The sequence below is a fragment of the Lepidochelys kempii genome, chromosome 8, assembly GCF_965140285.1.
Source record: "Lepidochelys kempii isolate rLepKem1 chromosome 8, rLepKem1.hap1, whole genome shotgun sequence".
Classification (NCBI taxonomy): Eukaryota; Metazoa; Chordata; order Testudines; family Cheloniidae; genus Lepidochelys; species Lepidochelys kempii.
This window is the reverse complement of record NC_136387.1, coordinates 82,519,382-82,591,470: the sequence shown is the minus strand read 5'-3', so window position 1 is coordinate 82,591,470 and position 72,089 is coordinate 82,519,382. Positions and strand designations below refer to the sequence as shown.

The 72,089-nt window shown below is 41.8% G+C and overlaps 1 pseudogene; it reads left to right on the top strand.

Annotated features, from left to right (window-relative positions):
- The first annotated feature begins 51,019 nt into the window (after positions 1 to 51,019).
- LOC140916577 (interferon-induced protein 44-like) lies at positions 51,020 to 71,547 on the top strand (annotated as a pseudogene).
- The last annotated feature ends 542 nt before the right edge of the window (positions 71,548 to 72,089 follow it).

The following is a 72,089-nucleotide window of genomic DNA, read 5'->3' as shown; positions in this document are numbered from 1 at the left end:
ATCTAATAGTGTCCTCTACTGCATCTTGTTAACTACTGGCTTCCTTCCCATGTACCCTAGTCCTGAATCTGTCCATTCTAGACCTACTCTTCTGAAGCTGGTAACCTTTGAAGTATAGTTCCACATTCTACATGGAAAAGTGATTATAAAAAGGCAGAGTAGGTTCTTGTGGTTTTTATTTTTATTTTGGTCTCACAGTCAGTATGTTCGTCCTTTATCATACATCATCAGTAAAGATTGTGCAGGTCCACAGCCCACCACTTGCTCCTCTTGGCTTGCCCACAGGCCAGCTCCTCTCCACCCCCTCGCCCCACCTGCTGGCTCCTCTCTGCCTCCTAGCTGGACCCCAGTGCACCTCTGGCTCCAGGCAGTCTCTGCTTCCCACCACCTGTGGGACCCTGTCTGTCTCCCCGGAGCTGAGTTGCCTGGGACTGGTGCAGAAGCCTGGCCAGTCTAGGCTAGTGGGCGGAGGGTGTGGGGGGCTTGGCTGGGTCCTCCAGGCAAGTGCGTCCTGAGGGCAGGCTCTGGCCTGGCTGATCGCGCCACTCCTGAGGGGCTGGAGTGATTCCCTGTCCCGGGACCTGCACTGGCGGCTCAGCCCGGCAGACTCACCGGCCCTGCTGGGAGGCGACTATATGTGGCCAGGAGGCAGGACATGGGGGAGTGGGTCTCTGGAGGGCCTAAGGGGTGTGTGCTGGGCTGTGAGGGGCAGGGAAGATCTGTGTGTGCTGGGGCATGGGCTGTAAAGCAAAGGGGATAGGAGCTGCATTGCCACTTTTATAGCATTTGTTAAGTCAAGGGTTCTCAAGATTTTTCTTTCTGAGCCACCCCCGCTCAACATGCTGTAAAAACTCCATGGCCCATCTGTGCCACAACAACTGGTTTTCTGCATATAAAACCCAGGGCTGGCATTAGGGGGTGGCAAGCAGGACAATTGCCCAGGCCCCCACACTACAGGGCCCCCCTTGAAACTAAGTTGCTCAGAGTTTGGCTTTAGCTCTGAGTGGCAGGGCTCAGGAACCTGGGATTCAGCCCCATGTGATGGGACTTCGGCTTTCTGCCCTGGGCCCCAGCGAGTCTAACACTGGCTCTGCTTGGTAGACCCTCTGAAACCTGCTTATGTCCCCCAGGGGGCTCCAGACCCCTGATTGAAGAACCACTGTGTTAGGGAATTCTTAGGGAACTGGATCTGCTGCCTTTATGGTGGCTTTGGACCCGGAGCTGGTGCAAAGTGGCCACAGCAGGAATCAGGATCTGGCAAAAAGTGATGACGGTTGACAATTTGTAAAGATAAGAGAGCTCTCAAGAGTCTATGCTGGTGTGCAAATATTTGAGTGTATTCAAGGTTGTCAGACCTTTTCACATTTGATTTCCCATCTGTAACTGAATAAAGGGCCAGTAGAAGTCACATGTTGCTTCTGCTGAAGTCAGTGTCAAAACTATCATTGAATTCAGTGAGCACAGGGTGGGGCCTGAAGAAATAATTAGCAGCCAGTTTGAACCCTGTAATAGCACAAACAACTGACCTGATACGTAAAAGGAAACAGATTTTTAAAAAGGAAGGGAACAAATTAGATTCTTTCTTTTAATCTCACTGGAACACACTTTACTTTCTGTTCAAGCTTTTTGTTCCAGAAAAATTTGATTTCTGTAGAAAAATTCAATTTTCAGTCCAAGACTCTAATCAGAGTTTCCACAATAGAACTTAAGTTCTCGGTTACTGCCAATTGTTATCTTTCAGTTGGCTTCAACATCTTCACTACTAAAATAGGTTTCAGAGTAGCAGCAGTGTTAGCCTGTATTCACAAAAAGAAAAGGAGTACTTGTGGCACCTTAGGTACTAACAAATTTATTTGAGCATAAACTTTCGTGAGCATCCAGTGAAGTGAGCTGTAGCTCACGAAAGCTTATGCTCAAATAAATTTGTTAGTCTCTAAGGTGCCACAAGTACTCCTTTTCTTCTTACTACTAAAATAATCTTTTGCTTATTTTCACTTAGGAAAAAAATGAGATTTAATTTACAATGCCCCCCAAAAATTGCATATTCTAAAGTACAATGTGATCTGCAGGCATAAATGTGGAGTTTAGTGTTCCTTCTCTCATGCTGTTAACCATTTTAATGCCTTAATACTTTCAGCTGTTACCTTGTGAAGATTTGTTATTTAATATAGGCATTTTTATTAAAGCTCCATGTCTGAAATAACATAACCTTTGGTTACAGGGAAATAGCAGGGGAGGTGTATTTTAAACAGAAGTCTCTCACTAGAGATCCTTGGCATACTGCAGTCCTGCTGATTGAGGGCCAAATCCCAAGAATTGCTAACACCTTGCAGAGCCCCTTCAGCCCCAGCTGAGTTCAATATGAGCTGCAGATGCTCAAACACTTTTTGAGATTTGGCTCCTGACAACAGTTTAAAAAAAACAAACAACCCCCTCCCCCCCTCACTAACACACTATCTCAGTAAGTGTCATCCATTAAACCTGTGGTAACTGTAAACATAAATAATATCCTCTAACAGCTTTTGTTCTAATGCCACACCAATTCTGGAACTTATGCCTATAGCAACCACATTACAATGCAAAAAATACTCACCCAAACCAAGAGTCAACTTTGCAACCAAGCAGCATATTACTTGTTGCAGATTTGTCAGCCAGGTTTTCGGAATGTTTATATTCAAAATATTGTTTCCATAAATATTTTTTCAAATTATAATTTGTATCATGATAGCCTTGAGGGCAAGATCCAGCTTGGAGTCTTTCCATTGACTTTAACGAGAACTGGATTAAGCCCAGAGACCCCAAGTGTGACCTGTCATCTGTGCTAGGTGCTGTACCAACCTATAGTATGAGATAGCCCCTGTCCTGGGAGTTTACAAAGTCTGTATGTTACTGGGTATCTTAAACAGTTATTTTAATAAATGGATAACAAGAAGCCTGAGGGTGGAAAAATTCTTCCAACAAATTGGTTAGAAAATAACAGCCTGATCCTGCACTTTGTAGAGTCACTGACAAAACACCCCTTGACTTCAGTGGTACAGGATCAGGGGTCCTGATTCTGACTTGTGCTTTTTATGTGCTCTTTCAATACAAATAATACAGAATATGAATAACGTAAACTAGATTTGGAGGGCTGCACAGAATTACAGACTTTTCAGCAGAAATAGGGCCAAATGCCAAGGACCAGTTCTTGTGAACATATGTATAGTGCATTGTAGATTTCATTAGCAAAAAGAAAATGGAGGCAAGAAGTATGGTTAAGGGATTTTACTCTTTATTTTTATTTAGCATCTTAGCTGGAAGAGTGATCCTGTCCACCTGAATGCACTATGACATACTACGTTTCTTGAGGTCTCTCTTGTTTTTTTGTATTTCATACTCTTTCTATCGCTTTGTGGCATGAAATGTTTTATGAAATATCATAGGGGAATCACTGCAGCATTTTACATACATTTCCTAATAGAATGGAATTTAGGACTGAATTCTGGTACCAGGCAATCGTCAATAGGACCTACGCCAGAGACTGGGCGAGAGAATCCTGCCCTAAACCCAGGGACAGGGGATGGAATATCTGTTCAGCCCTAAGTGGTCCCTACTTGACATCAGGTCTGTATTAGTGGCTCTGGCCTACAATACATATATATATATATGTGTGTGTTGTTTTGCCATGCTGCCGTGTGGAGACTGCTTCTCAGAGAGCTACCCAAGGTATGCCAGAGACACAGAATCCTGTTGCTTGGCTCTTCACAGTTGGGCACCAAACACATCAATTCTGCTGCCTCTGAGGCCTTCTACAGCCTTTCCCAGTGTGTGTGTGGAAAGATCCTTACTTCAAAGCATCTCTTTCCCATAAGCAGAAACCTCATTGAGGTATACTTGACATTCATAATAAAATACAGGTTGTATAAACATCCTTTCTCTGTCTTGTTAAAAGAATAAGTGACTTATGTTCATGTTTTAAGTGTTTCAGAAAGCTTTTATAACATATTTTAGGAGCAAATTGTGAATTCATTTTCATGCTCAAATAGGGAAGACGTGTTTTCTGTTAATAAATCCACAGAGGAAATCCCAGTGAAATCTTGGTGACTTCCATGTAGACTAACTCCTATTGGCCATAAATTTGCAGGAATTAATGAGAAAATAGAATGTATTTTTTAAAATAAAAATGGGCCATCTATGAGATGTGCAAGGTTTATTTTGAGAAAATGGTAATTTTGTAGATTCGTAGATTTTAATCCCAGAAAGAACCATTATGATCATCTGGTTAGACTGCCTGCATAAAATAGGCTATATATTTAATTTGGCAGTTCCTTAATCTACGCACACAGCTAGCGATTGAACTACAGTGAATCTTCTTTTGGAAGGGCATTGAGTCATGATTTAATGGCTCCAAATGATGGAGAATTTACCACATCCCTTGGTAATGTGTTCCAGAGATTAGTTTATTGTTTAAAAATTTATATAATTTCCAGTTTGAACTTTTACTTCAACTTCCAGCCACTGAATTTTGTTATACCTCTATCTGCAAGATTAAAGAACCCTCGAGTATCAGATATCTTCTCTTTCTGTAGGTTATCAAGTTGCCTCTTAACTGTCTCTTCAGTAAACTTACATGGAGTGAGCTCATGTCTATTCTACCAAGAGTTGATGTTCAATGTTTAAATTCATACATATTTAAAATATTTTATTTTGTAACCTAATTTAGCAATATAAATCTCACCACATAGTATCTCTGATAATCAGATGGCCAAATTCTGCTCTTACATTGTTTCGGTGGAGTTAACCCCACTAAAAGATTAGAGTAACTTTAGGAAAATTGGATACACTGATGTAAATCTAGGGTATCTTTTATAGCTTAGATCTTGCTTAATTACAAGAAACACATTAAATATCTGAAACCTGAGATGAGAATATTGTAAAGAATACCTTAGAAATGTTGGTATAACATACCTATATTAGAGGAAAATATGACAGGAGGACTTGAAGCTTTTAGAAATCTTTATTTAATAGTATTTCATTTAATATTCGGTACTCAGTTGGTTAGGTTGAAATGATATCAGAATCATGATGACATCACTGAGCTAAAAGTTATCTACTTAGACAAAAACGCTTATTTTATTTCCCCACATCTGTTCTGCTTTCATATTTGATGTTATGTTGTGTTAGAGCTAACCTCTTGGCCATTTGGAATGTTGCATTTTGCTTCTCCATTTTTAAGGTAAATATACGGACAAATCAGTTTCTTAATTTCTCTTGCTCATTGCCACATAGGGCTTAGCAAATCAGAATCATTTGGAGAATTACCAGTATACATCTTATTGCTCACATTGCCTCTGAGACATTAACTTTCCAGTTCCCAAGAACTCACCTCAACTCAGACTTGTCCTGCAGGTTCCTTTTATTGCAATTCAAAAGAGCTACGCTGAGTTGACCAGACTCTAGGCTAGGAGTGGGTGAAGGGCTTACCACAATTCCAAAGCACATACACATTCTCAAAACAGGCTGCCGCAGGCATCTTCCATTTTACATGGTATCACATGCTTTAGGATTGGTTCACTAGCTCCTGTGGACCAATCCCCATATAGGTCATGAGCTATCCACATGCTGTGCAGGTGCAGTCTGATACATTTTAATCATTTCCCTAATCTTGCCTTATCTACTAGTTACATATGTACAAGTCTGGTGTAACTTCATGCTTTGTTCATTCTTTAAACATTGTTTAATTTCTCTGGTCATGCTAGGCCTACCCTAGCAAACTATTATCTGCCAAATATACAGTGAAAACTGTTGAGCAAGACAGAAAAATATATACCTTTTTTTTTTTCTTCCTCCTCCTTGGCTTGTTGGAGCTTTCCCAGGAAAATATCAAAGCCATTCCTGGTAATAGTTTTGCAGTGTGAATAACACTGCTCTAATTCTTATTCATGTAATATTCTCAGAAACAACCTGGATATAGATTGTCCTGCGAAATGAAGAGAGAGAAGTGTTTTTTCACACACAAAAAGAAACTGCATAAGTTAGACCTTTCTGGTGACATGCCCAATTTGTTCACTGAAAAGCTATTCAGCTCTTCTGTGACCATTTACTCTACTGGTTTTCAAGATGGAATGGAATCAAAGTCTATTGTACTGCCACTGAGAATGAGAGCATTTCCAAAGAGAGAGAGCTTAGTCAGAATGTATGCTATTTCCTTCTGACAAGGTTTAAAGGAAGAGAAAAGCTAGAACAATCTTGCCTGCTCTCCCCAAACATTTGGGGCTAAAATATGCTTCGCAAGTGCTCCCCTGTCCACACCCTGAGGAGGGAGGCTGAATGGAATCTGTGTGTGACTGGACTCAAGTTTAGAATCAGTTTTAAATTTATTGAAATGAAACATTCTGATTCAGAATCTTCTTTTCTTTTTTGTACCCCAACACCAAGCCAACATTTATAATTTTGTTACTATTTTGGTTTTGTACTGATGCATTATTGTGAACATCTGACCGGCCCAACTGGTGACAGAAGTTAGCTCTGACTTAAACAAACAAAACACTACCAGCACCTTTGCAAATGTGCAGAAGGCTCAGCTGCTTCCTAAAGAACCAAAGCCATATTACAAAATCACCAACCATATCCCAACTCCCTAGCTGCTCTTCAGTTACTCCCATCAGATCACTATAATGGGAGACCTTGATGAGCATTATTTTTGGTCCCGATTTCATGCCTAAGCTTCTAAGCTTGGGGAGGGTATTCTTCCCTTACTGCAGGGAAGGAATTATATTCCATCAGCGGCCAGCGGTTTGTGCACCCCACCCTACTTCTAGGGTTTATAGATGTAAGCAGTCAGGATGAGCTCTACCCTGACATCTGGTGGTGAGTTGTGGTGGGTTGTGGAAAAGAACTTCAGGGGCTGATCTCATTTGCATAGGCACACCCACACCGCCTAGATGGTCACTTTGGCTGCTGTGGGATCCCCAGTTTCTCTGTTGTTGGGGCAAGAAGAATAAAGTGTTACTATCTTGATTATGTGAATCAAGGACAGTGGAACTGTACTTGGCTTTTTGTTATGATAGAGGGACTCACTGTCAACTAAGTAGCACTCACTAGGCAAGGGACATGGGTTCCAAAACTCACTGAATAGGGGGTGGGGATGACATGCATTTGTACTGTGTGGTATGGGTCTCTTTTGAGGGCCCTAAATGCATCTTCTCTCTCTACTGTGTAATAGCAGAGCTAATTTTGATTCTATTAGGAGTCTGGTTACAGATTGCAGAACTGAATTCACTTTGGGCCAATGGTGTACCAGCAGTGGGGCTCCCCTACTATGAGCTGAAATCACTGAGTACTGTGTTAAGTAGTAGGGAGCCTGAAGATATATTGGTAAGCAGCTTGCAGGATGGCTACTGGGGAGGAGCAGCTGGTGGTGAAGGCTGCAGCAGAAACCCACGAAGAGGCAGGTCAGTCGGCCATTGGAGCACGTAAGGTGCCCCTTTACCCACCCCCATTTCCACACAGGCTGTGGGGTGTGTGTGTGTGGAGGGGTTAAAACTCTGCAGATTAACTTCTGAACTCTGAACTGACCAAGGACAGAGACTTTTGGGTTTCTGGACTTCAGGTGACTTTTAGGGTTACTGGACTCAAGAACAAAAGGGAAAGGACATGGCCCAATTTGCTTGGGGTGGGTTTTTGCTCATGGTTTGTGTTTGAATCCTGTTGGTGGTGGTTCCCCAACATAATGCCACATTGTTTTTCTCTGTTATTAAAAGGCTTTTGCTACACTCAGACTCTGTGCTTGTGAGAGGGAAAGTATGGCCTCTTAGAGGCACCCAGGGGGGTGGTATATATTTGTCCCAGGTCACTGGGTGGGGACTTGAGCAGGTTTTGCATTGTGTTATTGGAACAGAGCCCCTAGATACTGAACCCGTCCCTTGTTGCTGCCAACTCTGACAGGCAGAAGGGTTACATATATAACATGCTTCACTTGTGTAAGGGGGGAAAAAAGGGTTAGCATTATGTAAAGCAACATATCTAATACTGACCAAGAAAGTCAGCTGTTTGATATCATATGTTTTTATGAAATATTCAGCCTCCCCCTCACATCTCCTCCACATACACTACCAGAATCTAAATCTGCTAAAAGCACAGCTCTAGAAAGCTAAGATTGTGAAGCCTAGAATTAAGATATGCCATTAGAGGATGAAATTATGGGCTCTTTAGGCATCTGTAGTAAAATATAGATTACTCTTATTATGGGAAAGATAATTGATATTTAAATATATTTTGTCTTTGATAAATTGTCCTTTCAAATTAAGCTCCTCTAATATGATAAAAACAACAAGGTCTAAAAAGCTAAGCAACCACACTATAACATTTGAGATAAACAAACAGTGTGCTGTAAACATGTTTCTGAGACACAGTAATTAAATGGAGGTCCCAAAAGCATCACAGCTTGGAAGCCATTAGTTCAGAAATGGTCAGAAAAAAGTGAAACAGAAGACACCTGCTTCAATCATATGGTTGACTAAAATTGCAAGTTTCAACCCAACCCTGAATATTTGCCAGGCTCTGTGCAGCTGTTCAAATGAGAGAGGAACAATGTGCAATCTAAAAGTGTATGTAATGAGCCAGGATGGACCTCTTAGTAGAGCTGCATTGACCTAGCCAAATGGTAACATCAAAACATTTGTTTGCAAGACTTGATTTTACAGATATTTGTATTCAGTCAAATACCCTAGTATCTAACTCTAAGGAAACTAGAATTCAGGGTGAAATAACAGCCACATATTCAGGTCATTAGATATCACAAACGTGCTTCAACACAGGAAGATATATATCTGAATAAGAGAGTGGCTAAGAATGCTAACAGAATCCTTACACAAGACCTACTCCAGTCTGCATTTCTCCATTGTGCTGTGACAACTGGAGTCCAACAAAGGCACCAGGAGAACTACAGGGAGGGCAGTAGTGACACCACTTTTAAACTTTTCCAACAATCACTTTCCATTATAGTTCCTTGAATGCAGCTGCTTATGAGTCTGACTTTATAGTGGCTGCCTCAAGTTGAACTTTTTTTGGAAATTTTTATTGAAAACTGTCCAGGCCTTTTTGAACAGGAAGTTGTTAGAGAGAAAAAAAGTTAATGTTTATTAAAATGACGGGAAAATGTTTTTGAGAAACTCTAGTGCCTCCAGAACTTGACATTTAGCAGAGGGAGATAGTTCTGAGGTTAGAGGTGACTCTCTTGCTGTCTCAATCAAGTATGGGCTGACGTTCTACAAACAATTATAAGCCATGGAAAAATCTCCATTCATGTGCACACAGTAGAATTTTATATGCTTGCTCATAATTTCTAAAAGTTCAAACTCTTGCCACACTGCATTACATAGAAGAGATGACACCAAACTATACCTCTGTACAGGACACAAGCAAAATGGGTCCTGAACTGTCTCCTCAAAATATCCACCACCCCAGATGGAGGTAACCTGGGTAAGGAGCCAAGAGACTGTAAATTTTCTCGACTCATCCTGCCACTGATTGCTGTTGAGTAATCTATGTCTCATGACCTCAGAGACAAGCAAACCACACTTACTGCATTTTGCAGATTGAGTAACAGAATTCTTGAGGTTGCACAAGGTCACATAGGGCAGAACTGAGACTAGAATGCATGTCTCAATTATGGCTGACTCCACAAATCTCATCCACTCTGTTTAGACTGGCTCTCAAAGGCTATCTCAAAGAGCAGTCTTAAATCCAGCTTTAAGATCTTGTCTCCATTGCTCTAATTGCAGGGGCGTGGGGCAGTGAATATTAGCAGGGGTGGCGTACTCCCCCTTCTTTCCACTGGAAGTTAAACACATGGGAAATTGTGGGAGGAGGCAGGGGAGGCAGTTTCAGCTCTAGCATTTATCACTTTAAACAATCTAAACTGAGCACTGATTTGCAGAGATACTTGGCCTGCCCTTGAACTGCTGTCAAGCCGAAAGATAAGTGGGGAACACCTTAGCTAGGCCTGAACTGATTGGCTGGAATTCCATGGATAGCATATTGTATTCCAACCAAGCAGTGAGGGTTATCATTTGTGCTGTAGTCCCAACCTTCTACAGTAGCTGGCAAAGAGAACTGCCAGAAAATTGTGCAGAATCAGAGAGCAGCTAAAAATTGATGCCTTCCATCTAATTGCTGTCTGGTGATGAGATGAATTAAGTAGGTTAGTATTAGACCTGCAAGGCAGAGTCTGGAAAGAGAGAGAGAGAGAAAAGAAATGTGTCACAATTTAGAGAGTATCCCCCTGAAGTAATTGGTAATTGAGGTGTCCCCCCCGGCCCGCATTTGTTTGTCATTGATCTCTATTAAAGTGCAGTTTCACTTTGAAAAGTGACTGTAAAAAGGTGTACTTGGGTAAGGGGTTCCATGCTTACTGTGTGCTGGAGACTTCAAATCAAATATGCTCTGGCTGAGTGAAGAGTGTGTGTGTGTATGTGTGTGTATATATGTGTATGTATATATATATATATATATATATATAAAAATATATTTTTAATTGCCACATTGGAAAACTCATCTTGGGCTTTGAAAGTCAACTAGTTCTTTCCTTCTTGTGCTTCATTGCTGGTAATAACTGTCTGGTCAAATTATGTTCTCAGGGAAATTCACTGCCCCATTCTGCTAGCAGCAAAGGAGAGGCAAAACTGGTTTGTCACTAGCAGCAAATTCAGGAGCATCACGGCCTGAGACTGCCAGCAGCAGCAAAAGGCTTAGAAGTGCCCATTGAAATGAAAAATTCTGTTGTAGCTACAGTTTGAAATTTCAAGCTGCTGAACTGGGAAATAATGGGCACAATGTCCAGGTGCAAATGATTTTGGAATACTCATGTATTTCAAGAAACTTTTTTTTAAAGGGAAAAATCTGAATATCCTCAAAATTGGGGGGTTAACTCCTAAGCTGCACTGAGCTCTCATCCAGCGCAGCTGAGGAGAAATTGTCCCAAAGGGACTTATTGCAGAAGTCTCAGAAGGACATGGTTGCCAATCCAGGTTTGGCTGGAGTGCTTTACACTCTAGCCCACCTCCTTCCATCCATGGCATGCCCCTCCTCACCTATATGTGCCTTCTTCTCAAGTGCCTCAGCAGAGAAAAGCAGTTTGAACAAGGTTCAATGATCTGGCCCTTGTGGGGGTTCAAAATCAGAACTCAGATCTGGAGCCAAGTTTTCCAAATAGCCCTGAGCCTTCTCTAAGTTACACTAAGGACTATGTGAGGGAATGCAGAATATGGGGAGCTCATGGTGATGGCAAGCCACCTTTACCCCCTCCCCCTAGTTCTACACCAAACACAGGGAAAGAGTAACTGAGAATTGGGGTTATTGAGTTTATGTACAGCACCCAATGGATCTGTTGTGAAGGGTGACCTATGAATACAATTTGCTGTTTGTCACTGATCTAAACCAGTCCTACACCATGTTTTAAAGTCAGAGTGCAGTGTTCACTGCTTGCTAGGGATTTTTCACTAAAGGAATATGGGAACAGATGTGTAAATCATTTCCAGTGGGGAGCCCCAAAATAGCTAGCTAAGGGCCTGATCCTTCATATGTTCTCAAACATCATTAGTGCCACTCAGTTCAAAGGGGTTAATTGCAAGAGTAAAGAGACACACACACACGAGAATAGGAATATTTTGTCCATTCTTGTTGGACCAACTTCACTGAAGATTCAGCAAAGAAAACCACCAGTTGTATTAGCCTGTTTCTCCCTACACATACAATGGTTGCCACCTATGAATCTTCATTGACCTCCGTGGAGTTACTCCTGACTTACACCAGTGTAACGGAAAGGAGAACTGATGTGACTATAAGGAATCACAGACAGAATAATTTTCTTTTAAGACTGAACAAGGCACTTTTTAGAAGGAACGTAGTTTTGCCCAAATGTTACTCTCTGTCTGTCTCCATTTTACTGCAGATCCTCCATCTAGAACCTTCCTCAGCTCTTCCCCTGACAACAATGGATGTAAAATAATATGTGTATCCTCTGTCCTATGCCTTTCAGTGTTATCTCCATTTTAAATGGTAATGAGTCAGTAGGAATGAAAAATTGACATACTATCTTGCCCACATGTTAAAAAATGGGCACCCATAGTGTACTATTTGTTTCTTTGAAATATTTTATATTAACTGACACTACTGCGAGAGACGAACCAGGCCTGCAGTATCATAACATTTACATTGTCTGTCCTAGAGATCACTAAAAGGCATTATAATGGCTGCCATAAATCGTTAGCATCAGCTGACTATTATCTCACAGTGATATCTGAGAGCTCATTTTTCCTACTCTAATGTCTGGAGGAATATTGGAGTAACTGTGTGATATCTGCTAGCAAAGGGTGAAGCTGTATTGGTATTTACTGGATGGTCTCTGAAGCAAAGCTGACAGACATGGGTTTCATCCAGCAGACACTCGCCAGGTGAGCTGGGCAGGGTTGACTTTCTACCTGAATTGCATGCCCACCCCAAGGAATAGCTCTTCTTTTCTCACATAAATAACTTATTCTGTCAGGAAATTTACCATTCACCTCTAAACCCCATCTTCCAAAAGATTAAAGTTTTGTTGTTGTTTTTTTGTGTTTTTTAAAAAAGCTTCTCTATATAATCTATCACAGAGTTTTATGGAAACTATTATTATCTGACAGCACCTCTGTGAATACTAGACTGGAGTTACGTGATTTGATTTAATAACATCTCTTATTTCTAAAGCCACTTTAAAGTTCATTGGCATACATTTTTGTTTGCTCCAAATGTAACAATCAATTCTTATTTATTTTACTTGCCTTGAGTTTGTTTATTGCCTGTCCAATTTTAGGGCTCTAGTCTCATGTCTATGTTCATCCAAACTCCCATTTGCATTAATTTTAGTTAGGTAAATCTAATATATATTCTCATCATTGTCATAATAATCAACCAGTTATCTTCCTCTGGAGATAGAATTTGGATCTTCCAATACTAATTACAAGCAGATCTTTTTGGGCTAGATCAAAACTTGGAATACATATTCAAGCAGGGGAGTAAGAATGCCCCCATGTACTCTCCGAGGTGGGCTAATTGGAGTTTGAGGACAAGCATGCAGGGAGCACCGTGCCCACTTACTTGGTCTGAAGGCAGGCATGTGAGAAGATGTGAGGAACAAGTGGAGCCAAGGTGTGTCCTCATAGAACTGGCTAGCACAACTGAGCCAGCCTGGGGCATAGTATAATATTCTGTTTGAAGAGGACCACGAGTAAATTACTACATCCTCTACCAAAGGGGAAGTGTTTCCACTGGCTTCCCTGATCTTTGGATCAGGCCCTTCATGACTGATTCTAGAAGGGACTCCACATGGGTAGATTTTTCACCTTACTGAGGTCCATGCAGAATGCTTCTTGGAGGATCAGTGCCTTACACTGTGTGTGGGTTACTTCTCTGTGTCAGTAGAGCACTATGTAAATACTAAACTTTTTGTTATGCTGAAATGTTATCCCACTGCCATTTAAAAATATTTTGGATGAAATCTCCAAAATTTGCATTTTGCTGGGGAGAATATTATTGATGACCAAATTCATTAGTTTCACTTTTCTAGCAGCTAGCTGAAGTCTGCCAGTTCAACTGAAGTGATGTTCACTGAGTGCTTTGAATTCCCACTTCGTCTTGTTCACTGGAATAACGCAATGAGCATTATACCGATGACACTCTTGGGGATGGGCTGATTGGTTCTTGATTGTTACACTTATATCTTTTGGAGCTATATATTTTAAAATATTTCAGTGAGTATTTTAGCAGAATCAGGGTTCTACATTAAGATATCTTATTCCAAATTGCACAGATTGATTAGAATACACAAGTTTAACCAGATGTTTCAGAAGAACACAAGTGCAAAATCAAGGAGCGTAGCAGGTGTTATTGGGATATGTGTAAAGAGACTGCTGGTTTCCTAGTGGCAGATTACCTGGCTGACAGCTTCACTGGATGCATTAGGGAGCTGACCTGAGCTTTTTTTCTATGTATAATTTATGTACATAGGAAAGCTGAGCTCAAAAACAAAGCATGATTTGAAGATGCTTCCTGCTTTTTAACCCACATTTGCCGCCAAGACGACGGAGGCATAAAACGTATTGACCAAACCATAGAGCAAAGCATATTCATGATGAAGCTTTGACATGTAACTACAATGGCTTTGGTTACGTGCATTTATCCACTTAACATGATTTTCCACTGGCCTTCAATAGCTGTTTTATCCTATGGGATGTGGGTTTCTAATCCCCTGCTCAATCAGTTTTCTGCTTTGCAGTACCTCAGTATGGAGTAAACACATTACTTTTTTGCTGCTTGTGCTTCTGCTGCCTCCTTCTGTGACATCAATTTTCCAGGAGCCGCCTCCATATCTAATACTTTCTATCCAGTTAAACCACTAACAAAGGGCCCCATCCTCAGCTGAGGTAAACTGTCTTCTATGGAGCTATGCCAGTTTACAACAACTGAGGATCTGGACCTGCATATCCCTGTCATAATAGGACTTTTACAACACAAATGGCATTACAACTTACTGCAATGTCACTGCAATCCAACATCAGTACTTATTTTTGGTGACATAATATAAAAAAGCCCAATTCCCTGCATAGGAAGATTAGTCTATCCCTGGCAAATATAATATACAGAAGGGCCAGAGACACAATTGGTGAGGTGATCAACCTAGAAAGGCTCTATGCAAATAGTGATTTTGAGGAGGAGCAGGAGGTTGTTTGAGGCATGAGAAATGGGAGGTTCCAAATGCAGAGGATAACAATTTGCTATCGCATTGTGAGGGCCCCCAAGTATTCTGTGTAATATTCTGCAAGCTTGCCAGAAGGCTGAGTGTAAGCCTCATCCAAATCGCAGCTGCTTCACTATCACTGGGCTGAGTGCATCTAGAGTTGTATGAAATGTAGCAGCATCAAGATTTAGCCTCCTTGTTTGGTTTCAGCTTTGGCTAGTTTGTGTTCTTGCAACTTTTGTTCAAATGACCACCAAAATTCATATTTGGACTGAGCCCCAAACACCATATTTTACCAGGCTACTGGGAGAAATCATGTGAGACTGCTGAGTTTCAATGAATCCCTGGAGTTTCCTGAAACTTTGGCACAGCTTCACTCAATTGATTACAAATTCGCCCCAAAGCTTTATGAACTTCAGCAAACCAGGGCTAAGTTTCAGGTGTATTGAAAGTGAATTTACTCTAGTTTCAGGTTTCCTTGGAAAACTTTTGCATCTTTCCCTCCTGTTCGGAGTTGATGTTGTGGAAGTCCATTGCTGTCATGTGGGCAATATGCAAGGGTCAAGACAGCTTTATGGGGAAATACACAGCCAAGAACTCTGAGCTCTTGACAGAGCCCAGGGAGGGTTCTGAATGTTCAGCCATCTTTGTAGCTGACAGCAGAACCCAAACATGAAGTTCTCTGGGTGCTCTAAACCCTCTTTAAAAAGGACAAGAACATAGCTATTGCCTCACCAGAAGAGAACTTTGGGCTGCATAGTTATGTAGGCTCTGGCAACAGCAGTGCCTGATAGCTTAAAGAATAGTGAATCCCTTCAACAATTGCCCAGGGTTGCAAATAGGTAGAAAAATAACTTCCTTTACCCTGTAAAAAGAAAAGGAGTACTTGTGGCACCTTAGAGACTAACCAATTTATTTGAGCATGAGCTTTCGTGAGCTACAGTTCACTTCATCGGATGCATACCGTGGAAACTGCAGTAGACATTATATACACACAGAGACCATGAAACAATACCCCCTCCCTCCCAAAGTTTTGGATGGGCTATTACCAGCAGGAGAGTGAGTTTGTGTGTGGGGGGGCGGAGGGTGAGAAAACCTGGATTTGTACTGGAAATGGCCCAACTTGATGATCACTTTAGATAAGCTATTACCAGCAGGACAGTGGGGTGGGAGGGGGTATTGTTTCATGGTCTCTGTGTATATAATGTCTTCTGCAGTTTCCACAGTATGCATCCGATGAAGTGAGCTGTAGCTCATGAAAGCTCATGCTCAAATAAATTGGTTAGTCTCTAAGGTGCCACAAGTACTCCTTTTCTTTTTGCAAAGACAGACTAACACGGCTGTTACTCTGAAACCTTCCTTTACCCTGTGGTGATCAGTTTACACCTTGAACTATGATGTCTGTTTTCTCATTGTTGGCTTAGCTTGAATAATGACAAATGCTTGTAATGGTTATAAAATCAAAATGTTGTTTTAAAATGCTAGCTAGAGATTTAACTGTGACCTGTTGTGGCAGTTTAACTATGTACTGTGTAAAGAAATATTCCCCTTTTCATTGGTCCAACAGTAACTGCTTTTTAATTGCATGAACTGTGTCTTGTTCTCAAGTTAATGTCTGGGTAATAATCAGGGGTTGATCATTTTTTCACTCTATGTTTTATAATTTGGAACAGTTAAGTCAGATCTTCTGGAACTGCTACAGGGAGTGTAATTAGTGTAACACACTGATTTATCATTTGGCCCTTTCTGACAACTAGGGCAAAAGATTTTGAGGCTCAGATCCTTAAAGATATTTAGGTGCCTAACTCCCATGGATTTTGATTGGAGTTAGATGCCTAAATACCTTTGAGGATCTCTGCTTTAGTGCATCCAGATGATATTATAATAAGCCTAGAATGCAAGAACAGAGATGAAGCGGATAAACTTATTAATTGAAGTTTGGGGTAGGTAGTTTATTGGTCTGAAACCTGCATTCTAATATCTAAACCCTAGATGCCAGATACAATTACCAAATTCACATTGCAGATCTCCAGAATTTGGCTCTGTTATGCATTTTTTTTAACCTCATAACAACATCCAGGCCTAGTTAGAATCCCTGGGCATCTAGAAAGGATGGAGAGATCCACGTTTGTGGAAATAGAGCCTCAAAAGAGGATGAAATTGACAAAAACCCAAATGATATTTTAATTATTTTTTTATGTATAGGCATTTCTATTGCGATCATTATAGTATCTGAGCACTGGGAGACAATGTGAAATAGGCAGATCTGAAGGAAATTTCTGAGCATAAATTAATGCCAGTTATTTTTCAGTGATATATATGAAGAGGTGGTGGTATCAGTCCTATTCCTAAATGGACACGTATGCACACCATATTAAACCAGTATTAAAATGAATGAGCATGAAATTGTCCCCTTGTTATCACTGACACATCAGAAAGCTCCGCAACTGAATACGAGTCAAGACTGAATTGTCCTTTCTGGGTTGATACTCATGTTTGAATTAAAATAACCCTTCAACATTTCTTCTCATTCTGCTTGGAGAAGAAAAATTGAGGCCCAAACTGAAGGAATCACCAAATGCACTCTAGGACTTGTTAGTTCACAGCTTCCCTGATCTTTTGTTAGGCTATGTAACTTGTTATCTTTCCTTATACATCTGTATTACATCCTCATTTTCCTATTAACTCACCTCCCCATCAGTGCAGGTTTTGTGTTTTCTCAAATCCGTCTTTTCTAGCTTCGGAGTTACTTTACCTTCTGTTTTCCTCTCAAACATGATTCCTCCCCATCTTTCTTGCACATGTGCAATTCTACTTATGTTAAACTGTTATCAGAGCAAGCTCTGTTAGGCCCAAATATAAGTTCACTTCCAACAGAATTGAGGCGACAATAAAAATCTGTAGCCCATTTTTGGCCTGCTCATTAGAATATTACATACGTGAGAGTGGTACTTTACTCTCCACTTTTTAGATTTGTATCATTATAACATTCTTCCCCTGACTGCTAAAGGTAAAGACTGAATGAGACAATTTCATTTCCCCCTTCACCATTTTGAAGAATCCATTTGTTTCAACCAAAATGTTTGGAGAGGAAAGTGAGCACATACTGCCGCATGCTCAAAATAAAGGTGGGGCCTCCTCTCTGTCACAGAGTTCTATGCCATTGCTTGTTGATTTATATTTTAGAAAGAAACCCTGATTAATGCATCACCAGAGTTAGAGGTGTTTCATCCAGGCTCTGGCCTGATTGCATCCTACCCCTGGGTTGAGGTGGGGGAAGGGGAGGAGGGCAGGCGGGGAGGGGAGGTGGTGGTGGTGGTGCAAGAGCCTTTCTTCCAACATGCACACTTGTGACCCTTGCACAGTAGAATGGCACAATCACAGTTCACGTGCTTGGGGCAGTACAAGGTTTATTCCACTTGACATGCTCTTGGGGAGTAAGGGTAGGGTGGGAATAGAAAATGTGGCCTCCTATCTGCACTGGTCTGGCCCGGCACGTGGGGAACACACTGAATGGGTGATTATGATGGGATCCCCGGGGTACAACCTTGAACTGTGGGACTGCTGTGCCCCCTTAACTCTCCAGCCTGGGCTGTCTCTCATAATTCTTTTTCAGTGACAAGCAGCAAACCCCTCCAGGCTCTGTTATCACTCAGCCACCAGCATTAAGGGCACACACAGCTAAGTTGCATGAATACTTTCCAAGCCACTCATTAAATATACACAGGGAAAACCAGCAAATCCCCCAAGCCCCGACCCTTTCACCCCAGAAATATACCGTCTTACTCAAGATGTTCACCACTTTGTCAAAGGAAAGCAAACGTGCACCAGCTTTTGTAACCTGAGCAGGTTGGTTCCCAAGCCCTTTAGACAGACTCACTGGAAACGAGAGACCATTTAACGTAAGTTTATTAACTATAGAAAGATAGAGTTTAAGTGGTTGGCATAAAGGTCAGAGATAGTTACTTTAAGAAAATAAAAAGTAAACGCATTCTAAATCCTAAACTTTTATAAAGCCTAAGCAAGAATTGAATCAAACAGCTTTTCTCACCCCACTGGGTGTTGCAAGTAGGTTACAATTCTTAATACATTGGCTGAATTTCCTTCTCAGCATGGGACCAATCTCCTCAGTTCAAAGTCATTTTCTTTCCAACATTCTTACTGCCTTCAGTGTAGGTGGGGGAGGGGAGAGGTGGTCACATGATGCCACTGTCCCTCACTTTATACTCTCAATCCATATCCCTGGAAAGATACTGACCCAAGCATGCCCTGGTGGGCCTTACTGAATCACGGAGTTGAGCAATCTCCATTGTGTGGTGCTTTTGCAACTAAGTCATAGAGTTGAGCAATCTCCATTGTGTGGTGTTTACGCAGCTGCCTCTTATTGAATTGTAGATCTTTTGTTTACAATTCCCCTGCTGGTCAATGGTTGTTTAATGCCTGCCTGGATATGGGTCACCTCCTTTGTTGTCACTGGTGAACTAGCAGTGGGCGTTTCCTAAGCTCACTGCATATTTCAATAACAACCATATAGCAAAATTTCATAACTTCTTACATGCTAACAATATATATATTTTGACAGAGCAATGAGTTACAGCAGATCTTGACCTTTCATATGGTATCTTATATGGCACGCTTCATGTGAAATATCACAACTATATATGAATGATGAATATGGGGGTTTCGGAGTGCTATTTTGAGGTACAGTGTGTCACAGTAGTTTAGCATGTCACTTGCCAATGTCTTGTGGGCGAGGGATAGTGCCCCAGATGTACACTCCAGCCTGGAGCTCAGCCTAGGGCAATGTGATTTTGCACCATCCCCAATATGGGCTTGGGTATTAATCACACTGTCTGGCCCTTTGTTTTCAAGACACATGGTCCTGATGGTAGTTTGATTCTGTCCTATTAAGATTTTTATTTTTTGGATAATACAAGGTAACAAAAAGGACAAATAAAGTAATGTAAAATAGTGAAACTCTAAGGCTGAAATCTATACATGTTAAATTAGCAAGGATGTTTTATACAATGGCTGTGTAAGAGAATGTACTAAGAGAGCCATCCTGTGGTAAGGGAAAGTTTATTCTATGTATGTATGATAATAAATAACTAATCTCTCTCCAGATGTTTGTTCTCTATCCATACATACAGACTACACCGGCTTTTCATCTTTAAGCACTGGGTCTGATCTCTTACTCCGCTTACAGAAGTGTTAATCCAGATTTAAAGTGTAAGTGAGGCTTAAGTCCTTTGGTTTCAATTTGACTTTATACCCAGGGCTTTTGTTATTCAGGGTTTATTAGTTTCATTTTCCAGTGTTTGTTTTTAGCAATTTTTGAGTTTTATGTAGATGTCTAAAAATCATAGGTTTTCAGGCCATTCCCTGTCTCATGGATATAATATACATTACTAGTTACAGTAGTATGTAGTGTAAAGAATAATCTCTTTTTAATGTTCCCTTATGTGCTTTAACATAGTACTGTTTTAAACCACACTGTGTTAAAGTGCACTGGGGAACCTTCTGTGTGTGCCAACAGTGTTTACACAGACCCATTAATGTATAACATGGTAATGTGCTTTAGAAATCATATCCCTATAATCTGCATTACTGCTCCATATAGACAAGCCCTAGTTACAAGTAACCATTTCTAGTGTTGTCCCAGTTTTATTGGCTAAATGTTGATTTTTTTTTTATTTTTATTTTTTGGTAGCAGGGGTGTTTTACTGGTATTCATCTGGTAAAACCTAAAATCACAAGCCCTATTTATACCAATATTGTGAATAAAAGTCCTATCACAGCTCTGGTTGAGTTTCCCCCCCCAGCTGGACACTGTGACCCTAAGTACACCTGTACTGTATTTATACCATACACGCCACTGCAATGAGGTTTGTACAAAATATACCTTGTAAGGTATCATTTGAAAACTAGTAACACACTGATTATTAATGTCATTGTAAATTGCATGTGTTCACTTTATATGTGTAATTATGAATTCCCTTTGTATAATGTTATGAGAACATGTTTAAAACATGTTAAAAAGACAGCCTAGCCTAAATAATGGTGATAAACAGGTTTGTCCTAGACAAAGGAATGTTTGTTTACCTCAGTGTACATATTAGCTATAAACGAAGTTATGCGGCTAAACCAGATGGGGTTGTCTTGAGCCTGAACTTGAGAGACAGAGAATTAACATGGCTCCTCTGCACCCAGGAGAGACACAGGAGGCGGGGAGGCCTTGCTAACTTTAAGAACAAAAATAGTTCTTTGGGACTATAAGGAACAGAGAGAGCCTTTATTTCCTCAGAAGACAAAAGAAACCAGCACCCAGTAATTCTATGGAAGTCTATGGACTGAGAGAGACAAAGAATTATTATTTCTCTGAGTGGTCCAGGAGAGGGCTGGACAGTTCAGGGCAGACAGTTTTGTGGAAATTTGGAATGGGAAGTATGTTGGAGTCATTTTGCCAGGTGTAACCAAAACACGGAGCGCTGTTACGGTGTAGGTAAGCTGCTGGGATCAGAGCACTGAACCAGGGCTGCCTAGCACTCAGGATACTCATGCTTGTCTTCTTGCTGTTTGGTGCTCAGTGAGCCACAGCAGCAGAGCATTTAAGGTAAAAGGGCAGGAAGTGACACAACCCCTCACTGGTCTGGATTTCACCCCATAATGTGAAAGACACTCACCAAACTGCCGTGAGGGGATTCAAACAGTGAATCCAACATGCCCTTAGCTTGCTGCTGGTGGGCAGAGTTTAGGCAATGCCCTGCCTTTGAGCCTCTAGGTAGGTACTCCAGACCTCATATCTGACACTCTTGTGGGCAGTGGGGACCCTGGAGTCCAATTGCCTAGGTCCTGAAAGTAGTGCCATCTCCCCCGCAGCCTCCCAGAAGCTCCCCAGAATCCCAACAAAGTGTTATCCTTCTGGTTTACAGTTCACTTCTTCAGGGGGCACGGGACACTGAAAACCAGTAGACACACAGAATAACTTAGCACAAGAGTCTAGAACACCATTGCTCTTTACTTAGTAGCATGAGAAATACATAGATCTAGTCAAATTAATAAACACACCTATATGCATTTTTCTGCCGCAGGTTCCTCTCCACCCTGGAGAGTTCTTTTTGGCTGGACATAGCCCTCTGGGATATTCCGGTTTCTTCTCCTGCAGCCCAGGGTTTCTCTTCAGAATGGTGGATTCTTCTCTAGCCCTTCGCTGGTTCCATAGTTAAACCAACCCTATCCTCTACCCCCTTCTGCCCTACCCCACTATGAAACTGCACCTATCTCTTATCTCTGGTGCCCAAAGCTTCCTGACTCTCTGATAGTTTCTTGAGATTATATGTCGCCATATTAACACTTGGGTTCTTTGTTCTCCTACTAGATATCACAGTTCAGGGCAACTGCACTTATATTCCTCCACCATAGTCCACAAAGGGCACCAGCTCCTCAGCCATCACAGCTCTTGGACAGAGACCCATGTCTCTCTCTCTCTCTCCTTACCAGGGCTATTCCAGACTGCAGTGTCCTACATACACTGTGACATTCCCAGCAACCCAGAGTGCCTAAACAGGCCAGCACCTGTACTTTGTTTTCTCTCCAGAGGTTTTGCCCACAATTATAAGTTAGCACACAACTCTTTTTAAGCAAGGTGAAAGAATTATAGAGAAAACAGTAAAACAATAAAGGAACCTACATGCATGCTAGAAAGTTTACCAGAGGTCACATCAACTCAAATCTCAGGCTCTGGTAGGTGTAAGTTCTTCAAAACTCACAGCTGGGTTTCCCCTGTGTTTACAAGTTCATAACTATCTCAGATTCAGAACCAGAACAGTCAGATTCAGAACAGAACAGAATTGTTGTGTGTCCTTTAGGCAGCTTGAGCCTTTGATCTTAGTCTCATGGGACAGGTGTGTTGTGGTTCAAATACAAGACAGCACAAAGCTTTTAGCAAGCAAACAGGCTGGTCTGCCAACGGACTGCTCCTGTCAGCTTTCCACCCTCTCCTTTATTCTTTCTCTCCCCCGCGCATTACATTCTCCAACTGATAAAAGGAATACACTGGCTTTGTTTAACATTCTTATTTACCAATTTCTATCTACCGCATTCTTTGCTCTCGGGCCTTGAGCCCAGTCCTGGGAGGCTTCCCACGGTTTATGTCATCTGGGCGAGATTCCAAGGTTCATGCCCTTGAGAGGAGCTGTGTGTGCACAGCTCCTACACAACACTCCGGGTGTGCTCTGAATGTTGCCGAGTGCCTGAACCTTGTATGAATGCTACATCCCCTCCTTTTTTGTTTATTTGTGCGCGGCCATCTCATGGTAGCCATCAATTTGCTTTTGCAAGCCAATTAACTCCTGGACAGACAAGGTCATAACTCGTGGAGCCTGCCAGGGCGGGTCTCGACTAAGCCTTAACAAAAAGAAAATACATTGCACACAGCAACAGCAAAAAATAAGCTTAAGAAGGTAAAGTGTAATTGGCCGGGCCCCAATTAGTCATGCTAGAGTACTGGGAAGAGAGGTTCGCGTAAGCAGCGAGCATCATCTCATTCCCAATTTCCTCAGGGTGATGACATACTGGAATAAGGCATGTACCTAACAAGTCTCTGGCTGCTACAGAATCAGGTAAACAAAAGTGGGTAACATTTGCTATTGAAGCCAATTTTTCCCATAGGTTTTATGTCATTCGGGCCCGTAACGGAGGAAGCACTCCCGAGCCAACCCCTACAGGAAATAGCAGGCACAAAGGCATACAATCAATACAGAATTAGCAGTAATTTGGGCAAGAATTTGGGCAGTCTTCTTTGAGCCGCGGCAACCAATGCTTTTACTGCTCCCCATGTCACGGGCTGGCTTGGGACGCTATGCCTCCTCCGTTTCCGTCCCGCCGTTGTCGACCCAGGAGGCACCGCGTTCTTGTCCAAGGTCAGCTGAAACTCTGGTATGGGGTTCGATAGCCCCTGGTGCAACGCCATGCTGTTTCAGTGCCGGTCGCACACACTGGGCCGGAACCCACAACGGCCCTGCAGGGAGAAACACAGCAGCATATCCCTGACCCCAAGTGATTAAAGGCACTGGGCCCAGCCATTGCGGATCGGGCAGCTGACGGTAATAGACACGCGGTCTTTCCAGTACCTCGGACTTATGAAAATGCCAATCCGTGGGGGTCTGCTGATCTACGTTCAGCGTTAAATTATTTAAAGTAAAGAAAAGGATATGCATTTGTTGCTGAATGTCTCCTAAGGTTCGGAGACGGAGCTCCCCTTGTTTTAATTGTTTGTAGAGCAAGGTTTTTAGCGTGCAATTTGCACGTTCAACAATAGCTTGGCCTGTGGAATTATAAGGGATCCCGTGTTTGAGACGGACGTCCCATTGGGCACAAAAGGTGGAGAGGGCTGTGGAGCAATAGGATGTGGCATTATCCGTTTTTATCTGGCTCGGGCGACCCATAACAGCAAAACAGGCTAGCAAATGGTGACTAACTTTTGGGAGTGGCTTCCCCACGCTGTGGGGTCGCCCAGAGGAATCCCGAATAGGTATCAATGGAAACATGTAAAAACGAATAGAGGCGGAATTGTGGCATGTGAGTGACATCCATTTGCCACAGCTGATTCGCTGCGGTACCTCTGGGGTTAACGGCATAAGAAAAGGTAGGGGCAGCAGCGGCACAGTGGGGGCAGGAACAAACAATAGAACGTGCATGATCAGCAGGAATGTAAAACTGTCGGGCCAAAACAGAGGCAGACTGATGAAAAAAGGAATGGCTTTCAATGGGGTCAGAAAAAAGGGAATTTACCTGACCACGTAACGTGCGATCAGCGCGCGCATTGCCTTCAGTGAGTAGCCCAGGCAGAGGGGTATGACTGCGAATATGAGCAACAAAATAAGGGAAATTACGAGTGGTGAGGAGATACTGTAAGGACAAAAACAGGCGAAGAAGGTCCGCATCGACCTAAGGGGTGATGAGGGCAAGGGGTAAATGATCAATTACCTGATAAACATAATGGGTGTCCACAATCAAATTAAAGGGATAATCAGCAAAAAGTTGAAAGGCCAAAATAACAGCAGCTAGTTCCAAGGACTAGTGAGGCTCTCCAAGCGCTATGCATGCAAATGTTGTTGTACAAGTGAATGAAGCACTTTCAGCTTTTCTAGGGGGAGGGGCCACTGGTCAATCCATACGGGCTCTAAGGATTGCCATACCAATGGTAATGCGGATGGCAAGGTGGGTGAGGGAGGATTTTGGGCCATTATATATTAATATTGAGGGTGGTGTCCAGCTTTGCAAGTAAGTCACAGCCCCAAATATTGAGGTGGACAGGGAGTACAAAAGGGCGGATTGTAGCAAGGGCACGGCCTCCTGGTTTAGAGACCGTGACCCAAGACAAACTTTGGTGCCAGGGTTTGCTACCCCCGATCCCCCACAACTCTTTAGAAGGAACTGTTGGCCAACTGACCGGCCACTCCGGATCACGAATCACCGTAACGTCAGCTCCAGTGTCCACCAGCCCTGTAAAAGGAACATTATTTAAGAAAAGTGTTAACTGAGGTTTCGAGGGGCGGACCGACATTGTTAGATCAAGAAGTGGAGAGGACGTGTTATGAGACAGCAACTGAGACAGCGTTGATCCAAAGCCGTTCCCGCCCTGGGCTCGATCCTCTGAGGCTGGCACCTGATAGGGGACTAAAATCAATTGTGCAATTGACCGTCCACACGGGAGTGACTGTGGAAGATGGGTCCACACCTGAACCTTAATAACGCCGATGTAATCGGCGTCAATGACCCCTGGGATGACAAAAATCCCTGTTTCCCAGCGTGTGAGCGAGGGAGAACCAGACCCACAAAACCAGCAGGGAGAGGTCCCGTAACCTGTGTAGGTATGGCACAAACCTCCCCCGGCAACTGAAAATCAGCGTCCTCCTGCATAATAAAATCAAGCCCTGCACTTCCGGCAGTCGCCACCCTCATGGAATCTATGGATTTTAAGGAGAGGAACAGTTGTCTGAGTGGGAAACACCCCTGTTTGGCCCTGGGTTTGGGGGAGACCCGTCGTGCGGTTTCCCGACCCGCTACGACACTGATTAGCCCAGTGATAGCCCTTCCGACACTTGGGGCACTTCTTTGAGGGGCGGGCGGGCGCCGTCGATGAGCAGCACTCCCGCTGAAAGTGACCCTCCTTACCACAGTGATAACAACGCTTCCCCTCCTTCCCGCTTTTCCGCAGGGCAGCAGCCAGAACTCCAGCTTTATGTGCTTGGGTTCCCATGTTTTGGCACGCCTGCAGCATGTCTGACAGCTCCAGAATTCCAGAGGCTTGTGCCGCCTGGAGAGCACGGCGGCAATCCTCGTTCGCATTTTCAACCGCCATTTTTAACAGGATCTCCTGAGCTGCTGCAGGGCTATCCACCTGTCGGAGGATAGCCTCCTGCAATCTGTTGGTAAAATCCATAAAGGACTCGGATGCACCCTGACAGATACTGGCAAAGCTTTTAGTAGGCCTGCCTGAATTCGGGACCTTCTGGAAGGCATGCTGGGCGCAGGTGGAAATAATGGGGAAGACGGCCTGAGGGAGTTGAGACTGCATCTGAACGGTAGCAAACTGGCCCTCCCCTGCCAAGTGCTCATAAATGATACCTTGCTCCCTATATACTTGGGCTTGGCGTTCCGCCATCTGCCGATACTCACTAAGCCAAATAACATACTGACTGGGCGTCAGCATCATGCGCAACAGCGCCTTCCAATCTTCAGGGATCAGGGTGTACCCAGTACCTAGCCCTTCAATGAGACCACGTACATACGTGCTAGTGAGGCCGAACTCGCGAATCGCTTTCTTTACCTCTCTGATCACCGAGTAAGGCAAACTGACCCAGTTTGCAACATGGTTGCCCTGGCCATCATCCTGCCAGGTCACCAGGCAAACTGAGACCAGATCAGCTAATTCCTCTGCTGTAAGATCTGAGTGAGTCTTCGCTGCGTGAACCATTTGTTGCACCAGCGAAAGCCCCTGAGCAGACGCGGACGACCCCCCGGGGGGCCCCAGAGCATGGGGCCCCACGAGGGGATGGCGATCACACACTGGCTCCGTTGGGAAGGCAAGGGAGGCAGTGGTAATTGAGGCACTGGGGGCGAAGCAGGGGGAGGAATGGCTGCAGCAGCGGACGGGGGTGGCGGGATCGGCAGCCCCTCGGTTGGCACGGGAGAGGGCCTTTCCGAGGCGACACGCTGTGTCGCATTGCCAGGAGGGGGGATGGCTGCAGGAGCGGACGGGAGTGGCGAGAGCACCAGCCCCGCAAGGGAGGGCCTGTACGAGGCGACACGCTGTATCGAGTCGCGGCAGAGGTGCCAGGCATGTAAAGCCTGCATGGGCGCCCGAGGCTCTTTGTGCAATGTCTGGCCCAACCGCTCCCAGTCCGCTAGCTTAAGGGTTCTGGCTTCAGGGTACCACGGGCATTGGGCACTCACCTCCTGTAGCAGGAGAGTGAGTTCTCAAGTGGGGCAGTCATGCTGAGCCTTACGCAGCAAATACTGTAGCTCATTGCGGTGTTGCACTTGCAAAGCAGAGAGGGAACTTCCCATACTTACCACAATGAAAAATACTCACCGGGATCCGCGAAGCGGATGAGTGACGCGTCTGAAACCCTTGCCGAACGAGGTTCAAATACAAGACAGCACAAAGCTTTTAGCAAGCAAACAGGCTGGTCTGCCAACGGACTGCTCCTGTCAGCTTTCCGCCCTCTCCTTTATTCTTTCTCTCCCTCCGCGCATTACATTCTCCAACAGATAAAAGGAATACACTGGCTTTGTTTAACATTCTTATTTACCAATTTCTATCTACCGCATTCCTTGCTCTCGGGCCTTGAGCCCAGTCCTGGGAGGCTTCCCACGGTTCATGTCATCTGGGCGAGATTCCAAGGTTTATGCCCTTGAGAGGAGCTGTGTGTGCACAGCTCCTACACAACACTCTGGGTGTGCCCTGAATGTTGCCGAGTGCCTGAACCTTGTATGAATGCTACACGGGTGCTTAGCAGACCACTCCCCAGGGCATAGCTTCAAAAGGCTATGTTTTCGCATAACTTGAAGTGAGGAATTTGCATTCACCTTCCCCTAGCTATTCCTCTGGAAAACCACAACACTTTTTGTTCCAAAACTCCATTCTTGTCTGGCACATTTGAATCCCCAGATTTACATGTCCTCCTCTCCCCCTCCCGAGAGGTTACATGTAATCCTGGCCCACAGCAATACATAATCCATTCATTTAATACAATGGACCCCAAAGATACTTAAATTTAATTCAGTAAGATCTCCTAACTATGTTGCAGGAAATTACTGTGATGGGTTTAACCTAACTTCGGGGATGCCACTTTATGTATTGGGATTTCACTGAGCCTGCCTGCTTTACTACCCTGGGCTCCCTCTCCCTGTTTTGCTGAATCAGGCTCTCTGGCAGCACACCCACACAGGTAGGGATGCACCAGCTGTGGAATCACACAGTCTGCAAACAGCTCTCTATGATAAGGCTCAGCTAGGAAATTGCCTAGCACTCAAGTGCAGCTCCCCTCTGGAAAATACACCCAAAATAATATTGTCTTGCGCTGTAGAGAAATCTATACAACAGAAGCTCATAAATTCGTCCCTTCCCTCAATGTGGAGGAAGATGTGCACAACTTCTTCCCCTCCTCCCCACATTAGAAATTGCACAAACTAGGTTAAATAATAAACAAAACAAGTTTATTAACTATACAAGGCAGGTTTTAGATGATTATAAGGGATAGGAAACAGAACAAGCAAATAAAATAAAACATGCATATTAAAAAAAGCTTAAGATTTTAAAGAGACTGGTTTCAAGAAATAATTTCTCACCCTAAATGTTGTTTTTAGGCAAGTTGCCGAGTTTCTGTATCTTAGAGTTCCAGTTATTTCTCTTTACAGACTAGATTTCTGTCTTAGTCTGGACTCAGCCGTGGCCTTTCCTACAGCTCAGTTCCTTTGTCTCTTCAGGCACTTTTAGCAGTCTTTCTTCTTTGGCAGGAAGGCAATGGAGAAGAGTCCTGTTTGCCTTACTCCCTAGCCTTAAATAAGATTTACATAAGGCAGGAAGCTCTTGTTTCCCAGTCTTGACCGCCTCCTCCTTTTAGTGGAAAATTACTAGAAGTCCAAGATCGTGTTTAGTACCAGGTGACAGGACCACCTGACCTAGGCTATGTCTACACTTGCCATTTAAAGTGCAAAATGTCCCTTTTTTGCTCTAAAACAGTGGGAGCATCTATACTCGTTAATGACTTTTTGCGGTGAAACTCAGAAGTTTTACTGCAAAAAGAAAACCACCTTCATAAGAGGCATACAGTTCTTTCCGCTGTTCTTTTTGTGCTGTTGTGAAAGTGAAAACATGTTCTACCTGTGTAAACACTTTTTGGCTTCTGGAGGATATCCCACAGTTCCAAAAGTGACCACTCTGGCCAGCATCTCCGCTGCTCTGATGCCAGGTATACGGACGTCCGCCCCTTCCCCTGTAAGCCCCGGGAAGTTCAAAACTCCCTTTCATTTTGCTTGCAGATGTGGTGGGGAAAGCAGCCAGACAGCAGAGGGTTTAAAAAAATGCCACAAAAGAAACAAGGAAGTAATGGGGCTGCTGGGACATGAAGCTGTGCATCACGGGGCACTGAGCAGGGACCCAAATGCCTTCCACTCACCGCCCCCCTTCTCACAAGACCTATTGAGAGAGCTGCACTGTGGGATAGCGGCCCTACAGCGCTGCTCTCATTGGCAATGGAAGTGCTGCTAGTGTAAACGCTCTCTGATGCCTGAGGAATTAAGTGAGTACGCAAACCAGCGCTTTTCTTTCACCGGTTCCCTATCACTGGTTAAACTTACAGTGCAAAAACTCTGCAAGTGTAGACATACCCGTAGTAGTGTCATAGCTACGTCCCAGGACGCCTCTCAGGAAAGAGAGAGATTAATATCTTCAAAGTCTTGTTGTTTCTTCCCAATGGACTGATGGCTGGTTGTCTGCTGGGTGTTTCCCAAATACACACACACAGTTGTAATTGTTACATAGCCAATATTCCTAACTTTAGATACAGAAATGATACATGCATACAAATTGGGTAAACATATGCAGTAAATCATAACCTTTCCAGTGATATCTCACATGACCTATCTTGCATAAAACATATCTTAATTATGACATATTCATGTCATAACTATATTTCTATGAAGAATATGGAGTGTAATGTCACAATTACCTTATCTGTCACACTGGGGATTTTTCACTTCCCCTCCCTGCAGAGAACCTGGAGAGACTAGCTTCTCTGCTGAGGCAACCTTCTTAGCATACCCATTGTCCCAAGTTATTTCCACTTGAATAAGCAGCCCTGTAAGGTTTAATGACTGAATGTTTTCCCTAGTCTGGCTGGGAGACATTTCAGCCCTATAAGCAAATGGTGGATTTCACACTGACATATGGGCATTTTATAATACCACAATTTTGTAACAACTTTGTAACTTCAACCAGCATTCATAAATTGTACATAGACAGATTTCCCCAAATCTTCACAGGTATATTAGCAGAGAAAGAGTTCATGAAGAGCCAGTCTCCCTTCTGGGTTTATAGTTTATTTTTCAGGATAGTGAGAGTGAAGAACAAGAATGAAGAAACAGGAAGAAATACACTCACACAGGAACATCTGCTGTCAATTCCCAGCTTAGTATATTACTCATGACTTAGAAGTACAACTTCTATATTTCTATTTAGTCCCATCATTAGGGAGTCAGGCCAAATGGCTCCTCCTGCTTGTTTGGTGGGATACATTATCTTAATTTGAACAGTCAGTCTGGCATGACAATATATAATGTTAAAACATTCCACATTTTATCCATGTTTTGAGGAATAGAGTTGTTAGTCACCAGACTTGCCCTTAGTGCTCATATTGTATATGTTGCACCCGTCATTATTTATGAATCTAAATTCTAGAGGATGGACTACAGTTTGTAAAACACCATAGGACTGATTGGGTAACCATTACTCATGGTGAGTACTGCCTCACATGGATAATCCCACTGAAGTAAGTGGGAATACTTGTGTCTGGGTGTGTTTCCTAGCACCAGTAAAGGTTCAAATTCCAGCACCACAAGTGCTGGAAATGTTTTTGGAAGGTGGGTAGAAGAATAACGGGGCTGCTCAAAACCTTTTTTGTATGGAAAATTGGAGTTTCACAGAAATGAAAGTTTTCACAGAAAGAGCTTGCTTTTCTTCACATTTTGATTTTTCATTGGAAACCCCCACACTGAAATTTCTTTGCCAAAAACAGAAAAAAACCACGTTGTGGCTATTTTCAGCTGAAAATATTCAAGTTCTCAGTTTTTTGATGACAAGCTGAAATTTCCCAGAGGAAAAACCCTAAACATTTTCCAACAAGCTATAAATACCATAATACCGTGTTAACTGCAGCATTAGAAAGTTTCATTCTTCTTCTTCTGCTTATGATGGTGAGTTTCTGAAGGCAACTTCCCCTCATGAATCATGCCTTTGTAAATGATCATACTTTAAAAAAGTGACATTGAATTGTTGGGCTATGCTGAGCCATAGTAATTACTCTGCGTTTGGAAGAGATAGGTAGCCATATGTGTAAAGTATGCAGGCTGCTAATAGTGTGTATTTGTAGTGCCTTCATGTATCCAGTCTATCTGGTCCAGGATTTAGGAACCCTTTGCATGGGTGCATTAAGGATCACATTTTTATAATAAGCCTTTTGGAGATTTATGACATTCCGGGGTGCAATCCACACCAGTGATTGGCTGTGTCACTCCTGCCCTGCAACCCTGGGGTGCCTCACAATGCTTTGCTGCTGTAGCTCTCACCTGAGCTTCTCACAAACAGCTTGCCAGTATGCCAGTCACACCCTGAGTGTCTGTGTGTAGCTGCAGCCTGCCAGTCACACATTTGTCACACCCTGGCTTCCACCAGCCTTGGTTGCAGGGTGACCACAACACACTCCCAGGCTCGGAGTTTTTCCCCAAAACATGTGTTCCACACTGTCCAGCCTTCTCCTGGACAATATATTATATTAGGTCTTTTGCCCCTTTTATGGGATCAGTGTACCACATTTTGCTACCCTAAATGGAGTTACCCACACAGTTCACATCACTGGATTAGTTTTGATTATACAATAAAATAAGTTTATTTAACCACAAGGAGATAGGTTTTAAGTGAGTACCAGTATACGGCACTAAAGACAGAAATGGTTACAAGAGAAATACAGATAAAACACTTCCTAGTACTAAAACGTAATAAACTACACATGGTTCAAGGTGAAGGTGCTTACCACATGTTCCCAGTAACATTGCTGACTGAATTCTCAGTCAGGATCTGCTCCCAAAGTCCAAAGCCTGTTTCTTTTGTTTTTTTAGGTGAAGGAGAGAGAGCGAGAGCAATGGACTGGGAGAGAGAACTTGGGGTAGCCCCTCACTTTTATAGTTCAGTCACCCTTTGAAATACATTTTCCTGATGGTTCCCCATAGATAAAGTTCATTCCTGCTGTGAGAATGGAGACAAGGAGTCTCGTAAGGAAAGAGGTTCCATGCTGTTGTTTGCTAAGATGCAGATCTGTTTGTTCCTGCCCCTTTCCTTACCAAAGAATGGCCCATCATCTTTGATGACACCTTGCTAGAGGCGTCAGTTTGTCCTTTGTCTTTGAGAAACAAGATTACCCACTCCCCAAACTTGTCGGCTAAACATACTACATGATTTTGGTTTATGTTCAAAACTTTACATATAATTTTGCTACATACATTTTGATATTATTGACCAGCAAGTTATTAGTTTTCAAGTGATACCTTACAAGGCATATTTTGTATAAAGATTATTATAACAGTGTGTAAGGTGTGAATACAGGGTTATATTTGGTCACAAGATTAAATCTAAATAGACAAGATAGACAAAAGGTTAGCTATAGGAAGTATTATTATCCCCATTTTACAGATATGGAACTGGGGCACAGAGATGAAGGCCTAGATTTTTAAGGTATTTAGGCACAGCTGCACTCAGTGTTGCAACATCTAAATCTCATTGTCTATGGGATTTAGGGTCCTAACTGCCTAAATCCTTTTTGATAATGAAATTTAGGTTCCTAAATCAATTAGGTGTTGCAACACTGCGCACAGCAATACCTAAATACCTTGAAAAATCTCAGCTGCAGTGATTTCTCCAGGAAATCAGTGGCAGAGCTAATAATTGAATCTAAATTGCCGGAGTTCTTAGCCACAAGATCATTTTTTCTTTCTGAATTTTTTACATTTACTTTTCTTGAAAACTTTTTGAGACAGTGACTGTTTTATTCTCTGTCCTGTAGAAAAGCTCTTTGAGATCCAGGGATGAAAAGCACCGTACAAAAAAGGTTGAGTACACCGTCAGCACTTAACAAATAATAATAGATCAGACATTTGATTTAGCATTCTTCCTCCAAGGATCCTCTAGTGCTCTATGAACTTTATGATTTGGGAACACTTCTCCCACTTCTGCAGAAACGTAGTCACCTCTCGGGTAGATGACAGCCATTTATCAGTATATATGCCAATATTTCAGAAGAGAGACTCAAGACTAGGTTACTGAATGAAAAGTGAACTTGGTTTATGCAGATCAGATGAATCTACTGTAGGAAGCCTGGAAGGAGAGGTTGAGTATTCTCTCTTCATCATCATCCCATCCACCCTGATGCTACTCAGCCTCCCCTTCTGTGCTTCTTAAGGAAGATGCAGCTGATCAGCGTTCCCTCCACTCACAGAAGCAGAAGGAACAATCAGCTCTTAGCGCTGACTAGGCCCAACTTTGCTTAGTTTATGAGATTATAGCCCATGGTGAATAAGCTAAAGCCAACCATTTGGTACAAATGGTCTTAGATCTGCTGTAGATAAGTCTCAGTAAATAGTCATTTTCTTCATTTCAGTCAAGCCAGCCTATTTCCACAAGCAACTGATTATTCTAATTACATTCAACCTTCTTTACTTTACTGAACTATTTTACTACTGTTTATGCATTATTTAATTCTTTGAATGGCTTTGCACAGGTACCCTTGCTTTCTAAAAACTCAAGTCCTAAAATTACACCATAGGGAGGGATGGTTTTCTCTGCAAAGAGTAATTGATAGATTGAGAGCAATCAGTTAGTGAGCTGCGCTGTAAATATTCATTGTTTCAGCTGCACAGCTCATGCTTCCTTAGTATGGGTGAGAATAGCTGACAGATCAGGGTGAAAATGGAAATTAAGAACAGCCAAGAACAGTCACCGATCAGCTTCCAAATGAAAATGAGTGGCTAAAAAAGCTATGCTGTAATGGCATTATTTCTCCTGGTGACCTTCTGAAAGTTAAGCTATCCAAGTTCCAAACACCAGAAGTTAGCAAGTTAGCATTTTTTTCACTTAAAAGGTTTGTATAGCTGGGATATGCATAGATCATCTACAGTGCCTGGAATGCGTCATTCAACGGCAGTGGATGTTTTTTCCCAAACGTACGTGTCATGCAAAGCAAACATTTATAGCGCTTTCTCAGATATTGGTGAAATATTATTAGCTACAGTGTCCAAAGAGAACAGTATGTTTCACCAATCATTAATTGAGTGAAGGATTCTGCTTCATAATCCTCAGATGTATCTGTTGCACAATGAAAGCTTGATTGGGCCTGGCTCTTTTGCGGGTGAAAGGGCAATAGAGCCCGCTCCCTCTTGCACACTGCACAATGGCAGTGCCTCTGCTAGTGATGGCCTCACAGGAAGGAGAAACAGGGAGAAGCAGGGAGGGTTATATGAGCTGCGAGTACAGGGGAAGCACATGCTGTGCTCTATGAATGCGTGGCGTAATATCCCTCTCCCTATGCTTTTGTGAATGCCTGTTGCACAGTGCCTCCAAGAGCTCCCAATAGGGCAGTATGTCTCTACAATGCTCTCTGCTGTGGACTGGGCCTTTAAGTCACAGCTGAGCCCTAAATCTGTGCCACTAAATCTGTTGGGAATGTGGGAATTTCATTCTCATTTAGCTCAGTCTCTACAAATCAACACTGAAATATATTGGGAGGGGGGAATACCTCATAATCTGCAAAAAGAAAAATTATGATTTTATAAACTGATATTTTTAAATAAGGAAAATGTGTCTTATCCTGAAATATTTAGTTTATGAAATAGGAACAGATTAGAATCCTGGCCAGAGATCTTTCTGCATCTTCGATGAATTCACTTGTTAAATGGAAAGCCCAAATGTTCTACATTGGAGAATGGATATACAATATGACACGCTACTGAGACACATACACCCATGAGTGGCAGGTATAAGAGGCCGGGGGAGGCTAAGCCTCCCTAAACAGGACACAGCACACCTCCCTCTGCAGCCCACTGCAGCGGCTGGCCTTTGGAGTACCGCCACTGAAAGGACTCCCAGGCCATGGCCCCGCCTGTGCTCTGCCCCATGGCCCCGCCCAGGCTGCTTCTCTTCCTGTTCCTGCTCCGCCTCTTCCCCCTGAGATCCACCCCTACTCTGCCTCTTCCTCCCGAAGCCCTGTCCTCACTCTCCCTCTTCCAGTCTCCACACCCTACACACCATTATAGTAGTCTTTATATAAAATATGCCTTGCTTTGATTTTCTGGGTTCAATACCTGAAAGTAAAACTCAGTGGAAACTACTGTGTTTCTCTGGTTTCAATTTGAAACCATTTAAGATTTATGAATTTCACGTGATTTTAATGTGAAACCTTATCAGTCAGTCTAGGTTCACTCAGACTCAGCCCAGACTCGCTTGGAACTGTGTGTGAGAATCTCATGGGAACACTTTGAAAAACCTGATCTGAATTTTGGTGCTTAAAAGGACACCGGATTCCAGGAGCATAGTCTTAGTTTTGTTGTAAACATTTTTCCAAGTTCTGAGCTGCAGCATTTCAGATTCTCCTCTGGCAAAATTCTGATTTAAGGTATTAACTGGCTTATAAAAATTTACTTTTGTCATTTTACATACATATGGTAAGAATAGGGAACCAATTTCCAAGCTCATTTGCAAAGTGTTACATACCGACTATGATATATATAAGCTGCATTACTGAAGTGTGCTTAACACAGCCAATTTATATTTCCATTTCAGACTGTGTAAGCTGGGTCACTTACTCTCTTCTCTTGCTTTCTCACTTCACTGAGACAATGAGACATCTGAAGTGTTTCTCCTGGTTGTTCATTTCCATCTCTAACATCATTTGGAAAAAGTGGCAAGTGTAGAAAAATTATAGAGCTTTAGCAAGTGACAGAGCTGCCTGTAAAAATGAAAATACAATTAGATGCTTAAAACAGATTTTTTTTTAAATATATAAGCGCAGGACAAATTCTACACATCAAGAACATCTCTTTAAACAGTAACCCAGCTCTGGAGATTCTTTACAGACTTCAGGACAGGGTTTTAGCCCTCCAATCCACACAATGTTTTGGAGCTCAGGCAAACAAATAAGAATCACACAAGTCTCCTTTAAAAGGGAGATTTACCCTTTAACTATTTCCTATTTAGACTTTTCCTTTCAACTTCCATTAAAAGAGGGAAAACAAAACAAAACAAATCCCACACCAGATTTTTTTTTCTTTTTTCCAATGAGGTAGCATTTCCCCTGTGGAACAAGTTACAGCATTTAGTAGAATGAGTGAATAAAACACAGATAGTTCAATCTACAAGTCGAAGCATGAAGGGGCATATGAATGTTTAGCATGTCTGGCAAGTAAATAACTTGCAGCACTGGTACAACAGTGCCATGTGAACTCCTGTTCTCACTTTCAGGTGACACTGTAAATAAGAAGTGAAAATGTAGACAAACTTGTTTGTCTTAGTGACTGGCTGAACAAGAAGTAGGACTGAGAGGACTTGTAGGTGCTAAAGTTTTACATTGTTTTGTTTTTGAGTGCAGTTATGTAACAAACAAACAAAATCTACATTTGTAAGTTGTGCTTTCATGATAAAGAGATTGCACTACAGTACTGGTATGAAATGAATTGAAAAACACTATTTCTTTTGTTTATAATTTTTACAGTGCAAATATTTGAAATAAAAATAATATAAAGTAAGCACTGTACAGTTTGCATTCTGTGTTGTAATTGACATCAATATATTTGAAAATGTAGAAAAACATCCAAAAGTAATGTAAATTGGTATTCTATTATAGTTTAGCAGTACAATTAAAATTGCAATTAATCGTGACTTTTTTTATCAAGTTAATTTCTTTTGCCTTAATCGCTTGAGTTAACTGTGATTGACAGCCCTAGTAATTTAAGGTTTCAGAGTAGCAGCCGTGTTAGTCTGTATTCGCAAAAAGAAAAGGAGTACTTGTGGCACCTTAGAGACTAACCAATTTATTAGAGCATAAGCTTTCGTGAGCTACAGCTCACTTCCTCAGATGCACCTGCAGTTTCCACGATATGCATCTGAGGAAGTGAGCTGTAGCTCACGAAAGCTTATGCTCTAATAAATTGGTTAGTCTCTAAGGTGCCACAAGTACTCCTTTTCTTTTTTCTAGTAATTTAAGTTACTTCTAAACCCAAATCCCTGTAAAAGGAGGCTTTTTTGTTCTTGTCAGCCACACAGCTCCTATGAGAAATCCTGTGGAGAGTATCCCTGTGTTGAGACTCCTGTAGAAGGATCTAACCTTACCCTGGCCTAGAATAGTTTTGCTTCCTTCCTTTTCATTGAGACTAGTTCCCTGAATTGAAAAAGTATCTCTTACAAAGCCCCATTATTTCCACTTTAATAATAAAGAGCACTTATGTGTTGCTCTAATCTTAAAATGTTACAAGGGTGGGAAAACTCAGTATTGCCAACCTCAAGTCTTCAAAAATCATGAATCAGTCCCCACAAATTATGTGATTGACTTAAAAATCAGGAGTTTAAAAATAATATTGGTTTGCGTAATGGTTTATGAGGTCTTAATGTTCAAGTTTTCAAGCTTTTTGCACAAAAATGAGGGCTAAAAACTTACTTTTTTCATTGAAATCTGAGATTCTCAAATACCACATGACTCCAGGAACTGGGACATTAAGAAAAATTCCTAAAATTGCAAGAGTTGGCCACACTGTAAATTATCCTGTTTTACAGCTAAGGAAGATTAAATGACTTGCCCAAGGTCACACAGAAAGTCAGCAGCAGAGCTGAGGCTAGAACTCATGTGTCCGGACTTAGTCCTAGACACTCTCCTTGTATCAAGCTACCAGGACTCTCATCCACACAGAGTAGGAGAGAATACATTTGATGTACCATAACTGAGTCACACTTCACATTAAGGATGCATTTATAAATAGTTCAGGAAGGTTTAATACATTATTAATAGATGTTTAGAGAAGTGGTTTATCAACAGGTAAGTATGTTGCTCATAATAATTTTTCTCTGCCTCATTTTTCCCATATGTACAATGAGGATAATGATTCTTGATCTTCTCTGTAAAGCTCTTTGAAAAGAAAAAGAAGTGCTAGATGTTATATTATTACAGCCACCTACTGTGCTTTCTACTGATGTACTTAGTAATATGTCTATAATATGTATATAACATTGTTTAATAATGTTTTAATTAATTGATGCATTTAAAAAGGTATCCTTAATATAAATGTGACCCACAACCGTCAGTACTAGGTAGCTGGTGCTACATATTTGATGATTGTTCTAATATCCTTCTGGAAAATCTTGCATAATCTTTGAGTGAGAAATCTTTTTGGATTTACTAGCAAGTAGTAAAAGAGGGACTGGAAAAGGACACAAAATGACAGCCATTTGTTGCAATTTGTGATTGCTTTGTGTCCCCCAATGGCAAAAAAGCTTAAATTTAATATTTAAACACAGGCAAAGCAAAGTTACTGACACAATTTCTTCCCTCTGCTATGTTCTATTTAGTCCGAATCCTGGAGACAGTTGGTAACAATATCATCTGTCAGCATAATTCCAGCAGTGTCCACCTCCATTTTCGAATGCAATTTGCATGTAATAAAATGAAAGATGCAAAATACCTGGCTTTAAAGTGCATCATCAGCACTAACTTGCTGAATAATTGATTTCAAGAGATGGAAAGAAGTCACCAAACTAGTTATAATGTTGGAGTGAATCAAGGGCCGGGAAGCTTTAGTTTAGCCTGTGACAAACTGATGACATAAATCATCCAGGAAAGGCCAACTAAAGCTCAACTACTGACGTTATTTATTGAAAAGGAGATTGACATTAATGGGAAGGGAGTGGGGAATATATTGTGGCCTTTCAGGAACAAACTCTTGTAACAGCCTTCATAATAATGCTGACCTGCTTGTATCCACCAGGATGACTACACCCAAAACACAGGACTGTTTCACACTAACTACAAGACAATCTGAGCTAGTTCTGTACAGTAACAAAAAAATTTTCTTACCTGTGTATTTATTATTTTGTATATTTTTAGAGGTGGTTTCCAGCCACATAATTTCAATGTGGATCCATATGTTGAACACCATATTGTTAAGGAGTATTTAGATCCCAGGGGAAGAATTCTTCCCCCGCTGGTAAATCCTGTACACTGATCCAATGGCATACAGGGGTCATAAAAGTCCTTCAGCTGCTCAGGGGAGAATTTCTCTAGTGCAGGCTCTCCACAGAACTGCCATAAGTAGCCCTACGCTGTCTTCCCCTCCCATACACAAGCCATGCTGCAAGGGGCATGCTGGGATAGCAGCAGTGTGCCGGGTAGTCTCCACAGCTCTGAGTGCTAGAGATTCTGTGCTGCTGCAAGACCACCTCAAAGGCAACTTGGGAAATGCCTGGCATAAATTAGAGTATCCATGGCTTATCTAACTTATATCAGGGGCTGCACTGGAATGACCCCACATCAGAAGGATGCAAAAGTAGCTTGAAGCCACCTTTGTCCATTACAGGCTGAGGTAAGCTCCACTTTGAGGCTGCTATATTGGACCCATACCTTTGGATCCCACAGGTTTTAAACTTACTGAGTCTGAGTAGCATTCAGATACTGTCCCTATATCTGGCCTTTCAGGCACTCTCCCAGGGTACAGACTCCAAGTCTGGTGCCCATTCTTGGAATGTGGAACCCCTTGGTCAATGCTGACCCTCCCCAAGTCTCCCCAGTAGCTTACACAGGCCCAATCCAGAGCTTTCTTCTCACAGACACTCTGTTTCACCATCCGGGGATTTCATGACATTTATAGCAAGGGACCCACAGACTTTACAAAGGAATTTCTAAACCAATCACACTTTACTCATTGCCAATGTGCAAGAGATATATGGAAAAATAAAAAAAAGCATACACACAACTGCCTCAATTTCCTCCCCTCTCCAGAGTGTCCTTTGGGTCTTAGTCAGCGTCCTTCCAGGGAGTCCAGGGTCCTTCTGCACTCCTTTCTGCCTGGTCTTGTGTGTAATAAAGGGGCAGATTCCAGGATCCTGTGTAGGAATGCAGGACTGTTCTGTTGGGTTACCCTAAGCTCAGGTCCTAGAACCCTGCATAAAGAGACAGAGTCATTTTTGCTGACCCATGCTGGCAGGTGGAATGTGTAAGCTCCAATCAAGATATGAGGGAAGCTGGAGGGCCTGTCTGTGGAGGACAAAAGAAGGGGGCAGGCATGGTGCAGGAAAAAGACTGTGAAAGTGTAGGTCTTGTTTTTTAAAATTTTTTTATTAATGTAAAGCCAGATCCCAGGAAGGGGTAAATTTTGACTTCTGATGATATTGTGACTGTGTGTGCTCTGTTCAGAGCAATGCAGGAGCTTCACCTGCTTACCATGTGGTCTAAAGATCTTGTCAGTTGTATCATGGCTATGGCTTTCTGCCACAGTGACAGTAGCATTAGTTTTGTTGCTGGGATTTGCTTCTGAAAGATCCAGTGAGAGATGCTTGTACTGAGGGCAAAGACTGACACTATTACCAGAGAGAACAGTACTTGCTCAGTAGACCCTAGCCAGGTTTGTAGTGACTGGTTACCTGCTGACTTTTTGGTTACGCTATATAAATGAATTAGGGGTAGGACTGGTCAAAATTTTTGTCTTGAAAGTGTTTGATAGACAATTGAATTTTTGACATGTAATTTTTTGCGTGTGATTGTCTGCATTCTGCAGATGGTTTTGATTTTAACACTCCAACACTGAAATATTTTGATTGAAAAATGAAATACTTTGGTTTGGAAATACGGCTGTGGTGCCTCCAGGGAGCTGTAGTTCAGATACTGTATGTCCTCATTCTCGTCTATGGGCTGGGCTCGTCTGTGGGTTGCCACATCATGGGACATATAGTGTGCGCAGGGAACCTTGCTATACAGGAAACTGAGAGCGCCGGGCCCCTGAAGTGCAACTGCCCTGAACAGGCAGCATTCTAGATTAATTCTTTTTGATTTTAGGCTTAAATAGTTTGCTTTTCAAATGTCTGAAAAAACGAAATTTTCTGTAGTTGGGGGTGTGTGGGAGGACAGGCAGGGAGCCCCTGACTTTTTAAATTAACTTTACTTTGTGGCCTCAATCCTACTTGTAGTGGACAGGTATCCACATAAAAAATTGCCATCAAAAGTGGAATGCTCCTTGGCAGTCTCGGCAGAGAAAGCTGACAGCTGTATACATATCTGTGGACGTGGGACCTGACTGTATTCTGGCTTGCACCAAGTAAAGCCATTTACAGTCATGTAAAGTGGGTGTAAACTGCTGTCAAATCCGAATAGTAACATTTTACATTCAGGTTTCAGAGTAACAGCCGTGTTAGTCTGTATTCGCAAAAAGAAAAGGAGTACTTGTGGCACCTTAGAGACTAACCAATTTATTTGAGCATGAGCTTTCGTGAGCTACATCCGATGAAGTGAGCTGTAGCTCACGAAAGCTCATGCTCAGATAAATTGGTTAGTCTCTAAGGTGCCACAAGTACTCCTTTTCATTTTACATTCACTTTCCCCAGGTGTAAATGACTGCATAGCGACGAGGGCAGTGGAGACGTTATGACTGTCAAATTATCACTGTTTCTGAGAATTCAATTCACTTCAGCTATTTCAGGGTTAGGAATGAGACTAGTCACAGTTCTCTAAATGGGCTATATACATATGGCCATCCAGCATCTTGACAGATGAAAGGAAACCCAATGAAGTATCAGTCAGTCAATGGTGTTTGACAGTAGTGTGGGAGAAGAGACCAATGTGCGAATGGCAAACCTTCCCATAGTGGCTACAGGTCCACTTGCCAGATGGAGGTTGGAGCACATTCTGCTTCCTGGCTGGCCTGTGGGCCTGTGCCTGGGCTCTCTGATTGCTCTCCTCAATGACTGCACCAGCCTTGAGCTGATTTCTTCAGACTGAGCAGGTGTGGGCAGGGTTTAACTTCTCACAGTTGTCAGTGGGAATGCTGAATTTCTTGAGACCTTGCTTGACCTTGCTGCCGTATCGGAGCTTTGGCCTTCCTCTGCTTCACAGGTAGTTCTTGAGTTGGCCCATAGAGCACAGCCATCAGCAAACTATCTTGAGGCATACATTCCACGTGTCCCTCCCAGCGAAGCTTGTGAGTGTTCAGTGTAGTCTACATAGATTGTAGGCCAGTTCTCTCAAGGATCTCGTTGTCAGTGATCTGTTGGTCCCAAGTGACTCCAAGGATTTTCTGAGACAGTGAAGGTGGAAGCTGTTCAATCTCCGCTCCTGCTTGGAGTATGTGGCCCAGCTTTCAGATCCGTAAAGGAGAGTATTGAGGACACAAGCCTGATAAACGGACAACTTTGTGTTCAGGGTTAACAGCTTGTTGTTCCAAACATGTGAGGTAAGTTTGCCAAAGCTGACAGAGGCTTTGCTGATTCTCTCATCAAGTTCTCTATGAACGTTAAGTGAGCTGCTTAAAGTTGAGCCAAGATAGCAGAAGAGATCCACGTTGTCAGAGCATCATTATTGACGTAGATTTTAGGTGGGATATTAGTGCTCTGTGACATGACAAGTGATTACCATGCCGAACTTGATACATGCATCAGAGAACTTATTCATCATGATCTGAAATTCATCGGATAAGTTAGAGATGAATGCAACTTCATCTGCGAAGAGCAGATCCCGAATAGTGAGCCTTGGTGACGTTCCTTCTGTTCTGAGATTATTTTAAGAGGAATAGAGAAGAAGATGCCAAAGCCAGTAGGTACTAAGATCCAGCCTTGCTTCATGTCACTATCAATGCTAAACTCAGACGATAAACTGGGAGGAGTGGTAGATATGCTGGAGGGCAGGGATAGGATACAGAGGGACATAGATAAATTGGAGGATTGGGCCAAAAGAAATCTGATGAGGTTCAACAAGGACAAGTGCAGAGTCCTGCACTTAGGACGGAAGAATCCAATGCACCGCTACAGACTAGGGACCGAATGGCTCGGCAGCAGTTCTGCAGAAAAGGACCTAGGGGTGACAGTGGACGAGAAGCTGGATATGAGTCAACAGTGTGCCCTTGTTGCCAAGAAGACCAATGGCATTTTGGGATGTATAAGTAGGGGCATTGCCAGCAGATCAAGGGACGTGATCGTTTTCCTCTATTTGACACTGGTGAGGCCTCATCTGGAGTACTGTGTCCAGTTTTGGGCCCCACACTACAAGAAGGATGTGGAAAAATTGGAAAGAGTCCAGCGGAGGGCAACAAAAATGATTAGGGGACTGGAACACATGAGTTATGAGGAGAGGCTGAGGGAGCTGGGATTGTTTAGTCTACGGAAGAGAAGAACGAGGGGGGATTTGATAGCTGCTTTCAGCTACCTGAAAGGGGGTTCCAAAGAGGATGGATCTAGACTGTTCTCAGTGGTAGCAGATGACAGAACGAGGAGTAATGGTCTCAAGTTGCAGTTGAGGAGGTTTAGGTTGGATATTAGGAAAACTTTTTCACTAGGAGGGTGGTGAAACACTGGAATGCGTTACCTAGGGAGGTGGTGGAATCTCCTTCCTTAGAAGTTTTTAAGGTCAGGCTTGACAAAGCCCTGGCTGGGATGATTTAATTGGGGATCGGTCCTGCTCTGAGCAGGGGGTTGGATTAGATGACCTGCTGAGGTCCCTTCCAACCCGATATTCTATGATTCTATGATATTTCATTTTCATTGAGCTACTGCTCCTATTTCAGATGCATAGGTGGGAAAAGTGATGACAGCAGCTGTTGTTGCTTTGGCAGTAGCACAGATTTCAGATTTATTTATCTTGTCTGATGTGGCCTCTTTTTCTAATACTTCTACTGATTCAAAGATGGCTAGTATGGGACCTAATGGGTCAAGGGAAGGAGCTTGTTGCAGCATTAGTTATTGTATTCCCTTCAGTAAAGTCAAGCTGAATGGAACTTTAGTAAAATGTGTCTGCTTCTTTTATTGTTACCTTTTAGGCGTTGACAGAGCAAACACTTAGATTTGTCTCCTGCTGCCTGAGCTGCAGCTGTTTATAGCATTTGGGGGGAGGGGATTAAGAGAAATGCTGTAGTTTCCTGGGGTTGATACTTTACAATAACTTTCTCTTCTCTCTCCAGTCCCCTTTGTAACATGATCAGTTTTAACCTACCTGTGACAGATACAACAATTTCCTGCCATATCCTTGGGAGGCATTCTTGAATTAAGTTTACATATCTTTAGGGTCCATTGTATTACAGGAATGGTTTATGTATTTATTGTGGGCCGGGATAGTATGTAACCTCTTGGGGGAGGGGGAAGATGTGACCCATATAAGGCCTGGATGATCAAAAGACTATATTGTACAATGTGCCAGACAAGAGTGGACATTTGGGTCAATATATGTGAAGCGGTTTTCCTGGGGAATATGAAGGGGGAAGTGAATGCAAATTCCCTACCTCCAGTTATGCAAAAACCCAGCCTTTTGAAGCTATGCCCGGAGGAGTGGGTCTTTGTATGCTGATCACCTGTTACATGAGATCAAGATCAACTGCCCAAGATGTCTAATGGAAAGACTGAACTATTCATGGTTATTCATGTTCTGAATCTGAGACAGTTATGAATTTGTAACCAAGTGTAAAAAGCCCAGCTGTGGATTTTGAAAGACTGGCACCTAGCAGAGCCCGAGGTTGGAAACAAGTGTGCTTGCTTATAAAGAGCTGTGTGGTAACTTGTGGCAATTACAGCTGCTCAGAGCCTTTGGAAAGAAAGCAAAGTGCAGATGCTGGCCTGTTTAGGCAATCTGGGTTTTTGGGGATTCCACAGTGTAGGTAGGGAACAGTGCAGCCTGGAAAATCCCAGTCAGGAGGATGAGAGATATCGATCTTTGAAACAGAGGTGACAGCTGGTAGTCCAGTGCCTAGAGTCAGTGCTCCCCAGAGACCATAGAGAGGGAATCCCATCTGCCATCCTTACTCCTTCCCACCTTCTTACAACACAATATGCTTGTGAAACATGCTACCTAATCATCTTTCTCCTCTGGGGTTTCCATTTTGTACTACCATTCCTGGTGGTATTTATTCTCCTGTTCCATGCACTGGTTTCTTGCAATTGTCTTTATTTTGGTTTTTCTATATTTGTTTCTGTGACACCTTAGTTTTAAAAGAAGGAACATCATTCAGAAAACTTGTTTTGTTTCATCCAACAAGTTTTGGAATATATCCCTTTAATCAAAACAATGTTTTTGACATCATGGAAAGAATGATGTTTGTACAAACTTAAATGAGTCCAACTATTTTTAATGTTCAGTATTTTAAGTTGCTTCAGTGACTTTATTTTACAGGCAATGAGAATAACCCTGCTGTCATTCTTTTAATGTTTTAACAAGTTTCACTGTCAAGATTATGATGCATAGAAGATATTATTTGGGTTTAACAATCAAAGGGAGTTAAAGGTGTTGTCACTTTTCTCCTCTCTTGTATTTTCATGGTAACAGTCAATATGTTGTCTACAATCCTTGCTGTCTTAAAAATAATAATAGTTAATAAAAAAGAGCAGATGACCTATATAAAATATGCTTCACAGTCAAACAATACAAAAAGTAGGTGCAAATAGCTGGAATAGCCATTATTATGGACAGAGAAACGGTAAAGCTTTACTCTGAAAATTGATGTGACAGAATCTAAGACATCAAAACTTTCCAGCAGGCTTGGCAGCCATTTGTTGCAGCAAGGTTCTTAAAAGTGGTAAAGTTGTGTTTAAGGGGCATGACCCACTGAAGTTAATAAGAGACCTGAGTGGGCTTTGGATCAGGCCCAATATGCACAGTGAAATGTGTGATTTTGCACTCTCACTGTTGTAATCAGAATGACACTTTCTTCAGAGGAGGTTATCTAAAAAATTCAAAGGAAATAATTGATGTGACTTAAATTTCTCTACTTTGGAAAATTCAGGTTAGTCATTTTTCTATTCTATGACAGGTATAAAAAAATTAACAACTTCACAATACTTAAAGCACATCTGATAATGGATTTTCTACTTTACACATGAATATATGCTCATTTATTGCAAAGGATAGGTATTTTAGTTCCACCTACACTGTAACTTTTTAATAAAGGTAATAAATCTCAGTAGAGTGTGTAGGATTAACAGAGAAACTCAGTATGTGGTTGTCAGTCCTGAATGTTCTCGTATCAAGGAAGGAACAAGGATACTCTAGCTCTGATTTTTTTTTTTTTTTTTTTGGTACAAGGATCTTTTGAATAGTATCTTGACTCACCTATGATGTTTCTTTTATATCTGTAAAATAATGACTCAGACTGAGAACAGCCAGAGGGCAAAGAGAAGCCAAAATGGCTGCTTGCCTACCATGATACAAAGCTGTCAATGATGGATTAAATGAAACTTGAAGTAGAGGGAAAGGATTTGGAAAATGCATGATATTCTGTACCTGAGAAAAAGTATTTGAGAGCTGGGGGGAACCTATCACAAAAGATAGGTACAGTACTCTAGAATAGGACTGCAACTTGCCTTTGCAAACATTTTTTGTAACCATCTAATGGAACATTAAATTGAATACAGATGTATAATTTAAACACTATTGGTGTTTTGAATCTGAACTTTATTCTTACTGCCACTAATTTAAAGAACAGAATGGTGAAATTCTATTTGAATAGAATGGTGAAATTCTAAGTTATTTTGTTAATTTACTTCCCAGCAAGGGTATATGAGGTTGATATGCTACAGTATTATAAATGGTACATGTGAGCTGAAATGACTTCACATTTAGGCACTTTTTATTGATTCTGATTCTCAATCTGGTAATATACTATTGACAATGTTACTTTCAAATATACTGGGTATAAAAAGGCATTTGGAAGATACAGTACACCATTCCCAGAGTGCTAGTAAAATTACTGGATAGTCAGATATGGTATTAAGGAGAATGAAATAGGCGTCTCAGGAATAGCTATCTTGAATATATAGAATATGTTCCAGAGAATATCACAGAAGAATCTTGGAACAAAAGATCTGTCCAGCATATGAACCACTGTTCTGTGAAATATGGTAATTTATCTGGAAATTGCCAGTGCCCATCCTTATTTATGCAACTAGCCAATTATATATCACTTACCTGGGGAAAACTTCCTTCCTAATTCCTGAGGCTATTTTAGACCATGAAGCATGAAATTTGATTGCCTTTAGGTGGCATAGTTACAAATATTATAAATTTACTGAATCTATCCACAGTACTTGAGTGGCTGATGTGAATTCTATAAACAGAGTGTGTGTTCTGGGAAGTAGTACTTCCTTTTACGTCTTTTGACTTTACTAGTGTTAGTGCCACCCTGTTCTTTTAATTTGTGCAAACAGTGGCTCTGGTCAGTTTTCATGGCACAATTCCATTCTGGATACCTTCTCCAAGTCCTTGCTAGTTCCATTCTTTTCCAGGTCATATATCTTTGTTTCTGCATCTCTCATTCACTCTAGTCCTACCATGGGATCTCTGTTCTTTATGGGGATCTCATGATTTCAGTGAGATTCTGTGTAGAAGTAAGGGTCTGTGCATGGGGATCTATTTGCAGAGTTGGAGCCTTTGAAATTCCCACTGCTGCTTTAACCGTCTTCATTGTCTTTCTTGACTTTATCGACCCCAACTTACACTTTTCTTACTTATATTTAAAAATTTCCTACCAGACCAATGGGGACAATCCTGACTTTGTCGTGAACACTAACTAAGAACTATTGTGATGCATCATGGAAAAAATCATGGCTAAGTAAAGATAAACAAAAGTCTAAGTAAGCATTTTGGTTTAAAACCAATTTCCACGTTATCACTAGCTTTTTTGATTTTTACTATTGGTTTTGATAGAAACAATAAATTTCACAACATTAATAAATGTTCACTGTTATTACTCCATTCTTAATGTTTGACAGTAGTTTAATTGTAACTTGTTTGCATTAGTATAAAGAGCTGTGGGTACAGGCTGGTATTAAAGTAAGAGAATAATTTATTATTGCAACTAGAAACCAGTCATGTGCCACCAACAGCTTCTTACCTAACCAACTGATCCTGTTGTTGATGTTATATAAGGAACGTAGAGGATGTTTATTTCTTAAATTGTCTTGTGCTCTTACTGTCACTGATCTTAGCCTTAAAATTCCTGAATCCAAGTGCAGAGAAGACCACACAACCATTCATGGCGAATATGGTACAATAGTCATGTGATTGCCGCATTGGCAGGTAAAGCTATTGCCAATTTATTCTAAGTAAATCAGGGAATTTCAGGGTATTAGTTGCTCAAATTGATACTTGGTATTAATGCCATCAGGCTTTTCAGCTCTTGTTATGAAGCTTTGCAACCTACAGAAACTAACATACTGGTCCTACAGCCTTTCCTCCAGCTTATGTCCCATTGAGTTTGATCAGAGTTTTGTGGTGAACGTGGAGTATAGGATTAAGCCCTCTGATTTCTCAGCCCACTTGTCTTCTCTGCTGAATTTGTCAGATACTTCTAGTCTCACAGGACAGGAGTTCAGGAGATGAAGGGCATAGGGACAGAGTGACCATGTTTCCCAAAGGGAAAATGGGACACCACTTGAGGCTGACCCGAGCCACTAGCCCAAGCCCTGCATCCTCCCCTTTTGCATGTGGGGCTGGCCTATTCCCTGCCTTCCCTTCCCCCCAACACATGGGGCTGGCCCATACTCTGCTCGCCCTTCTCTTCCCCCTCCCCCGCACACAGGCCTGACCTGAGTCGCTGGCTCGAGCCCTGCCTCCCCCATGTGCAGGGCTCTCTTCTAAGCCCAACCTGTGCCCCATGTGGGGCTTGTATTGCTGCTCGCCTGAGCCCTGCTGCCCCCACCCCGGCGTAGGGCTTGTATTTCTGCAGGCCCAAGCCCTGCCTGCCTCCCTACGTGGCTGGCATCCCTGCTTACTGGAGCCCTGTCCCCTGTCCCCACAGGGCTGGCGTTGCTGCTTGTCCCCCTCATTGCTCTGTGCCCCGCTAGAGGTGTGCACCCCACTTTTTTGGCAAAAGTAGGCATTTGTCTCATTGCTCTTGCCAGTTGATCATCATCAGTTAGCAAAGCGCAAACGGGACAAATGGCCACTTTTGCCAAAAAAAGCCACAGGCCCCTGGCATGAATCGTGGGGAAAAGGAGGAGGAGGATGGGGGACATGTGATAGGTCCAGCTATGCTGTGAGCCAGCTCACTGCAGCAGCTGCAGGACCTCTTCAAGACTCCATTGACTGCAGTCCAGTCAGTCCCAACAGTTGAGCCTGGGCAAGCCTGACTCAGGGGAAGGAACCGTGGGTAAGTAAAAATTGCCTGAACCGATTCTCCCCCTCCTCCCTCACAACCAGTCTTCTCTCTCTCTTTCCTGTGTCCAGGAAGTTAGCTGGCTCAGCTGAACAGCCTCCACCCTCCCATTTCCTCCTTCACTGCCTCTTGGCCCCTTGCATTCCATACCCCATCCTCAGGATCTGCTCCTCTCCAGTCATTCCTCTCTCTTTCTGCTCCTTTCCCACCCTCTTCTCCACTCTCTGTGTAGGAGAGAGAGAGAGCAAGTGGGAGGAGCAAAGGGAGAGCGGGACAGGGAGAGTCAGGGAAACCCTGCCCCTGATGTGCATTGGCATTGTGGGAAATGGACAGGGGAAATGGGTGCTAGACTCTCTCCTGCCTGTGAGGCCCCTGTCTCATACAGTCCTTGCCAGAAGGGTATGGCTGTCCTGTGCTTGGCTTCTGGAGAAACCTGGCCCCACCCAAGCCTTCCTGATCTTTTCTTTCACCTAAGAAAATAGTATTAAAAAGATGATGCTATTTCCAGTAGGCATTCAGCGTGGGTGTGAGGTGTCAATAGAATGGGCACTCCCAGGCTGCCCTGGACAGAAATATGCTGCCTCTGACTGCCCCCGTGTTAGAGAAGGGTCTAGCTTTTAACTGCAAAGATCAAATGCATACCATGAAAACAGCACCCCTGGACAATGAAGCTTTCAGACAAAATCACAAAGGGTCAAACCTTGGTTTTTAATTGAAAATCAACCTGAAAAAGGAATTCCAAAACTTTTCATTGCATTTACAGAGACTGGATAGTCCGGTTCTCTACTGCCCTGCCTATTGTCGACACCTGAGCAGTGCCAGTGAGCAGTGCTGCCATTCCAATATGCACCCTACTTAGCACTTGCAGGGTGAAATCCTGGCACTAAAGTCAGCTTCCATTTACTTCAATGGAGCCAAGATTTCACCCACAAAACCTTCACTTTTAAACAATACTTTGCAATAACTCTTTATTTATTTCAAAGTTTAACCTCTACTTTCCTTATTACACCATGCGTGTTCCATGTAGCACTGGCTTTCATTTGAAGCTGGAGATCACACCACCTTTCTTTTATGTTTTAGCTGAATTGTCTCTGAGCTGGTAAGTTTATAGGGGCTGACAGGAGAAATTCAACAGCACTGGCAGCTTTGCTATTGGCAGCTGGGCTGTAAATGTTTGACTTTCAATTTCATTTCTTCTCTGTCCTGATCTTTCCCAACAGAAGAACTTCCACAGTAAGAGCGTGTATATATATATATAAAAATGTTAAGAAGGATAGAGGGAAGGTTTGGGTTTTAAGTGCTGGCAGGCTGCGGTCAGAAAATTTCTCTTTCTATGATGCTATGATCTGACTTGTAGCTGGTGTCCTGAGTTAGAAGATGATCTCATTTCCCTTTGCTAGCTTTTACACCTGCATTGTAACTTGGTTGAAGCAATTCTTGCCATCAAAATGCTAAATTATGTGTTTCAGATCAGACCAGAGGAGAGTTAAATCAGATATTGATCACTTTAGCTGGTGGAGTCCTGCATATCCCAGGCCAGGCTTCAGAAAGCCATTTATACATTAACTGTGCTGAGCAAGGAGGAAGTGTCATGATTGAAGAGCCAGAATGAGAGAGTTGTGCCAGCTACCAATGAGGTGAAAATAACATCCATCCTATTCTGGATTCCCTTGTTCCATAACATCACCTCTGAGCTAAAAGCACTGTTTAAAAGAAATCTCCTTGTTTGACATTGAACATGTTAGCAAAACCTCTGCTACAGAGACCTAGGGGAAGTTGGCATTCAGCAGTGAAGGACAGTAGCAGTGGCTGCTGAGTGCCAAATCCTGTCAGTTTGTGATATAACCAAGACAGGAAGTGAAATACTCCCCCTATCATCCCTTTAACTAATACCCAAAGAAGGGCAAAAATCTGCTTGTGAGTTATGCTGGTGTAACACCAGTGACTTAAATGTGGATTCAGAATTGTGAATATGGTATTATATAAGTTCTGGTTCAAGTTATACCTGTAGGCACATTACAGTAATGTAAATCTTGATTTATTCAGGGTAACTTCAGCTTTGAAGCTTAGTTTGAGACTAGGCATTTGGGCAGTGAATGTGTGTGAACCATAACACTCAAGCTCCACCTATAGGCTAGGTGGAGAACTTTCAAGTACAGTAGAACCTCAGAGTTAAGAACACCTGGGGAATGGAGGTTATTTGTAACTCTGAAATGTTTGCAATTCTGAACAAAACATTATGGTTGTTCTTTTGAAAGTTTACAACTGAACATTGACTTAATACAGCTTTGAAACTTTACTATGAAGAAGAAAAATGCTGAACAAGCACAGAAAGTTTTCATACCTTGTCAAATCTTTTTAAATTTTTTCCTTTTTTTTTGTTTTGGAGTTTACATTTAACACAGTACTATACTTTTTTTTTTTGGTGTCTCCTGCTGTCAGATTGCGTACTTCTGGTTCCAAAGGAGGTGTGGGGTTGACTGGTCAGTTCATAACTCTGAGGTTCTACTGTAATTCTAATTCTAATGGGCTTTTCTAAACTAAATATTCCTAAAATTGTAGAGGTAATTACTGAATCCTGGATCATCCTATTCAGGGCAGAGAATAGGGCAGAGAGCAGAGAAATTATTGGCTTACCATTGAAAGAGAAGTCATTCTGCATGTACCCAAAACAACAAGTGTTAAGTCTAGCACATCTTGATAAGCAGGGAGCATAGTGTGTTTAGAAAGCACTCCCCTACCAATAGTAGAATGTAGAGTTTCATATTTTCTGTCTCATCATTCTAATATATTTGGACAGAGGAATACTTTGGAAATCTTTTGAAGAATGTTCTTTTTAAATTTTCCAAGTTGGAAACAAGACAAGAACATTCATACAGGACAGTATGTATTGTACATTTCCAAGCAAAGTGTATGCACTGTGCCATGGAGAGATTTGTTAATATGAAATTAAGCAGTCAGTGATCTTGGAAGTTTGCGTATTTACAGATAAAGGACTGAAAGAGTAAAGTTTTATATTTCTTTTTTATCTCTACAATGAAGAATAATAAAATGGTGTATATACCTTCTGACATGATACTCAGGACTTTGATATCCTATATAGGCAGCTCCAAATTGCCTAAAGGTATACCTCACCAAAAAAGAGACCATGTTGGTTTCATTGTGGATAGTTCTCTGAAAACATCCACTCAATGTGCATTGTCAGTCTAAAAAGCTAACAATCTTAGGAACCATTAGGAAAAGGATAGATAATAAAACAAAAAATATCATAATACCATTATTTTAATCCATGGTACACCTACACCTTGAATACTATATGTAGTTCTGGTCATCCCATCACAAAAAAGATAATAGAAATGGATAAGGTGCAGAGAAGGGCAACAAAAATGATTAGGGGTATGGAATGGCTTCCATACCAAGAGAGATTAATAAGATTGGGACTGTTTGGTTTAGAAAAGAGATGACTAAGGGAGGATATGATAGAGTTCTATAAAATCATGAATGGTTTGGAAAGAGTGAATAGGGAAGTGTTATTTACCCCTTCACATCACACAAGAAATAGGGGTCACCTAATACAATTAATAGGTAGCAGGTTAAAAACAAATAAAAATAAGTACTTCCTCACACAGCGCAGTCAACCTGTGGAAGTCGTTGCCAGGAGATGTTGTGAAAGACAAAAGTATAACTGGGTTCAAAAAAGAATTACATAAGTTCATGGAGGATAGCTCTTTAATGACTATTAGCAAAGATGGTCAGGGCTACAACCACATGCTCTGGATGACCCTAAACCTCCAAAATGCCAGAAGCTTCAAAATTGCCCTGTTCTATTTATTCCGTCTGAAGCATCTGGCACTGGTTACTGTCAGAAGACAGAATACCGGTCTAGATGGACCATTGGTCTGACCCAGTATGGCCATTATTTTGTTCTTGGAAAGAGAAAAATATTCACTCCATAAAGTAGGAACTATGTTTCTGAGACAGTGAACGTGTATCTGCTCTCATTTCCACCACCATAAATCAGTGAAGTCAGTAGAGTTATCCAGTGTAAGTAAGATTACAAGCAGGTTGCAGTATTAACGGTTTCACCATTTTGATAAAATGGGCCTAATCTGCATTGAAGTTAGTAGGAGTTTTGCTTGAGTAAAGGCAACAAAATTGGGCAATATGTTTTAAGAATATTTTGTCTCCATTCAGGTAGAAAAATTGTTTTGCTGTGATGTCCATGAAGCTATGCTGACTCTTTCTGCTTCATTTCCCCAATGTGTTAATGGGGACAACAATATCTTTCTTCCCCTATTTGTGTGTCTTGTTTATTTTCACCATAAACTTTTTGGGTTAGGGACTGTCTCTAACTATGTGTTTGGACAGTGCCTAACACCCTGTGGCCTTGACCTCAGTTGGGGACTGCAGATACTCATGGAATAAAACTACTAATGATAATGATAATGACTTACTAACACGCCACTTTATTCCATGGGGAACAAAGGCCTTCACTATTGTCTTTGGTGAGATGAGTTAAAAATAATGATAGATTTTTCTTTTTGTTATACTTGTATTTGTAACATCTTTTCTGTCTTTTTAGAGTAAGAAGAATGGCTGGTGTCAAATCTAGATTAACACAAGATGAAGTAAAGCAACTGCAACATTTGTTGAGAGGCAGACAATTCTCTCTTCTCTATAAAGCAAGCGTCCATGGTTACAATGCTTCTACATTTCATGCCAAGTGTGATGCACAAGGGCCAACTGTAGCAATACCATATAATGGAAGTGGTTATATTTTTGGAGGCTTGACACATCAGAGCTATGTTTCATCTGGAGAGTACATACATGATGAGAAGGCTTTTCTCTTTAGATTAAAAGGCAAAGAGGGTGTGCTCAGCCCACTAAAAATTCCTGTTAAAACTGCATCAGGTGCTATATATGACTGTAGTGACAATGGCCCTAATTTTGGCGGTGGAGCACTACATTTGTTGAACCAAAATGCAGCAGCCGCAGTAACAAGGTCTAACGACAATTACACATTCAATGTTGCTGACCTGCATGGAAATGATCTAGGCCTTATGGAATGTGAGGTGTATCGAGTTGAAGGTAAGTTGATATCAAAAGAGAAAATGTTTACTGAGGAAATTATAGCTTCGTACTGTTGATGTTATATGTTCCTTTCCCCTAGATATTAGCAGTTTCCTGGAATCTCCATGGAGAAAAATTACCTGAACAACTGAGTAAGTTAACTGTTGTAATATATCACTATCATGATCTGTGGCCACCAAATACTGTGGTGATGTGAGTTACTTTAGGAATTAACTAGATGGTGCTAGAGTAGACAGACATGTTTTTGCTGAGTTGCTTATTTATGTATCTTAGGTACTAATATGGCACCTATGACCATAGTGTCTGAGCACCTCACAATCTGGGGATAAGTACAAAATGATGATTTCAGAACAGGTCAAACATACATGAGAATTTAATATCTGAACCAAAATAAGCTTCATGAAGAGCTATGCTTATTCTTAGCCACACTGAGTCTGCTATGGCACAGACTTAAAGAGACATTCCAGAGGATTACAGACCATGATTAAGCAGCTATTCCAGAGCTTAACTCTCCTTATACTTAAAAAGGTTTTCTGAATATCTAAATCTCCCTTGCTGCGGATTAAGTCCATTACTTCTTGTCCTGCCTTTAGTGAGCATGGAGAACAATTGATCACCCTTCTCTTTATAACAGTCCTTAATATTTGAAGACTGTTATCAAGCCCCCCTCGGTCTTGTTTTCTGAAGTCTAAACATGCCCAGTTTTTTTAGCTTTTCCTTATAGATCAGGTTTTCTAAACTTTTCATCATTTTTGTTGCTCTCCTCTGGACTCTTTCCAGTTTGTCCATGTTTCCTAAATTATAGTGCCCAGAATTGGACACAGTACTCCAGCTGGGGCCTCTCACCAATGCTGAGTAAAGTGGGAGAATTACCTACCTTGCTTTACATTTGACACTGATGTTAACAGAGTCCAAAATGATATTAGCCTTTTTTGCAACTGCACCACATTGTTGACTCCTGTTCAGTTTGTGAGCCACTATAACCCCCAGATCCTCTTCAACAGGACTACCACCTAGAGAGTTATTCTCCATTTTGTAACTCCACACTTGATTTTTCCTTCCTAAGTTTAGTACTTGGCATTGTCTTTATTGAATTGCATCTTATTGATTTCAGACTAATTCTCCAATTTGTCAAGATCCTTTTGAATTCTAATCCTGTTCTCCAAAGTGCTAGCAACCCCTCCCAGCTTGGTGTCATCCACAGATTTTATAAGTGTACTCTCCACTTAATTATTCAAGTCCAACCCAGGACCAACCCCTGTGGAACCCCTAGATATGTCCACCCAGTATGATAGCAAACCCTTGATAAATGCTCTTTAAGTATATTCTTTAACCAGTTTTGCACCCACCTTGTAATAATTTCATCTAGACCATATGCCCCTAATTTGCTTCTGAGAATGTCATATAGGATTCTGTCAAAAACCTTACTAAAAACAAAATAGATCATGTCTACAGCTTCACTTGTGATCCACTGGTTATGTTGGTTTGGCATGATTTGTTCTTCACAAAGCCATGTTGGCTATTTTTTACCACCCTGTTATCCTCTACATGCTTACATATTGATTGTTTAATAATTTGTTCCAGTATCTTTCCATGTATCAAAATTAGACTGACAGGTCTGTAACTCCCCAAGTCCTCTTTGTTCCTCTTTTTAATGATAAATACTGTGTTTGCTCTTCTCCAGTCCTTCATCCATTCTCCCTGAGTTCTCAAAGATAATTGCTAATGGTTCTGAGATTGCTTCAGCTAATTCCTAGGGTGAATTTCATCAGGCTTTGCAAACTTAAATACATCTAACTTATTCTTTAACTTGTTCTTTCTGTTTTTGGTTATGTTCCTTTCCCCTTGTTGTTAATATTAATTGTGTTAAGTATCTGGTTACAGTTTATCTTTTTAGTGAAGACTGAAGCAAAATAGGCATTAAACACCTCTTGATGTCATCTGTTATTAGCTCTCCTTCCCACAAACTAGTGGATCTACATTTTCCCTTGTCTTTTTATTGCTCCTAATGTATTTATAAAACTTATTTTTATTGCCTTTTATGCAGGTGGATTGATCTAAATCACCAAGTGGAAAGTCGTGATTTAAATAATCCATTTTAATCAATTTCAGTTATTTTCTAATGAAAGGTGCATTCTCATTGGTTGATATAACCATTAAAACATGTTGATTTACAACTAAATAGAGGCTTTACACTAAATTTGGTTCATCTTTTTGCTACCTAGGCAGGTACATTATAATTATATGCATTTATTTAAGCACTATATAGCTTAATATTTTCAGATTCTTATTAATTGTACATTTTTAGTATGTTAGAAAATAGTGAATGATGTATTGCTTATTTACTACTCTTATGTCATATTTCTAAAGCTTGACCTCAAGAGTTAAATGTTTTCCACCTGATACTTTCTTTATATAGAAAAGCAGCTTTTAACTCAAAGGTTTTGATGGAGACTCATGGTTTCAGCATACTATTTTTTTTATTTAAATCTTTTAAGAGATTATACATTTAGGTCTTAATATATTTTGTATTAATTTCAGATTTCATTTTAAACAGGTTCATCTTTAAAAAGAAAAAATTGTTATAATTTAAATAACAAAATGTAAATAATCCACCCTGCTCTAATGTCCATTTTTAGGCGTAACTCATTTGGTGCCTTAGCCTTTCTGATTTTGTCTCTTGTGCTACTCTTCTGTACTCATCTGTAGCAATTTGTCCACATTTCCACTTTTTGTAGGATTCTTTTTTTGATTTTCAGGTCATGAAAAAGCTCCTGATGGAGGCATATTGGCCCCTTACTATTCTTCCTAGCTTTCCTTCACATCTGGATAGTCTGGTGCTGTGCATTTAATATTGTCTCTTTGAGAAATTGCCATTTCTCCTGAACTTCTTTTTCCCTTACATTTTCTTCCCATGGGACCTTACCTACCACTTCTCTGAGTTCGTTGAAGTCTGCTTTTTTGAAGTTCATTTTCTTCCGGCTGCTGCTTCCACTCCTTGTCCTTAGAAACATGAAATCTATCTGTCATAAATATAAAGGGAAGGGTAAACCCCTTTAAAATCCCTCCTGGCCAGAGGAAATCTCCTCTCACCTGTAAAGGGTTAAGAAGCTAAAGGTAACCTCGCTGGCACCTGACCAAAATGACCAATGAGGAGACAAGATACTTTCAAAAGCTGGGAGGAGGGAGAGAAACAAAGGGTCTGTGGGTCTGTCTTTATGCTGCCTTTGCCGGGGATAGACCAGGAATGGAGTCTTAGAACTTTTAGTAAGTAATCTAGCTAGGTACGTGTTAGATTATGATTTCTTTAAATGGCTGAGAAAAGAATTGTGTTGAATAGAATAACTATTTCTGTCTGTGTATCTTTTTTGTAACTTAAGTTTTTGCCTAGAGGGATTCTCTATGTTTTGAATCTAATTACCCTGTAAAGTATCTACTATCCTGATTTTACAGAGGGGATTTCTTTACTTCTATTTACTCCTATTTCTATTAAAAGTCTTCTTGTAAGAAAACTGAATACTTTTTCATTGTTCTCAGATCCAAGGGTTTGGGTCTGTGGTCACCTATGCAAATTGGTGAGGCTTTTTATCCAACATTTCCCAGGAAAGGAGGGGGTGCAAGTGTTGGGAGGTTTGTTCATTGTTCTTAAGATCCAAGGATCTGGGTCTGTAGTCACCTAGGCAAATTGGTGAGGCTTTTTACCAAACCTTGTTCAGGGGTGCAAGGTTTTGGGAAGTATTTGGGGGGGAAAGACGTTTCTAAACAGCTCTTCCCCAGTAACCAGTATTAGTTTGGTGGTGGTAGCGGCCAATCCAAGGACAAAGGGTGGAATATTTTGTACCTTGGGGAATTTTTTGACCTAAGCTGGTAAAGATAAGCTTAGGAGGTTTTCATGCAGGTCCCCACATCTGTACCCTAGCGTTCAGAGTGGGGGAGGAACCTTGACACTGTCATTTCATGATCACTTCCAAATTGTCTTCTACCTTCAGATTCGCAGCCAATTCCTCCTTGTTATTCAGAATGAAGTCTAAAATGGTTGCCACTTAGTTACTTCCTTCACTGTCTGAAACAAACAGTGTCCCCAGCACATTCAGAGAACTTGTTGGACATTTTGTGCTTTGCTGTCTTATTTTCCAACAGATGTCAGGTTAGTTAAAACACCCTCCATGAAAGAATGCTGTGCTTCCACTAAGCATATATGCTGTACATAGTTAGCAAGTCAAAGATGCCATGTGTCAACAGTGTAAAAAGACATTTCTATAAAACATGCCACTGTCCTCACTTCAGAAATCAGGAACACAAAGTCACAGTGCCTGATGTTATAACCGTGAGTGTAGAGAATTGCTGTTCACCTCATCCTATTCAGAAACTCCTTTGCTATGTTGACAGTTGCACACCTAGAAAACAGTCACACTCCAATGACTGCATGCTAGATGTTGGTTCAGATGTGTCAGTTCTGCCGGATTCTGCTTATTTGCTATGTTTTCACAGTGCACAGCTTACAAGACCTAAGCTGCATTTGGTGGTTTACGGTACCTGAAGTTGGTTACCTGAATACATGTGTAATGCATGACAGCTTGTATGCTCTGTATACATATGTTGTGAAAACTTGATTAACCCAACACACCTAATAGCTTTTATTTACTTCTAAACCTGTTTGAGTTAATTTAACTTTGCTGCAGTTCCTGTGACAGAGCAAGCACATTGCAACAGAGATTTAATTCCCTTGTGACATTCAAAACAACTCTTTTAGGCAGGATTGGTTAAATGTGTTTTCAAAATTTTTAAATATGACCACTGATTTAGGGTACAAAGATTGAGACACCTTAGGGCAGATTTGTATATGTGCTGTGAACCTGAATCTCCCATTGGCTTCAATAAGAACTGTGGGTACTCAGCACTTCCTGAAAATCAGGTGTTTTAAATTGGGCACCCAAAATAGAGGACACCATAATTAAATATCCATTCCATATGTGATGTCAGCACCAAATCCTGAGCATAAAGTGGTTTGACTTTGTGTGAAGGTCATACTCTCAAAGAGATCTGTCTGTTCTTCTGTTGCTCACCTATATTCAAAAGCACCACTGCCTGCTCTTTGGCCACATTACCAGGATGCTCTCAAACTCTCCATTGACATGTGAAGGGGTGCATGTCTTGATTCTACCTGGTGTGTCTATGAGACTACCCTGGAGATTTATGGATTCGCAGGATTGAGCCATATCTAGGAACTTCACAACATGATGCCTGGTATGACACCATCAACCATGGTCACTCTGGCTGCTGCAACGGTCCTCAGTAGACTATATACATAAGAACATAAGAATAGCCATAGTAGGTCAGACCAATGGTCCATCTAGCCCAACGTCCTGTCTTCTGATAGTGGCCAATGCCAGGTGCTTCAGAGGGAATGAACAGAACATGCAATCATCAAATGATCATCCCCTGTCATCCACTCCCAGCTTCTAGCGAGCAGAGGCTAGGGACATTCAGAGCATGGTGTTGCATTCCTGCCCGTCCTGGCTAATATTTATTGATGGACCTATCTGCCATTAACTTCTTTGTTGAATCCTGTTATAGTTTTGGCCTTCACAACATCTCCTGGCAAAGAGCTCCACAGGTTGACTGTGTGATGTATGAAAAAGTAGTTCCTTTTGTTTGTTTTAAACCTGCTGCCTATTAATTTCATTGGGTGACCCCTAGTTCTTGTGTTATGAGAAGGAGTAAATAACACCTCCTGATTCACTTTCTATACACCAGTGAAGATTTTATACACTTCTATCATATCCCCCCTTAGTCATCTCTTTTCTAAGATGTAAAGTCCCGATCTTTTCTAATCTCTCCTCATACGGAAGTTGTTCCATACCCCAATCATTTTAGTTGCCCTTCTTTGTACTTTTTCCAATTCCCATATATATTTTTAGAGATGGGGTGACAAGATCTGCACAGACTATTCAAGATGTGGGCGTCCCATGGATTTATATAGATGTATCATGATATTTTCTGTCTTGTTCTCTATCCATTTCCTAATGGTTTCTAACATCGTGTTAGCTTTTTTGACTGCTGCTGCACATTGAGTGGATGTTTTCAGAGCACAGTAACTCCAAGATCTCCTCCTTCTTGAGTGGTAACAGCTAATTTAGACCCCATCATTTTGTACGTATAGTTGGGATTATGTTCAACATTGAATTTCATCTGCCATTTTGTTGCCTAGTCGCTACATTGATGACATCTTCATCATCTGGATGACATCTTCATCATCTGGACCCATGGAAAAGAAGCCCTTGAGGAATTCCACCATGATTTCAAAAAGAAAAGGAGTACTTGTGGCACCTTAGAGACTAACAAATTTATTTGAGCATAAGCTTTCATGAATAAGCTTCCGTGAGCTACAGCTCACTTCATCAGAGGCATTCAGTGGAAAAAAAATTTCAACAATTTCCATCCCACCATCAACCTCAGCCTGGACCAGTCCACACAAGAGATCCACTTCCTGGACACTATGGTGCTAATAAGCGATGGTCACATAAAACCCACCTTATACCGGAAACCTACTGACTGCTATGCCTACCTACATGCCTCCAGCTTTCATCCAGACCGCACCACACGATCCATTGTCTACAGTCAAGCTCTTCGATACAACCGCATTTGCTCCAACCCCTCAGACAGAGACAAACACCTACAAGATCTCTATCAAGCATTCTTACAACTACAATACCCACCTGCTGAAGTGAAGAAACAGATTGACAGATCCCGAAGAGTACCCAGAAGTTATCTACTGCAGGACAGGCCCAACAAAGAAAATAACAGAACGCCACTAGCCATCACCTTCAGCCCTCAGCTAACACCTCTCCAACGCATCATCAAAGATCTACAACCTATCCTGAAGGACGACCCATCACTCTCACAGATCTTGGGAGACAGGCCAGTCCTTGCTTACAGACAGCTCCCCAACCTGAAGCAAATACTCACCAGCAACCACACACCACATAACAGAACCACTAACCCAGGAACCTATCCTTGCAACAAAGCCCGTTGCCAACTGTGCCCACATATCTATTCAGGGGGCACCATCATAGGGCCTAATCGCATCAGCCACACTATCAGAGGCTCGTTCACCTGCACATCTACCAATGTGATATGTGCCAGCAATATCCCTCTGCCATGTACATTGGTCAAACTGGACAGTCTCTACATAAAAGAATAAATGGACACAAATCAGACGTCAAGAATTATAACATTCAAAAACCAGTCGGAGAACACTTCAATCTCATTGGTCACTTGATTACAGACCTAAAAGTTGCAATTCTTCAACAAAAAAACTTCAAAAACAGACTCCAATGAGAGACTGCTGAATTGGAATTAATTTGCAAACTGGATACAATTAATTTAGGCTTGAATGAAGACTGGGAGTGGATGGCTCATTACACAAAGTAAAACTATTTCCCCATGTTTATTCCCCTCCCTCACCCCCCACTGTTCTTCAGATGTTCTCATCAACTGCTGGAAATTGCACACCTTGATTATCACTACAAAAGTTTTTCCCCCCCACTCTCCTGCTGGTAATAGCTCACCTTACCTGATCACTCTCGTTACAGTGTGTATGGTAACACCCATTGTTTCATGTTCTCTATGTATATAAATCTCCCCACTGTATTTTCCACTGAATGCATCCGATGAAGTGAGCTATAGCTCACGAAAGCTTATGCTCAAATAAATTTGTTAGTCTTTAAGGTGCCACAAGTACTCCTTTTCTTTTTGAGGATACAGACTAACACGGCTGCTACTCTGAAACCAGTTTTGTGAGATTCCTTTGTAACTCTTTGCAGTCTGCTTTGGACTTAATTATCTGAGTAATTTTGTTTCGTCTTCAAACTTTGACACCCCACAGTTTATCCCCTTTTCCAGATCATTTATGAATGTGTTGAACAGCTCTGATTCAAGTATAGATCCTTGAGGGAACCCCTGTTCACCCCTCTACATTCTGAAAACTGACCATTTGTTCCTGCCCTTTGTTTCCTATCTTTTAACCAGTCACTGATCCATGACAGGACCTTCCTTATTATCCCATGACTGCTTACTTCGCTTAAGAGCCTTTCATGAGGGACCTTGTCAAAGGCTTTCTGAAAGTCTAAGTATACTATATCCACTGGATCATCCTTGTCCACATGTTTGTTGACCCCCTCAAAGAATTCTAATAGATTGGTGAGGCATGATTTCTCTTTACAAAAGCTATGTTAACTTTTCTCCAGCATATCATGTCCACCCATGTTTCTGATAATTCTGTTCTTTATTATAGTTTCAACCAATCTGCCTGGTACTGAAGTTAGGCTTACCACCCTATAATTGCCAGGATCGCCTCTGGAGCCTTTTTTAAAAATTGGTGTTACGTTATCTATCCTCCAGTCATCTGGTACAGAAGCTGATTAAATGATAGGTTACATACCACAGTTAGTAGTTCTGCAATTTCATACCTGAGTTCCTTCAGAACTGTTGGATGAGTACCATCTGGTCGTGGTGACTTATTACTGTTTAATTTATCAGTTTGTTCCAAAACTCCTCTAATGACACCTCAATCTGGGACAGTTCCTCAGATATGTCACCTAAAAAGAATGGCTCAGTGTGAGACTCTTCCTCACATCTTCTGCAGTGAAGGTTGATGCAAATAATTCATTTAGCTTCTCTGCAATGGTGTTATCTTCCTTGATTGCTCCTTTAACACCTTGATTGTCCAATAGCCTCACTGATTGTTTAGCAGTGTGTGTTTGATGATAGTTAAAAACAGAGTATAGGGAAGGATGGGGAATATTTACAGTTTCTTGGTTTCACTGTGCCTATATGTAGTGCAAAACATGTGTTGTGATCTCATGGGTGTTTGAACTTATGCAAATCTTTTTGTCTTAATAGGGAAAGAGGGAAAATAATGGAGGAAATCAGATCTTACAAACCTTATTTAAATTCAGTGCCACAGATTCGGATTTTGGTTCTTGGTCCAGTTGGAGCTGGGAAGTCCAGCTTTTTCAACTCCGTGAATTCAGTTTTCTGAGGTTATGTTTCAAGCCAAGCCAGAGCAGGATCCGATAACGCTAGCATGATAACACAGGTAAATATTTGCTTCTAATTAATAAACATCCAAGCTAAATCACAGTCTCAGTTAAAAATCAACATTTTCCCGCACTAAATGGAAAACCCAAAGATAGTCCATGATTGCCCCCACTGAATTCTATGCATCTACTTTTGATGAGAAAGGCATTACTCAATATGGTTAAGAAATAGTAATCTGGCCCTAAATATTCATTTTTCAGCTATGTCTTTCTATACTATTTTACTTTTTTTTGCCCCAATAGTACAGGACTTACCCAGTTAAAGATGGAAGAGATGGCAAGCCTCTGCCTATTATCCTCTGTGACACAATGGGAATAGAAGAAAACTCAGGAGCAGGTCTGGAAATTGATGAAGTGTCCAACATAAGAAAAGGCCATGTTCCTGATAGGTACCAGGTATGATTTCTACAAATTTTGTGCAGTTCCTTGTTAAACAGAGTGATATTCTTAAATGTTTCTTTACATGTACAAATATTATATCTTACATTTAATTACTGTGAAACAAAATATCCACTGTGCTCAGTAGATTCTTGCATTTGTGGTACTGTACAGTAAAAGCTTATGAATGGTGATCACAGGCCAGGTGTATTTGAAAATGAATAAACTATGGAAAGGTGTTTAGGTCTGATTCTCCACTCTCCTGCACCTTGTGTAGTCATTTACAGTTATGCAAAGTTGATATAAATTGCTGTCTACCCTTCTGGTTGGGTAGCATTTGGTACCTATTTTGTACAGGTACAAGCCAAGGGAGAATCAGGCTCAAAGTATATAAAGAGTAGATCTGGTTGAAATATTTTGAACAAAAAGGTTTTAAATAGAAAAATGGACTTTAACACCACATCTCCCCCAAATTTCTGTTGTGTTTTCAATTTTTATTTTGTTTTTCATTAAATTGTTTCCAAGTTTTTTAGCAAAAATGTCATCAATTCCATTATTGAAATGGTTCTCTAATTTATTTTTTACTGGAAATCCATTTTTCAAGAAATGAGCATTTTTAATTATTTTTTTTCTGGAAAAAAAATGAAAAATGAAGAATGGGTTAGCTTGGTGAAACAGAAACAACACTGACATTTTTTGAAAACATAGTTTTAAAACATTTTTGACAAGCTCTAGAAAAGAGCAACTTCCACAATATTCAAGCTTAGTACAGCGCCTTCTTATCTGGTTATTTGTCTCAATTACTAGATAGCTGCTGCCTACAGGCCATTCCAAATATTAACTGTTGTAATATACAAGAGATGTAGACTTTGATTCTCCATTCCAGATGAGCTGAGCTTGTTACAGGAGCAAAGATGGAGGGCTAAGGTGGTTATATGATTCTTATCGTTGTAGTATCTCGGCCCCTCACAAACCTTAATTTATACTCAAAACAACCCAGTGAGATATAAAGTATTATTAATCTCATTTTAAAGATATAAAATTGAGGAACAGTGATTAATTATCTTGGTCAAAGATATATTGGAAGCCAGATATCCTGAATCCCAGTTTTATGCTTTAACCACAAGACCAATCTTTCTGTGATTTATTTGGTCCCACTTTATATTAAAATTCCATCTATAAATGGTTTACAAAGAAGTAATAAATGAAGAACATTAAAAGCATGTTATGGTTCTGAGCAGCATATGTATAGATGGCTATAGGCACATGAGTAGATGTTACAGATCATTATAAGCCATAGTTATGAGTAAATTTTTGGTGGACTCTACAACAATCAATTAACCATTTATTAAAACATCTGTTAATAATTTATTATTGCTTTATAGATGGAACCTTAATAAAAAGTGTGATTAAAAACACACACACATACACAACTAATATGTCAAGAATCCTTTTTAATTTCTAGAGATGTCTTTTGGTTTCATTATTACTTTTCCACAAGGGATATAAATTTTGAGGAACTCTGTTGACTTCAAAGGAGTGACTCTGGATTTATACATGTTTTCAATAACATAGATCAGAATCTGGCTCTCCATCTGGAAGAATGAGTATGAAACTGAGAATCAGGAAATCCTGAATTTTAATCCTGATTTGATCACTTCCTTTATGAGTGTGGTAAATCATTTCACCTCTCTCCATATCAGTGTTCCTCTCTGTAAAATGAGATAATAATATGTGTCTCCCTGCTCCAGTGGGGTATTGTGAGAATCAGTGTTTGTACAGCTCTTTGAATCTCCAGTTCTTTGGAAGTGTTACTTATTATTATTAAAAAATTTCTTTGCAGTTTAATCCAGCTGCCACCCTTCATCCAGATTCTTAAGGCTATATCAAGACTCCTTCTCTGAAGGATCAGATTCATTGTGTTACATTTGTTATTGATGGGTGCAAAACTGAGATTCTCCCTGAGAAACTAGAAGAGAAGCTGAAACAGCTTAGAAGAAAAGTGAACCATTTTGGTATGTTTTATGTCTCCTAATATCATAGAACTGAATGAAGTGGGCATGCCAAGGAGGTGATCTGCCTTTCAAGCCTGAGCACCTTGGGTCATGAGGGGTTTGAAGTACTGCTAGGAGCCATGCTTATCCTTGGTGTGGGAGGAGAAATTGCCACATATTGCTCTTGAGTGTCACCCAAGATTGAGTGGGATTAATACACTCTGGCAGGACAGGCTCCCAGACTGATGGAAGTATGGGCACAGCAATGGGCTCTGGTGTTGGTGGGAGAATAGAGGAATTCCTGATCACCTCCATTGTTCTCTACTCATTGGTTTTACAGTGTGCCCTATTGCGTTTCTCCTCAGGATAGCAGAGTCCTCCTGTTGACAGAGACCACTAGAGAAACTGAGCTGTGTGCTAGGTTTCTAGTACTCCTGGGGAAATTCTGCGCCAAAAAAATTAAAAATTCTGCACACAATATTTTAAAATTCTGCAAAATTCTTCATATTTTATTTGTCAAAATAACACAATATAATCACACCCAGTTTCAATTATTTTGGTAATTTTTTTCCAAATAACTGTAAGTATGTCTGTAACAATATAGACAACAAAAAAGATTCAGGAAATGTTTTTTGACAAATAGATTCCTTACTAGGCTTACTTACTAACTCTGAGTAATAATTCATTTAAACTACAGTGCAGAATCATATTTCCTGCACCTCTCAGAAGCAGTGCAAAGGCTTGAGGGAATCAGGGGTAACAGAGGAGCTGAGAGAGAGGCAAGTAATTGTTGGGAAGGAGCCTGGGTATGAACTTGAAGTGTTTTTGGGTATTGGTGGGAAAAGGATGGAAAAGGTTTTTTTTGGTGAGGGGCAGCGAGAGATTGTTAGGGAGTGTCCCACATGCAGACCCTGGCTGACTCCTAGCCTCCTCCATTCAGTCAGGCATATCTTTCCCTGTCCCTGTATGTCCCTGCATCCCCCTGTGTCCTTGCACCCCCTGTCCACATTGTCCGTCCACGCCCACTCAGACACCCATGCCCCCATTCCCATGTGGCTCTGCACCACTCCCTCTCTCCCCATGTGGCTCTGTACCCCCTCCCCCTGTCCCCATGTGTCTCTGTGCCCCCACCCAGCCACTCCCCCTCTCCTTCCCCCTGTAGCTCTGCACTCCCTGTGCCCATGTGGCCCTGCACCTTCCTCCCGCCCTGTGGCCCTTCACTTCCTCTCCCATTCAGCCCCTTCCCCAGTCTGTCCTCCCCCACTTGCCATTATGAGCCCCTGTCGGACCGCCAGCAGCCCCACGCTGTCTGTCTCCCCATAGCTCCTATCTCCTGACCTGGCCCAACAGATACTGTGAAGAAGGTAGGCTCTTTCTCTTCCCTATCAGCGCAGGTGCTGGCCAGGATTGGCTGCTGTGTTCTAGCTCCACAGTGCCCTCTGTTGGGCAAAAGTTGGAACTGCAGTAACTTTTCAGCAGAAGCTATTTTCTGCACACAGAAAAAATTAAAAATATGTGTCACACATGAATATGCATACGTGCAGTGGCACAGAATTCCCCCAGGAGTAAAAGGCTCCTAGGAATACATCTTATCAGGAAATATTCACTTTGATTTCATTAATTATTTTAAAAATACATATAATCCAAGGCGATAAAACCTTTTCAAAAAGGAGTAGAGGTAATGTTTCATTTAGCAGCTGCCATGGAGATGGGATGCAACAAAAAGTGAAAAGAGAACTGAAGAATGGGAGTCTTATGCTTGCAAATGCCAGTTTACATCATTAGCTCTTGTGGTTGTGTTTGGACACACCACCTACGGCCTGATTTTCTCTCCACATGATAGGAGTCACTTCCATAGGAGGGAATAGACAGAGACATAACCTACTGGGGTGAAAGCAGGCCCCAGTTGTGCTACTGAACTCAGCTAGGTATGCCATGTTTTCTGAATCCCTTGTTTTGAGTAACTGAATTCATTGCACTGAATTTTGGCCCTGGCAATCTTCCCAATGAGGTGAGTGAGTCATTAAGTGTGGTGTCAACTGTACTGGGGGAATAATAATAATTTTGCTTAAAAACATCTTCCCATCAAGACAATTGGGGTGCTGCCCAATAACTGTTCAATTAATATTAGTTTAATAATTAATCTTTTTCCAATGCTGTTGTGCAAAACCAAAACACTTTCACCTTATGTAAGCAGAAACAGCTGCAATGAAGAACTGATGGGAAATCGGGTGTAAAATCTTACTCCTTTTTTTTTTTTTTGGTACAGGGATCCCACAACTGGTTTTGCTAACTAAAGTGGATGAAATCTGCCCTACTCTTGAAGAAGACATCCAGTGTGTGTACCAAAGCAAAGCTGTTGAGAAACAGGTAAAGTATGGCATTGTTGACTGTGGTGCTATCTATTAACTCAATTGACTTGAACAAATCAAGGTATTGTGATACTCTACGTTTGCAATACTTGCATCCCCTCATATTCCTACACATATTCTCATTCTGGTCTTGTAGGCACAAGCTGAAAATATAACTAAATTTAATACCTCAGGTTTTGGTTTAACCCCTAAAAGGTTTAAGATTTGTTAAAATCGCAAGTTGCACCTCTGAAGAATAAAACTACAAAACAGAAGAAGGTGGAGATACCAGAAACCTCATTAAAAATTAAGGGCCGGATTCTTTTGCGAAACCCCACTCCATAGAAAGGAGCTGGAGTCTGGCCATAACTCTCCAGCTGCATATTTCCCCTGGTGTGAATAGATAAAACTGAAAAAAAGAGAGCTTCAGGGGAGGAAGGAAGTGGGAGCGAGCTCTGTTCTGCTGATTTTTTTTTTTTTTTTAAAGCAGATTGTCTTTCGGGGAGCAAACACTGCTGGATGAATTTTGTAGAGTCCTTAGGCCAGAGGTTCCCAAACTTGTTCCGCCGCTTGTGCAGGGAAAGTCCCTGGTGGGCCGGGCTGGTTTGTTTACCTTCCTCATCCGCAGCTTCGGCTGATTGCGGCTCCCAGTGGCTGCGGTTCGCTGCTCCAGGCCAATGGGAGCCGCTGGAAGCGGTGGCCAGTACATCCCTCAGCCCTCCATTGGCCTGGAGCAGCGAACTGCAGCCACTGGGAGCCGCAATCAGCCGAAGCTGCGGACGTGGCAGGTAAACAAACTGACCCGGCCCACCAGGGGCTTTCCCTGCACAAGCGGAGGAACAAGTTTGGGAACCACTGCCCTAGGCTATTCTAAATCATGACACGGGCTCATGCAGACCAGCATATAAAATTGTCTCCTTGGACTCCTTGCCCCTGTCCCATGGTGACAGAGTCTGACTCAGGAGAGAATCCATAAAGGTTTGATTCCCTGCTACCTTCCATCTTGTCCAGATATTTACCCTGTGCAGAGTGCTTGTACAATGCTGCCATTTTGCTTTGATGGAATTTTATACATACTCTGCACTCACTTTGCACAGCCATAAATGCTAACACAAGGTGGAATGTCATGGAGAATCAGAGGCTGCTGGTGGTTTGCAGTTCCCCAGTACTGATGCTGGCCTGGGCTGATTTAGCCATCCGCAATTCTCAGAGGTATTAGGCACCTAACTTCCATTGATTTCAATGGGAGTTAGGTGCCCAAATACCTTTGAGAAATGTGGCCCAAGTGACCATCTCCCAGCCAAGAGGAATAGCCAGCTCTATGCCATTTGAAGTGTCCCCCACCTGGGGAATATTTAGCTTAGGATATATGACTGTGTTCTGACCGCTTTGTTCAGCAGGAATGATAAAAGGGACTGGATCAGTTCCTAGAGTAGAGTCCTGACCCTGGGCTACATTCTGCCCTGTATCTGAAATCTGTTAATCACATGGGTAAGGGCTGTCAGGTAGCTGAGTGCAGTTCCCTGACTCTGTGGGCTGGCCCCAATGTGAACCATGGTTTAGAGGCTCAGCATAGCAAAGCAGAGCTCTGCCTTGGTCCGTCCCTGCCTCTGACATGCTCCCCATACTCCTACATCTCACACGACGCCGGATCAGGATGTGTGCGGGAGCATGGTTCCAGAGAAGCTGGCTTGTATCACTTTTATACCAGCGAAGAGCTATTCTCATCAGAATCTGAACTGCCTAGTTGTGACCAAAATCCAGTACAAAGGAGTTGGGTTGGCCCAGAGAATGCGTCTCCCTGTATCTAGAGAGGCCAAATATGGATTTTAGTGGAATTATACCAGAGATGAATCCTTAGGGGGTTCTCTCTAGATCGATTGTTCTCAAACTTTTTTTTTCACAAACCACTTGAAAATTGCTGAGTGTCTCAGCGGACCATTTAGTGATCTTTCCAAATGTTTTTTGTACTATTAGCTAATTATTGTAAAGCGCTTTGGATAAAAGCAGTATATAAAAAACACTGTAGTAATAATTTACATTTTTTTGTTCTACAAATAAAAGCGCACAACTCATATTTTAATGTCAGTACTCTTACCTTTCTAATGTGATGGCTGTGCCCTCTCTCCACCACTGCGGCATCCCCCAAGCTGGTGCTGGGAAGGAGGGGTGTCTCCCCTGCCCCAGCCTCCCCTGATCTGGGTCTGGGAAGGAGAGGAGTCTCTCCCTCTCTCCCCCACCATGGCAGCCCCCAAGCTGGGACTGGGAAGGAGCGGGGTCTCTCCCTCTCTTCCCACCACAGCAGCCACAGAGCTAAGGCTGGGAAGTCGGGCCGTCTCTCCCCAGAAGCCACAGCCCTGGAGCTGGGGAAATTCACCTCTTTCTCTGGCCACCACAGCCCTACACAGCCCAAATTCCACCCACCCCCTTTTCTCACCCACTTCCCCCTCCCACCTACCCCTTATTCCCCCCAAGTGGAGCCCCCTATTCTCCCCTGCACGGCTCCACTAATTAGGTGTGTGGCCCTTCATTCTTTTGTGTGCGGCCGCCCAGGTGTGTACCTTAGAGGGAACTATCCGTGGACCACCTGAATGGAGCTCGCGGACCACTTGTGGTCCACGGACCACAGTTTGAGAGCCTCTGCCATAGATCATTATGAAGGAAAAATAGCCCTGTGTTCTGGGTATCACCTCTGAGATTAAATAGAGGATTTTAGCCTCCAGGGCAGTTTACACAGTCAGTTTCTATCAGTGAATTTGCTAAAGAAGAATAAAATATAGTGAATATGGCCTTGAACTGTGACTGCATCAAAATGTAGTTGCTATTTCAGTGGCAGGATGGGTATGATGTGAAAGTGGTTATGCCTTCAATAAAAAGAAGTTTAAAGAAATAAAATATCTTCCACTTTTAATCTCACCAAACAGTATCTGTGAAAATACTTGAAGCTTTTGCCTAGCTTCCTCAAGGAACAGAAAGATTGAAAAATAGTCGGGGAGCTCTTTAGGATAATCCATTTTGTGCCTTTTCTACAGATGCGGATAACTGCAGAGAAACTTGGAATCTCTCTTGCTCAGATTGTACCTGTTAAAAACTACTGCTCCGAGTTGAATCTTTCGTGTGATGTTGACATCCTGTTACTTTCTGCAGTGAGGCAGCTTATACGTTTAGCAGAAAGTTACCTTGACAATTTCCCTTTTGAGAAGCCAAAGAAAGAGCCCTAACCTGATGTTTACCTGTGACTCTGGATATTTTATGTGCTAACCTTTTAAAAATTCTGACATCCGAAGTCAAATTTGTTGCTGCCCTAAGCAGATGCAACTCCATTGACTTCAGTGGAGTTGCACTTGCTTATGCCCATGGTGAATTTGGCTCAACGGTTCTATATCTTGTTACTGCCTATGTAAGATTAATGGTATTTTTGCATGCATCAAGGGGAGAATAGATTCTCCAGATTTCAAGGTGGTTTTCCTTTATTAAACATTCCACGTTCTTACTCTTCTCATAACCTTCCAGTCAGAGACAGCCCTTTCCACTAAAAGAATCATTTGCATAAACCTTTTAAGAAGTTGCCTAAAGATATTACTTCCTCCTAGTAGTTCATGTGAGTTGCTTGCTGCTAGTGCTAGTTGCTGTGAATTCCATATGTTCCTTACTCTTATTCTTTAAGTTTGTTATACTACATAGCAGTGACACTGGAACCTATTTAATAGTGGAGGGTACTGAAAGCCAGCCCCCTTACGCCTATCCATCCCCGCCCCCTCAG